Source organism: Ascaphus truei, chromosome 1 (assembly GCF_040206685.1).
Source record: "Ascaphus truei isolate aAscTru1 chromosome 1, aAscTru1.hap1, whole genome shotgun sequence".
Lineage (NCBI taxonomy): Eukaryota > Metazoa > Chordata > Amphibia > Anura > Ascaphidae > Ascaphus > Ascaphus truei.
Window position 1 is genome coordinate 280,731,470 of NC_134483.1, and position 72,089 is coordinate 280,803,558.

Consider the following 72,089-nt stretch of genomic DNA (forward strand, 5'->3'; position numbering starts at 1 on the left):
TCTCCAACCAGCCATAATGTTGTGAGAGTGAAATTATGTCTAAGTCCAGCTTTGGTACATTAGAAGCAACTCTGAAACTTAACCTAAGCGTTTTTCGAAGCTACTTTTTGGCTAACTTCTTATAGGAAGGTCTAGCAGCTCTGAAAATGAACGTGCACGTCTTTCACTCTTCCCGAGGGACTTAGAAGAATTTTGTGATATTTTTTATTAAAATGGCGTTTAAGGGTATATATATAAATATATTTTATGCACTGTATATGAGCTGGCGATTTCTAAGTCTGTGGTTCCGAGAGGGGGTAACCATGCTCACTAATAAAGGTCAAGCCACTTGGCTGCCAGAATGCCCTGATTCAGCACAGACCAGAAAGGCATTGTGATAAGCGTATCCCCGGTATAGTCAGGGGTTAATGGGAGTCGTCCCCGTCCCCCCAGTACACGCCCAGAACCATGGACCCGGTACTTGTGGTTCGGGCTGTCTCCAACCAGCCATAATGTTGTGAGAGTGAAATTATGTCTAAGTCCAGCTTTGGTACATTAGATGCAACTCTGAAACTTAACCTAAGCGTTTTTCGAAGCTACTTTTTGGCTAACTTCTTATAGGAAGGTCTAGGAGCTCTGAAAATGAACGTGCGCGTCTTTCACTCTTCCCGAGGGACTTAGAAGAATTTTGTGATATTTTTTATTAAAATGGTGTATAAGGGTATATATATATAAATATATTTTATGCACTGTATATGAGCTGGCGATTTCTAAGTCTGTGGTTCCGAGAGGGGGTAACCAGGCTCACTAATAAAGGTCAAGCCACTTGGCTGCCAGAATACCCTGCTTCAGCACAGACCAGAAAGGCATTGTGATAAGCGTATCCCCGGTATAGTCAGGGGTTAATGGGAGTCGTCCCCGTTCCCCCAGTATACGTCCAGAACCATGGACCCGGTACTTGTGGTTCGGACTCTCTCCAACCAGCCATAATGTTCTGAGAGTGAAATTATGTCTAAGTCCAGCTTTGGTACATTAGATGCAACTCTGAAACTTAACCTAAGCGTTTTTCGAAGCTACTTTTTGGCTAACTTCTTATAAGAAGGTCTAGGAGCTCTCAAAATGAACGTGCGCGTCTTTCACTCTTCCCGAGGGACTTAGAAGAATTTTGTGATATTTTTTATTAAAATGGTGTATAAGGGTATATATATAAATATATTTTATGCACTGTATATGAGCTGGCGATTTCTAAGTCTGTGGTTCCGAGAGGGGGTAACCAGGCTCACTAATAAAGGTCAAGACACTTGGCTGCCAGAATACCCTGCTTCAGCACAGACCAGAAAGGCATTGTGATAAGCGTATCCCCGGTATAGTCAGGGGTTAATGGGAGTCGTCCCCGTTCCCCCAGTATACGTCCAGAACCATGGACCCGGTACTTGTGGTTCGGACTCTCTCCAACCAGCCATAATGTTCTGAGAGTGAAATTATGTCTAAGTCCAGCTTTGGTACATTAGATGCAACTCTGAAACTTAACCTAAGCGTTTTTCGAAGCTACTTTTTGGCTAACTTCTTATAAGAAGGTCTAGGAGCTCTCAAAATGAACGTGCGCGTCTTTCACTCTTCCCGAGGGACTTAGAAGAATTTTGTGATATTTTTTATTAAAATGGTGTATAAGGGTATATATATAAATATATTTTATGCACTGTATATGAGCTGGCGATTTCTAAGTCTGTGGTTCCGAGAGGGGGTAACCAGGCTCACTAATAAAGGTCAAGCCACTTGGCTGCCAGAATGCCCTGCTTCAGCACAGACCAGAAAGGCATTGTGATAAGCGTATCCCCGGTATAGTCAGGGGTTAATGGGAGTCGTCCCCGTCCCCCCAGTATACGGCCAGAACCATGGACCCGGTACTTGTGGTTCGGACTGTCTCCAACCAGCCATAATGTTGTGAGAGTGAAATTATGTCTAAGTCCAGCTTTGGTACATTAGATGCAACTCTGAAACTTAACCTAAGCGTTTTTCGAAGCTACTTTTTGGCTAACTTCTTATAGGAAGGTCTAGGAGCTCTGAAAATGAACGTGCGCGTCTTTCACTCTTCCCGAGGGACTTAGAAGAATTTTGTGATATTTTTTATTAAAATGGTGTATAAGGGTATATATATATATAAATATTTTATGCACTGTATATGAGCTGGCGATTTCTAAGTCTGTGGTTCCGAGAGGGGGTAACCAGGCTCACTAATAAAGGTCAAGCCACTTGGCTGCCAGAATGCCCTGCTTCAGCACAGACCAGAAAGTCATTGTGATAAGCGTATCCCCGGTATAGTCAGGGGTTAATGGGAGTCGTCCCCGTTCCCCCAGTATACGTCCAGAACCATGGACCCGGTACTTGTGGTACGGACTCTCTCCAACCAGCCATAATGTTCTGAGAGTGAAATTATGTCTAAGTCCAGCTTTGGTACATTAGATGCAACTCTGAAACTTAACCTAAGCGTTTTTCGAAGCTACTTTTTGGCTAACTTCTTATAAGAAGGTCTAGGAGCTCTCAAAATGAACGTGCGCGTCTTTCACTCTTCCCGAGGGACTTAGAAGAATTTTGTGATATTTTTTATTAAAATGGTGTATAAGGGTATATATATAAATATATTTTATGCACTGTATATGAGCTGGCGATTTCTAAGTCTGTGGTTCCGAGAGGGGGTAACCAGGCTCACTAATAAAGGTCAAGCCACTTGGCTGCCAGAATGCCCTGCTTCAGCACAGACCAGAAAGGCATTGTGATAAGCGTATCCCCGGTATAGTCAGGGGTTAATGGGAGTCGTCCCCGTCCCCCCAGTATACGGCCAGAACCATGGACCCGGTACTTGTGGTTCGGACTGTCTCCAACCAGCCATAATGTTGTGAGAGTGAAATTATGTCTAAGTCCAGCTTTGGTACATTAGAAGCAACTCTGAAACTTAACCTAAGCGTTTTTCGAAGCTACTTTTTGGCTAACTTCTTATAGGAAGGTCTAGCAGCTCTGAAAATGAACGTGCACGTCTTTCACTCTTCCCGAGGGACTTAGAAGAATTTTGTGATATTTTTTATTAAAATGGCGTTTAAGGGTATATATATAAATATATTTTATGCACTGTATATGAGCTGGCGATTTCTAAGTCTGTGGTTCCGAGAGGGGGTAACCATGCTCACTAATAAAGGTCAAGCCACTTGGCTGCCAGAATGCCCTGATTCAGCACAGACCAGAAAGGCATTGTGATAAGCGTATCCCCGGTATAGTCAGGGGTTAAAGGGAGTCGTCCCCGTCCCCCCAGTACACGCCCAGAACCATGGACCCGGTACTTGTGGTTCGGGCTGTCTCCAACCAGCCATAATGTTGTGAGAGTGAAATTATGTCTAAGTCCAGCTTTGGTACATTAGATGCAACTCTGAAACTTAACCTAAGCGTTTTTCGAAGCTACTTTTTGGCTAACTTCTTATAGGAAGGTCTAGGAGCTCTGAAAATGAACGTGCGCATCTTTCACTCTTCCCGAGGGACTTAGAAGAATTTTGTGATATTTTTTATTAAAATGGTGTATAAGGGTATATATATATAAATATATTTTATGCACTGTATATGAGCTGGCGATTTCTAAGTCTGTGGTTCCGAGAGGGGGTAACCAGGCTCACTAATAAAGGTCAAGCCACTTGGCTGCCAGAATACCCTGCTTCAGCACAGACCAGAAAGGCATTGTGATAAGCGTATCCCCGGTATAGTCAGGGGTTAATGGGAGTCGTCCCCGTTCCCCCAGTATACGTCCAGAACCATGGACCCGGTACTTGTGGTTCGGACTCTCTCCAACCAGCCATAATGTTCTGAGAGTGAAATTATGTCTAAGTCCAGCTTTGGTACATTAGATGCAACTCTGAAACTTAACCTAAGCGTTTTTCGAAGCTACTTTTTGGCTAACTTCTTATAAGAAGGTCTAGGAGCTCTCAAAATGAACGTGCGCGTCTTTCACTCTTCCCGAGGGACTTAGAAGAATTTTGTGATATTTTTTATTAAAATGGTGTATAAGGGTATATATATAAATATATTTTATGCACTGTATATGAGCTGGCGATTTCTAAGTCTGTGGTTCCGAGAGGGGGTAACCAGGCTCACTAATAAAGGTCAAGACACTTGGCTGCCAGAATGCCCTGCTTCAGCACAGACCAGAAAGGCATTGTGATAAGCGTATCCCCGGTATAGTCAGGGGTTAATGGGAGTCGTCCCCGTTCCCCCAGTATACGTCCAGAACCATGGACCCGGTACTTGTGGTTCGGACTCTCTCCAACCAGCCATAATGTTCTGAGAGTGAAATTATGTCTAAGTCCAGCTTTGGTACATTAGAAGCAACTCTGAAACTTAACCTAAGCGTTTTTCGAAGCTACTTTTTGGCTAACTTCTTATAGGAAGGTCTAGGAGCTCTGAAAATGAACGTGCGCGTCTTTCACTCTTCCCGAGGGACTCAGAAGAATTTTGTGATATTTTTTATTAAAATGGCGTATAAGGGTATATATATAAATATATTTTATGCACTGTACAGTATATGAGCTGGCGATTTCTAAATCTGTGGTTCCGAGAGGGGGTAACCAGGCTCACTAATAAAGGTCAAGCCACTTGGCTGCCAGAATGCCCTGCTTCAGCACAGACCAGAAAGGCATTGTGATAAGCGTATCCCCGGTATAGTCAGGGGTTAATGGGAGTCGTCCCCGTCCCCCCAGTATACGGCCAGAACCATGGACCCGGTACTTGTGGTTCGGACTCTCTCCAACCAGCCATAATGTTGTGAGAGTGAAATTATGTCTAAGTCCAGCTTTGGTACATTAGAAGCAACTCTGAAACTTAACCTAAGCGTTTTTCGAAGCTACTTTTTGGCTAACTTCTTATAGGAAGGTCTAGGAGCTCTGAAAATGAACGTGCGCGTCTTTCACTCTTCCCGAGGGACTCAGAAGAATTTTGTGATATTTTTTATTAAAATGGCGTATAAGGGTATATTTTTAAATATATTTTATGCACTGTACAGTATATGAGCTGGCGATTTCTAAATCTGTGGTTCCGAGAGGGGTTAACCAGGCTCACTAATAAAGGTCAAGCCACTTGGCTGCCAGAATGCCCTGCTTCAGCACAGACCAGAAAGGCATTGTGATAAGCGTATCCCCGGTATAGTCAGGGGTTAATGGGAGTCCCCCCCGTCCCCCCAGTATCCGCCCAGAACCATGGACCCGGTACTTGTGGTTCGGACTCTCTCCAACCAGCCATAATGTTCTGAGAGTGAAATTATGTCTAAGTCCAGCTTTGGTACATTAGAAGCAACTCTGAAACTTAACCTAAGCGTTTTTCGAAGCTACTTTTTGGCTAACTTCTTATAGGAAGGTCTAGGAGCTCTGAAAATGAACGTGCGCGTCTTTCACTCTTCCCGAGGGACTTAGAAGAATTTTGTGATATTTTTTTATTAAAATGGTGTATAAGGGTATATATATAAATATATTTTATGCACTGTATATGAGCTGGCGATTTCTAAGTCTGTGGTTCCGAGAGGGGGTAACCAGGCTCATTAATAAAGGTCAAGCCACTTGGCTGCCAGAATGCCCTGATTCAGCACAGACCAGAAAGGCATTGTGATAAGCGTATCCCCGGTAAAGTCAGGGGTTAATGGGAGTCCCCCCCATCCCCCCAGTATCCGCCCAGAACCATGGACCCGGTACTTGTGGTTCGGACTCTCTCCAACCAGCCATAATGTTCTGAGAGTGAAATTATGTCTAAGTCCAGCTTTGGTACATTAGAAGCAACTCTGAAACTTAACCTAAGCGTTTTTCGAAGCTACTTTTTGGCTAACTTCTTATAGGAAGGTCTAGGAGCTCTGAAAATGAACGTGCGCGTCTTTCACTCTTCCCGAGGGACTCAGAAGAATTTTGTGATATTTTTTATTAAAATGGCGTATAAGGGTATATTTTTAAATATATTTTATGCACTGTACAGTATATGAGCTGGCGATTTCTAAATCTGTGGTTCCGAGAGGGGTTAACCAGGCTCACTAATAAAGGTCAAGCCACTTGGCTGCCAGAATGCCCTGCTTCAGCACAGACCAGAAAGGCATTGTGATAAGCGTATCCCCGGTATAGTCAGGGGTTAATGGGAGTCCCCCCCGTCCCCCCAGTATCCGCCCAGAACCATGGACCCGGTACTTGTGGTTCGGACTCTCTCCAACCAGCCATAATGTTCTGAGAGTGAAATTATGTCTAAGTCCAGCTTTGGTACATTAGAAGCAACTCTGAAACTTAACCTAAGCGTTTTTCGAAGCTACTTTTTGGCTAACTTCTTATAGGAAGGTCTAGGAGCTCTGAAAATGAACGTGCGCGTCTTTCACTCTTCCCGAGGGACTTAGAAGAATTTTGTGATATTTTTTTATTAAAATGGTGTATAAGGGTATATATATAAATATATTTTATGCACTGTATATGAGCTGGCGATTTCTAAGTCTGTGGTTCCGAGAGGGGGTAACCAGGCTTATTAATAAAGGTCAAGCCACTTGGCTGCCAGAATGCCCTGATTCAGCACAGACCAGAAAGGCATTGTGATAAGCGTATCCCCGGTAAAGTCAGGGGTTAATGGGAGTCCCCCCCATCCCCCCAGTATCCGCCCAGAACCATGGACCCGGTACTTGTGGTTCGGACTCTCTCCAACCAGCCATAATGTTCTGAGAGTGAAATTATGTCTAAGTCCAGCTTTGGTACATTAGAAGCAACTCTGAAACTTAACCTAAGCGTTTTTCGAAGCTACTTTTTGGCTAACTTCTTATAGGAAGGTCTAGGAGCTCTGAAAATGAACGTGCGCGTCTTTCACTCTTCCCGAGGGACTCAGAAGAATTTTGTGATATTTTTTGTTAAAATGGCGTATAAGGGTATATTTTTAAATATATTTTATGCACTGTACAGTATATGAGCTGGCGATTTCTAAATCTGTGGTTCCGAGAGGGGTTAACCAGGCTCACTAATAAAGGTCAAGCCACTTGGCTGCCAGAATGCCCTGCTTCAGCACAGACCAGAAAGGCATTGTGATAAGCGTATCCCCGGTATAGTCAGGGGTTAATGGGAGTCCCCCCCGTCCCCCCAGTATCCGCCCAGAACCATGGACCCGGTACTTGTGGTTCGGACTCTCTCCAACCAGCCATAATGTTCTGAGAGTGAAATTATGTCTAAGTCCAGCTTTGGTACATTAGAAGCAACTCTGAAACTTAACCTAAGCGTTTTTCGAAGCTACTTTTTGGCTAACTTCTTATAGGAAGGTCTAGGAGCTCTGAAAATGAACGTGCGCGTCTTTCACTCTTCCCGAGGGACTTAGAAGAATTTTGTGATATTTTTTTATTATAATGGTGTATAAGGGTATATATATAAATATATTTTATGCACTGTATATGAGCTGGCGATTTCTAAGTCTGTGGTTCCGAGAGGGGGTAACCAGGCTCATTAATAAAGGTCAAGCCACTTGGCTGCCAGAATGCCCTGATTCAGCACAGACCAGAAAGGCATTGTGATAAGCGTATCCCCGGTAAAGTCAGGGGTTAATGGGAGTCCCCCCCATCCCCCCAGTATCCGCCCAGAACCATGGACCCGGTACTTGTGGTTCGGACTCTCTCCAACCAGCCATAATGTTCTGAGAGTGAAATTATGTCTAAGTCCAGCTTTGGTACATTAGAAGCAACTCTGAAACTTAACCTAAGCGTTTTTCGAAGCTACTTTTTGGCTAACTTCTTATAGGAAGGTCTAGCAGCTCTGAAAATGAACGTGCGCGTCTTTCACTCTTCCCGAGGGACTTAGAAGAATTTTGTGATATTTTTTATTAAAATGGTGTATAAGGGTATATATATAAATATATTTTATGCACTGTATATGAGCTGGCGATTTCTAAGTCTGTGGTTCCGAGAGGGGGTAACCAGGCTCACTAATAAAGGTCAAGCCACTTGGCTGCCAGAATACCCTGCTTCAGCACAGACCAGAAAGGCATTGTGATAAGCGTATCCCCGGTATAGTCAGGGGTTAATGGGAGTCGTCCCCGTCCCCCCAGTATACGGCCAGAACCATGGACCCGGTACTTGTGGTTCGGACTGTCTCCAACCAGCCATAATGTTGTGAGAGTGAAATTATGTCTAAGTCCAGCTTTGGTACATTAGATGCAACTCTGAAACTTAACCTAAGCGTTTTTCGAAGCTACTTTTTGGCTAACTTCTTATAGGAAGGTCTAGGAGCTCTGAAAATGAACGTGCGCGTCTTTCACTCTTCCCGAGGGACTCAGAAGAATTTTGTGATATTTTTTATTAAAATGGCGTATAAGGGTATATATATAAATATATTTTATGCACTGTACAGTATATGAGCTGGCGATTTCTAAATCTGTGGTTCCGAGAGGGGGTAACCAGGCTCACTAATAAAGGTCAAGCCACTTGGCTGCCAGAATGCCCTGCTTCAGCACAGACCAGAAAGGCATTGTGATAAGCGTATCCCCGGTATAGTCAGGGGTTAATGGGAGTCCCCCCCCGTCCCCCCAGTATCCGCCCAGAACCATGGACCCGGTACTTGTGGTTCGGACTCTCTCCAACCAGCCATAATGTTCTGAGAGTGAAATTATGTCTAAGTCCAGCTTTGGTACATTAGAAGCAACTCTGAAACTTAACCTAAGCGTTTTTCGAAGCTACTTTTTGGCTAACTTCTTATAGGAAGGTCTAGGAGCTCTGAAAATGAACGTGCGCGTCTTTCACTCTTCCCGAGGGACTTAGAAGAATTTTGTGATATTTTTTATTAAAATGGTGTATAAGGGTATATATATAAATATATTTTATGCACTGTATATGAGCTGGCGATTTCTAAGTCTGTGGTTCCGAGAGGGGGTAACCAGGCTCACTAATAAAGGTCAAGCCACTTGGCTGCCAGAATGCCCTGCTTCAGCACAGACCAGAAAGGCATTGTGATAAGCGTATCCCCGGTATAGTCAGGGGTTAATGGGAGTCGTCCCCGTCCCCCCAGTATACGGCCAGAACCATGGACCCGGTACTTGTGGTTCGGACTGTCTCCAACCAGCCATAATGTTGTGAGAGTGAAATTATGTCTAAGTCCAGCTTTGGTACATTAGATGCAACTCTGAAACTTAACCTAAGCGTTTTTCGAAGCTACTTTTTGGCTAACTTCTTATAGGAAGGTCTAGGAGCTCTGAAAATGAACGTGCGCGTCTTTCACTCTTCCCGAGGGACTTAGAAGAATTTTGTGATATTTTTTATTAAAATGGTGTATAAGGGTATATATATATAAATATATTTTATGCACTGTATATGAGCTGGCGATTTCTAAGTCTGTGGTTCCGAGAGGGGGTAACCAGGCTCACTAATAAAGGTCAAGACACTTGGCTGCCAGAATGCCCTGCTTCAGCACAGACCAGAAAGGCATTGTGATAAGCGTATCCCCGGTATAGTCAGGGGTTAATGGGAGTCGTCCCCGTTCCCCCAGTATACGTCCAGAACCATGGACCCGGTACTTGTGGTTCGGACTCTCTCCAACCAGCCATAATGTTCTGAGAGTGAAATTATGTCTAAGTCCAGCTTTGGTACATTAGAAGCAACTCTGAAACTTAACCTAAGCGTTTTTCGAAGCTACTTTTTGGCTAACTTCTTATAGGAAGGTCTAGGAGCTCTGAAAATGAACGTGCGCGTCTTTCACTCTTCCCGAGGGACTTAGAAGAATTTTGTGATATTTTTTTATTAAAATGGTTTATAAGGGTATATATATAAATATATTTTATGCACTGTATATGAGCTGGCGATTTCTAAGTCTGTGGTTCCGAGAGGGGGTAACCAGGCTCACTAATAAAGGTCAAGCCACTTGGCTGCCAGAATGCCCTGATTCAGCACAGACCAGAAAGGCATTGTGATAAGCGTATCCCCGGTAAAGTCAGGGGTTAATGGGAGTCCCCCCCATCCCCCCAGTATCCGCCCAGAACCATGGACCCGGTACTTGTGGTTCGGACTCTCTCCAACCAGCCATAATGTTCTGAGAGTGAAATTATGTCTAAGTCCAGCTTTGGTACATTAGAAGCAACTCTGAAACTTAACCTAAGCGTTTTTCGAAGCTACTTTTTGGCTAACTTCTTATAGGAAGGTCTAGGAGCTCTGAAAATGAACGTGCGCGTCTTTCTCTCTTCCCGAGGGACTTAGAAGAATTTTGTGATATTTTTTATTAAAATGGTGTATAAGGGTATATATATAAATATATTTTATGCACTGTATATGAGCTGGCGATTTCTAAGTCTGTGGTTCCGAGAGGGGGTAACCAGGCTCACTAATAAAGGTCAAGCCACTTGGCTGCCAGAATACCCTGCTTCAGCACAGACCAGAAAGGCATTGTGATAAGCGTATCCCCGGTATAGTCAGGGGTTAATGGGAGTCGTCCCCGTCCCCCCAGTATACGGCCAGAACCATGGACCCGGTACTTGTGGTTCGGACTGTCTCCAACCAGCCATAATGTTGTGAGAGTGAAATTATGTCTAAGTCCAGCTTTTTTACATTAGATGCAACTCTGAAACTTAACCTAAGCGTTTTTCGAAGCTACTTTTTGGCTAACTTCTTATAGGAAGGTCTAGGAGCTCTGAAAATGAACGTGCGCGTCTTTCACTCTTCCCGAGGGACTCAGAAGAATTTTGTGATATTTTTTATTAAAATGGCGTATAAGGGTATATATATAAATATATTTTATGCACTGTACAGTATATGAGCTGGCGATTTCTAAATCTGTGGTTCCGAGAGGGGGTAACCAGGCTCACTAATAAAGGTCAAGCCACTTGGCTGCCAGAATGCCCTGCTTCAGCACAGACCAGAAAGGCATTGTGATAAGCGTATCCCCGGTATAGTCAGGGGTTAATGGGAGTCCCCCCCGTCCCCCCAGTATCCGCCCAGAACCATGGACCCGGTACTTGTGGTTCGGACTCTCTCCAACCAGCCATAATGTTCTGAGAGTGAAATTATGTCTAAGTCCAGCTTTGGTACATTAGAAGCAACTCTGAAACTTAACCTAAACGTTTTTCGAAGCTACTTTTTGGCTAACTTCTTATAGGAAGGTCTAGGAGCTCTGAAAATGAACGTGCGCGTCTTTCACTCTTCCCGAGGGACTTTGAAGAATTTTGTGATATTTTTTATTAAAATGGTGTATAAGGGTATATATATAAATATATTTTATGCACTGTATATGAGCTGGCGATTTCTAAGTCTGTGGTTCCGAGAGGGGGTAACCAGGCTCACTAATAAAGGTCAAGCCACTTGGCTGCCAGAATGCCCTGCTTCAGCACAGACCAGAAAGGCATTGTGATAAGCGTATCCCCGGTATAGTCAGGGGTTAATGGGAGTCGTCCCCGTCCCCCCAGTATACGGCCAGAACCATGGACCCGGTACTTGTGGTTCGGACTGTCTCCAACCAGCCATAATGTTGTGAGAGTGAAATTATGTCTAAGTCCAGCTTTGGTACATTAGAAGCAACTCTGAAACTTAACCTAAGCGTTTTTCGAAGCTACTTTTTGGCTAACTTCTTATAAGAAGGTCTAGGAGCTCTCAAAATGAACGTGCGCGTCTTTCACTGTTCCCGAGGGACTTAGAAGAATGTTGTGATATTTTTTATTAAAATGGTGTATAAGGGTATATATATAAATATATTTTATGCACTGTATATGAGCTGGCGATTTCTAAGTCTGTGGTTCCGAGAGGGGGTAACCAGGATCACTAATAAAGGTCAAGCCACTTGGCTGCCAGAATGCCCTGATTCAGCACAGACCAGAAAGGCATTGTGATAAGCGTATCCCCGGTATAGTCAGGGGTTAATGGGAGTCGTCCCCGTCCCCCCAGTATACGCCCAGAACCATGGACCCGGTACTTGTGGTTCGGACTGTCTCCAACCAGCCATAAAGTTGTGAGAGTGAAATTATGTCTAAGTCCAGCTTTGGTACATTAGAAGCAACTCTGAAACTTAACCTAAGCGTTTTTCGAAGCTACTTTTTGGCTAACTTCTTATAGGAAGGTCTAGGAGCTCTGAAAATGAACGTGCGCGTCTTTCACTCTTCCCGAGGGACTTAGAAGAATTTTGTGATATTTTTTATTAAAATGGTGTATAAGGGTATATATAAAAATATATTTTATGCACTGTATATGAGCTGGCGATTTCTAAGTCTGTGGTTCCGAGAGGGGGTAACCAGGCTCACTAATAAAGGTCAAGCCACTTGGCTGCCAGAATGCCCTGCTTCAGCACAGACCAGAAAGGCATTGTGATAAGCGTATCCCCGGTATAGTCAGGGGTTAATGGGAGTCATCCCCGTCCCCCCAGTATACGGCCAGAACCATGGACCCGATACTTGTGGTTCGGACTGTCTCCAACCAGCCATAATGTTGTGAGAGTGAAATTATGTCTAAGTCCAGCTTTGGTACATTAGAAGCAACTCTGAAACTTAACCTAAGCGTTTTTCGAAGCTACTTTTTGGCTAACTTCTAGGAGCTCTGAAAATGAACGTGCGCGTCTTTCACTCTTCCCGAGGGACTTAGAAGAATTTTGTGATATTTTTTATTAAAATGGTGTATAAGGGTATATATATATAAATATATTTTATGCACTGTATATGAGCTGGCGATTTCTAAGTCTGTGGTTCGGAGAGGGGGTAACCAGGCTCACTAATAAAGGTCAAGCCACTTGGCTGCCAGAATGCCCTGCTTCAGCACAGACCAGAAAGGCATTGTGATAAGCGTATCCCCGGTATAGTCAGGGGTTAATGGGAGTCGTCCCCGTCCCCCCAGTATACGGCCAGAACCATGGACCCGGTACTTGTGGTTCGGACTGTCTCCAACCAGCCATAATGTTGTGAGAGTGAAATTATGTCTAAGTCCAGCTTTGGTACATTAGATGCAACTCTGAAACTTAACCTAAGCGTTTTTCGAAGCTACTTTTTGGCTAACTTCTTATAGGAAGGTCTAGGAGCTCTGAAAATGAACGTGCGCGTTTTTCACTCTTCCCGAGGGACTTAGAAGAATTTTGTGATATTTTTTATTAAAATGGTGTATAAGGGTATATATATAAATATATTTTATGCACTGTATATGAGCTGGCGATTTCTAAGTCTGTGGTTCCGAGAGGGGGTAACCAGGCTCACTAATAAAGGTCAAGCCACTTGGCTGCCAGAATTCCCTGCTTCAGCACAGACCAGAAAGGCATTGTGATAAGCGTATCCCCGGTATAGTCAGGGGTTAATGGGAGTCGTCCCCGTCCCCCCAGTATACGGCCAGAACCATGGACCCGGTACTTGTGGTTCGGACTGTCTCCAACCAGCCATAATGTTGTGAGAGTGAAATTATGTCTAAGTCCAGCTTTGGTACATTAGATGCAACTCTGAAACTTAACCTAAGCGTTTTTCGAAGCTACTTTTTGGCTAACTTCTTATAGGAAGGTCTTGGAGCTCTGAAAATGAACGTGCGCGTCTTTCACTCTTCCCGAGGGACTTAGAAGAATTTTGTGATATTTTTTTATTAAAATGGTGTATAAGGGTATATATATATAAATATATTTTATGCACTGTATATGAGCTGGCGATTTCTAAGTCTGTGGTTCCGAGAGGGGGTAACCAGGCTCACTAATAAAGGTCAAGCCACTTGGCTGCCAGAATGCCCTGCTTCAGCACAGACCAGAAAGGCATTGTGATAAGCGTATCCCCGGTATAGTCAGGGGTTAATGGGAGTCGTCCCCGTCCCCCCAGTATACGGCCAGAACCATGGACCCGGTACTTGTGGTTCGGACTCTCTCCAACCAGCCATAATGTACTGAGAGTGAAATTATGTCTAAGTCCAGCTTTGGTACATTAGAAGCAACTCTGAAACTTAACCTAAGCGTTTTTCGAAGCTACTTTTTGGCTAACTTCTTATAGGAAGGTCTAGGAGCTCTGAAAATGAACGTGCGCGTCTTTCACTCTTCCCGAGGGACTTAGAAGAATTTTGAGATATTTTTTATTAAAATGGTGTATAAGGGTATATATATAAATATATTTTATGCACTGTATATGAGCTGGCGATTTCTAAGTCTGTGGTTCCGAGAGGGGGTAACCAGGCTCACTAATAAAGGTCAAGCCACTTGGCTGCCAGAATGCCCTGCTTCAGCACAGACCAGAAAGGCATTGTGATAAGCGTATCCCCGGTATAGTCAGGGGTTAATGGGAGTCGTCCCCGTTCCCCCAGTATACGTCCAGAACCATGGACCCGGTACTTGTGGTTCGGACTCTCTCCAACCAGCCATAATGTTCTGAGAGTGAAATTATGTCTAAGTCCAGCTTTGGTACATTAGAAGCAACTCTGAAACTTAACCTAAGCGTTTTTCGAAGCTACTTTTTGGCTAACTTCTTATAGGAAGGTCTAGGAGCTCTGAAAATGAACGTGCGCGTCTTTCACTCTTCCCGAGGGACTTAGAAGAATTTTGTGATATTTTTTTATTAAAATGGTGTATAAGGGTATATATATAAATATATTTTATGCACTGTATATGAGCTGGCGATTTCTAAGTCTGTGGTTCCGAGAGGGGGTAACCAGGCTCACTAATAAAGGTCAAGCCACTTGGCTGCCAGAATGCCCTGATTCAGCACAGACCAGAAAGGCATTGTGATAAGCGTATCCCCGGTAAAGTCAGGGGTTAATGGGAGTCCCCCCCATCCCCCCAGTATCCGCCCAGAACCATGGACCCGGTACTTGTGGTTCGGACTCTCTCCAACCAGCCATAATGTTCTGAGAGTGAAATTATGTCTAAGTCCAGCTTTGGTACATTAGAAGCAACTCTGAAACTTAACCTAAGCGTTTTTCGAAGCTACTTTTTGGCTAACTTCTTATAGGAAGGTCTAGGAGCTCTGAAAATGAACGTGCGCGTCTTTCACTCTTCCCGAGGGACTTAGAAGAATTTTGTGATATTTTTTATTAAAATGGCGTATAAGGGTATATATAAATATATTTTATGCACTGTACAGTATATGAGCTGGCGATTTCTAAATCTGTGGTTCCGAGAGGGGGTAACCAGGCTCACTAATAAAGGTCAAGCCACTTGGCTGCCAGAATGCCCTGCTTCAGCACAGACCAGAAAGGCATTGTGATAAGCGTATCCCCGGTATAGTCAGGGGTTAATGGGAGTCCCCCCCGTCCCCCCAGTATCCGCCCAGAACCATGGACCCGGTACTTGTGGTTCGGACTGTCTCCAACCAGCCATAATGTTGTGAGAGTGAAATTATGTCTAAGTCCAGCTTTGGTACATTAGATGCAACTCTGAAACTTAACCTAAGCGTTTTTCGAAGCTACTTTTTGGCTAACTTCTTATAGGAAGTTCTTGGAGCTCTGAAAATGAACGTGCGCGTCTTTCACTCTTCCCGAGGGACTTAGAAGAATTTTGTGATATTTTTTTATTAAAATGGTGTATAAGGGTATATATATATAAATATATTTTATGCACTGTATATGAGCTGGCGATTTCTAAGTCTGTGGTTCCGAGAGGGGGTAACCAGGCTCACTAATAAAGGTCAAGCCACTTGGCTGCCAGAATGCCCTGCTTCAGCACAGACCAGAATGGCATTGTGATAAGCGTATCCCCGGTATAGTCAGGGGTTAATGGGAGTCGTCCCCGTCCCCCCAGTATACGGCCAGAACCATGGACCCGGTACTTGTGGTTCGGACTCTCTCCAACCAGCCATAATGTACTGAGAGTGAAATTATGTCTAAGTCCAGCTTTGGTACATTAGAAGCAACTCTGAAACTTAACCTAAGCGTTTTTCGAAGCTACTTTTTGGCTAACTTCTTATAGGAAGGTCTAGGAGCTCTGAAAATGAACGTGCGCGTCTTTCACTCTTCCCGAGGGACTTAGAAGAATTTTGAGATATTTTTTATTAAAATGGTGTATAAGGGTATATATATAAATATATTTTATGCACTGTATATGAGCTGGCGATTTCTAAGTCTGTGGTTCCGAGAGGGGGTAACCAGGCTCACTAATAAAGGTCAAGCCACTTGGCTGCCAGAATGCCCTGCTTCAGCACAGACCAGAAAGGCATTGTGATAAGCGTATCCCCGGTATAGTCAGGGGTTAATGGGAGTCGTCCCCGTTCCCCCAGTATACGTCCAGAACCATGGACCCGGTACTTGTGGTTCGGACTCTCTCCAACCAGCCATAATGTTCTGAGAGTGAAATTATGTCTAAGTCCAGCTTTGGTACATTAGAAGCAACTCTGAAACTTAACCTAAGCGTTTTTCGAAGCTACTTTTTGGCTAACTTCTTATAGGAAGGTCTAGGAGCTCTGAAAATGAACGTGCGCGTCTTTCACTCTTCCCGAGGGACTTAGAAGAATTTTGTGATATTTTTTTATTAAAATGGTGTATAAGGGTATATATATAAATATATTTTATGCACTGTATATGAGCTGGCGATTTCTAAGTCTGTGGTTCCGAGAGGGGGTAACCAGGCTCACTAATAAAGGTCAAGCCACTTGGCTGCCAGAATGCCCTGATTCAGCACAGACCAGAAAGGCATTGTGATAAGCGTATCCCCGGTAAAGTCAGGGGTTAATGGGAGTCCCCCCCATCCCCCCAGTATCCGCCCAGAACCATGGACCCGGTACTTGTGGTTCGGACTCTCTCCAACCAGCCATAATGTTCTGAGAGTGAAATTATGTCTAAGTCCAGCTTTGGTACATTAGAAGCAACTCTGAAACTTAACCTAAGCGTTTTTCGAAGATACTTTTTGGCTAACTTCTTATAGGAAGGTCTAGGAGCTCTGAAAATGAACGTGCGCGTCTTTCACTCTTCCCGAGGGACTTAGAAGAATTTTGTGATATTTTTTATTAAAATGGCGTATAAGGGTATATATAAATATATTTTATGCACTGTACAGTATATGAGCTGGCGATTTCTAAATCTGTGGTTCCGAGAGGGGGTAACCAGGCTCACTAATAAAGGTCAAGCCACTTGGCTGCCAGAATGCCCTGCTTCAGCACAGACCAGAAAGGCATTGTGATAAGCGTATCCCCGGTATAGTCAGGGGTTAATGGGAGTCCCCCCCGTCCCCCCAGTATCCGCCCAGAACCATGGACCCGGTACTTGTGGTTCGGACTCTCTCCAACCAGCCATAATGTTCTGAGAGTGAAATTATGTCTAAGTCCAGCTTTGGTACATTAGATGCAACTCTGAAACTTAACCTAAGCGTTTTTCGAAGCTACTTTTTGGCTAACTTCTTATAAGAAGGTCTAGGAGCTCTGAAAATGAACGTGCGCGTCTTTCACTCTTCCCGAGGGACTTAGAAGAATTTTGTGATATTTTTTATTAAAATGGCGTATAAGGGTATATATAAATATATTTTATGCACTGTACAGTATATGAGCTGGCGATTTCTAAATCTGTGGTTCCGAGAGGGGGTAACCAGGCTCACTAATAAAGGTCAAGCCACTTGGCTGCCAGAATGCCCTGCTTCAGCACAGACCAGAAAGGCATTGTGATAAGCGTATCCCCGGTATAGTCAGGGGTTAATGGGAGTCCCCCCCGTCCCCCCAGTATCCGCCCAGAACCATGGACCCGGTACTTGTGGTTCGGACTCTCTCCAACCAGCCATAATGTTCTGAGAGTGAAATTATGTCTAAGTCCAGCTTTGGTACATTAGATGCAACTCTGAAACTTAACCTAAGCGTTTTTCGAAGCTACTTTTTGGCTAACTTCTTATAAGAAGGTCTAGGAGCTCTCAAAATGAACGTGCGCGTCTTTCACTCTTCCCGAGGGACTTAGAAGAATGTTGTGATATTTTTTATTAAAATGGTGTATAAGGGTATATATATAAATATATTTTATGCACTGTATATGAGCTGGCGATTTCTAAGTCTGTGGTTCCGAGAGGGGGTAACCAGGATCACTAATAAAGGTCAAGCCACTTGGCTGCCAGAATGCCCTGCTTCAGCACAGACCAGAAAGGCATTGTGATAAGCGTATCCCCGGTATAGTCAGGGGTTAATGGGAGTCCCCCCCGTCCCCCCAGTATCCGCCCAGAACCATGGACCCGGTACTTGTGGTTCGGACTCTCTCCAACCAGCCATAATGTTCTGAGAGTGAAATTATGTCTAAGTCCAGCTTTGGTACATTAGATGCAACTCTGAAACTTAACCTAAGCGTTTTTCGAAGCTACTTTTTGGCTAACTTCTTATAAGAAGGTCTAGGAGCTCTCAAAATGAACGTGCGCGTCTTTCACTCTTCCCGAGGGACTTAGAAGAATGTTGTGATATTTTTTATTAAAATGGTGTATAAGGGTATATATATAAATATATTTTATGCACTGTATATGAGCTGGCGATTTCTAAGTCTGTGGTTCCGAGAGGGGGTAACCAGGATCACTAATAAAGGTCAAGCCACTTGGCTGCCAGAATGCCCTGATTCAGCACAGACCAGAAAGGCATTGTGATAAGCGTATCCCCGGTATAGTCAGGGGTTAATGGGAGTCGTCCCCGTCCCCCCAGTATACGCCCAGAACCATGGACCCGGTACTTGTGGTTCGGACTGTCTCCAACCAGCCATAAAGTTGTGAGAGTGAAATTATGTCTAAGTCCAGCTTTGGTACATTAGAAGCAACTCTGAAACTTAACCTAAGCGTTTTTCGAAGCTACTTTTTGGCTAACTTCTAGGAGCTCTGAAAATGAACGTGCGCGTCTTTCACTCTTCCCGAGGGACTTAGAAGAATTTTGTGATATTTTTTATTAAAATGGTGTATAAGGGTATATATATATATATATTTTATGCACTGTATATGAGCTGGCGATTTCTAAGTCTGTGGTTCCGAGAGGGGGTAACCAGGCTCACTAATAAAGGTCAAGCCACTTGGCTGCCAGAATGCCCTGCTTCAGCACAGACCAGAAAGGCATTGTGATAAGCGTATCCCCGGTATAGTCAGGGGTTAATGGGAGTCGTCCCCGTCCCCCCAGTATACGCCCAGAACCATAGACCCGGTACTTGTGGTTCGGACTGTCTCCAACCAGCCATAATGTTGTGAGAGTGAAATTATGTCTAAGTCCAGCTTTGGTACATTAGAAGCAACTCTGAAATTTAACCTAAGCGTTTTTCGAAGCTACTTTTTGGCTAACTTCTTATAGGAAGGTCTAGCAGCTCTGAAAATGAACGTGCACGTCTTTCACTCTTCCCGAGGGACTTAGAAGAATTTTGTGATATTTTTTATTAAAATGGCGTATAAGGGTATATATATAAATATATTTTATGCACTGTATATGAGCTGGCGATTTCTAAGTCTGTGGTTCCGAGAGGGGGTAACCAGGCTCACTAATAAAGGTCAAGCCACTTGGCTGCCAGAATGCCCTGATTCAGCACAGACCAGAAAGGCATTGTGATAAGCGTATCCCCGGTATAGTCAGGGGTTAATGGGAGTCCCCCCCGTCCCCCCAGTATCCGCCCAGAACCATGGACCCGGTACTTGTGGTTCGGACTCTCTCCAACCAGCCATAATGTTCTGAGAGTGAAATTATGTCTAAGTCCAGCTTTGGTACATTAGATGCAACTCTGAAACTTAACCTAAGCGTTTTTCGAAGCTACTTTTTGGCTAACTTCTTATAAGAAGGTCTAGGAGCTCTCAAAATGAACGTGCGCGTCTTTCACTCTTCCCGAGGGACTTAGAAGAATGTTGTGATATTTTTTATTAAAATGGTGTATAAGGGTATATATATAAATATATTTTATGCACTGTATATGAGCTGGCGATTTCTAAGTCTGTGGTTCCGAGAGGGGGTAACCAGGATCACTAATAAAGGTCAAGCCACTTGGCTGCCAGAATGCCCTGATTCAGCACAGACCAGAAAGGCATTGTGATAAGCGTATCCCCGGTATAGTCAGGGGTTAATGGGAGTCGTCCCCGTCCCCCCAGTATACGCCCAGAACCATGGACCCGGTACTTGTGGTTCGGACTGTCTCCAACCAGCCATAAAGTTGTGAGAGTGAAATTATGTCTAAGTCCAGCTTTGGTACATTAGAAGCAACTCTGAAACTTAACCTAAGCGTTTTTCGAAGCTACTTTTTGGCTAACTTCTTATAGGAAGGTCTAGGAGCTCTGAAAATGAACGTGCGCGTCTTTCACTCTTCCCGAGGGACTTAGAAGAATTTTGTGATATTTTTTATTAAAATGGTGTATAAGGGTATATATATAAATATATTTTATGCACTGTATATGAGCTGGCGATTTCTAAGTCTGTGGTTCCGAGAGGGGGTAACCAGGCTCACTAATAAAGGTCAAGCCACTTGGCTGCCAGAATGCCCTGCTTCAGCACAGACCAGAAAGGCATTGTGATAAGCGTATCCCCGGTATAGTCAGGGGTTAATGGGAGTCATCCCCGTCCCCCCAGTATACGGCCAGAACCATGGACCCGATACTTGTGGTTCGGACTGTCTCCAACCAGCCATAATGTTGTGAGAGTGAAATTATGTCTAAGTCCAGCTTTGGTACATTAGATGCAACTCTGAAACTTAACCTAAGCGTTTTTCGAAGCTACTTTTTGGCTAACTTCTAGGAGCTCTGAAAATGAACGTGCGCGTCTTTCACTCTTCCCGAGGGACTTAGAAGAATTTTGTGATATTTTTTATTAAAATGGTGTATAAGGGTATATATATATAAATATATTTTATGCACTGTATATGAGCTGGCGATTTCTAAGTCTGTGGTTCCGAGAGGGGGTAACCAGGCTCACTAATAAAGGTCAAGCCACTTGGCTGCCAGAATGCCCTGCTTCAGCACAGACCAGAAAGGCATTGTGATAAGCGTATCCCCGGTATAGTCAGGGGTTAGTGGGAGTCGTCCCCGTCCCCCCAGTATACGGCCAGAACCATGGACCCGGTACTTGTGGTTCGGACTGTCTCCAACCAGCCATAATGTTGTGAGAGTGAAATTATGTCTAAGTCCAGCTTTGGTACATTAGATGCAACTCTGAAACTTAACCTAAGCGTTTTTCGAAGCTACTTTTTGGCTAACTTCTTATAGGAAGGTCTAGGAGCTCTGAAAATGAACGTGCGCGTTTTTCACTCTTCCCGAGGGACTTAGAAGAATTTTGTGATATTTTTTATTAAAATGGTGTATAAGGGTATATATATAAATATATTTTATGCACTGTATATGAGCTGGCGATTTCTAAGTCTGTGGTTCCGAGAGGGGGTAACCAGGCTCACTAATAAAGGTCAAGCCACTTGGCTGCCAGAATGCCCTGCTTCAGCACAGACCAGAAAGGCATTGTGATAAGCGTATCCCCGGTATAGTCAGGGGTTAATGGGAGTCGTCCCCGTCCCCCCAGTATACGCCCAGAACCATGGACCCGGTACTTGTGGTTCGGACTGTCTCCAACCAGCCATAATGTTGTGAGAGTGAAATTATGTCTAAGTCCAGCTTTGGTACATTAGAAGCAACTCTGAAATTTAACCTAAGCGTTTTTCGAAGCTACTTTTTGGCTAACTTCTTATAGGAAGGTCTAGCAGCTCTGAAAATGAACGTGCACGTCTTTCACTCTTCCCGAGGGACTTAGAAGAATTTTGTGATATTTTTTATTAAAATGGCGTATAAGGGTATATATATAAATATATTTTATGCACTGTATATGAGCTGGCGATTTCTAAGTCTGTGGTTCCGAGAGGGGGTAACCAGGCTCACTAATAAAGGTCAAGCCACTTGGCTGCCAGAATGCCCTGCTTCAGCACAGACCAGAAAGGCATTGTGATAAGCGTATCCCCGGTATAGTCAGGGGTTAATGGGAGTCGTCCCCGTCCCCCCAGTATACGCCCAGAACCATGGACCCGGTACTTGTGGATCGGACTGTCTCCAACCAGCCATAAAGTTGTGAGAATGAAATTATGTCTAAGTCCAGCTTTGGTACATTAGAAGCAACTCTGAAACTTAACCTAAGCGTTTTTCGAAGCTACTTTTTGGCTAACTTCTTATAGGAAGGTCTAGGAGCTCTGAAAATGAACGTGCGCGTCTTTCACTCTTCCCGAGGGACTCAGAAGAATTTTGTGATATTTTTTATTAAAATGGCGTATAAGGGTATATATATAAATATATTTTATGCACTGTACAGTATATGAGCTGGCGATTTCTAAATCTGTGGTTCCGAGAGGGGGTAACCAGGCTCACTAATAAAGGTCAAGCCACTTGGCTGCCAGAATGCCCTGCTTCAGCACAGACCAGAAAGGCATTGTGATAAGCGTATCCCCGGTATAGTCAGGGGTTAATGGGAGTCCCCCCCGTCCCCCCAGTATCCGCCCAGAACCATGGACCCGGTACTTGTGGTTCGGACTCTCTCCAACCAGCCATAATGTTCTGAGAGTGAAATTATGTCTAAGTCCAGCTTTGGTACATTAGATGCAACTCTGAAACTTAACCTAAGCGTTTTTCGAAGCTACTTTTTGGCTAACTTCTTATAAGAAGGTCTAGGAGCTCTCAAAATGAACGTGCGCGTCTTTCACTCTTCCCGAGGGACTTAGAAGAATGTTGTGATATTTTTTATTAAAATGGTGTATAAGGGTATATATATAAATATATTTTATGCACTGTATATGAGCTGGCGATTTCTAAGTCTGTGGTTCCGAGAGGGGGTAACCAGGATCACTAATAAAGGTCAAGCCACTTGGCTGCCAGAATGCCCTGATTCAGCACAGACCAGAAAGGCATTGTGATAAGCGTATCCCCGGTATAGTCAGGGGTTAATGGGAGTCGTCCCCGTCCCCCCAGTATACGCCCAGAACCATGGACCCGGTACTTGTGGTTCGGACTGTCTCCAACCAGCCATAAAGTTGTGAGTGAAATTATGTCTAAGTCCAGCTTTGGTACATTAGAAGCAACTCTGAAACTTAACCTAAGCGTTTTTCGAAGCTACTTTTTGGCTAACTTCTTATAGGAAGGTCTAGGAGCTCTGAAAATGAACGTGCGCGTCTTTCACTCTTCCCGAGGGACTTAGAAGAATTTTGTGATATTTTTTATTAAAATGGTGTATAAGGGTATATATATAAATATATTTTATGCACTGTATATGAGCTGGCGATTTCTAAGTCTGTGGTTCCGAGAGGGGGTAACCAGGCTCACTAATAAAGGTCAAGCCACTTGGCTGCCAGAATGCCCTGCTTCAGCACAGACCAGAAAGGCATTGTGATAAGCGTATCCCCGGTATAGTCAGGGGTTAGTGGGAGTCGTCCCCGTCCCCCCAGTATACGGCCAGAACCATGGACCCGGTACTTGTGGTTCGGACTGTCTCCAACCAGCCATAATGTTGTGAGAGTGAAATTATGTCTAAGTCCAGCTTTGGTACATTAGATGCAACTCTGAAACTTAACCTAAGCGTTTTTCGAAGCTACTTTTTGGCTAACTTCTTATAGGAAGGTCTAGGAGCTCTGAAAATGAACGTGCGCGTTTTTCACTCTTCCCGAGGGACTTAGAAGAATTTTGTGATATTTTTTATTAAAATGGTGTATAAGGGTATATATATAAATATATTTTATGCACTGTATATGAGCTGGCGATTTCTAAGTCTGTGGTTCCGAGAGGGGGTAACCAGGCTCACTAATAAAGGTCAAGCCACTTGGCTGCCAGAATGCCCTGCTTCAGCACAGACCAGAAAGGCATTGTGATAAGCGTATCCCCGGTATAGTCAGGGGTTAATGGGAGTCGTCCCCGTCCCCCCAGTATACGCCCAGAACCATGGACCCGGTACTTGTGGTTCGGACTGTCTCCAACCAGCCATAATGTTGTGAGAGTGAAATTATGTCTAAGTCCAGCTTTGGTACATTAGAAGCAACTCTGAAATTTAACCTAAGCGTTTTTCGAAGCTACTTTTTGGCTAACTTCTTATAGGAAGGTCTAGCAGCTCTGAAAATGAACGTGCACGTCTTTCACTCTTCCCGAGGGACTTAGAAGAATTTTGTGATATTTTTTATTAAAATGGCGTATAAGGGTATATATATAAATATATTTTATGCACTGTATATGAGCTGGCGATTTCTAAGTCTGTGGTTCCGAGAGGGGGTAACCAGGCTCACTAATAAAGGTCAAGCCACTTGGCTGCCAGAATGCCCTGATTCAGCACAGACCAGAAAGGCATTGTGATAAGCGTATCCCCGGTATAGTCAGGGGTTAATGGGAGTCGTCCCCGTCCCCCCAGTATACGCCCAGAACCATGGACCCGGTACTTGTGGATCGGACTGTCTCCAACCAGCCATAAAGTTGTGAGAATGAAATTATGTCTAAGTCCAGCTTTGGTACATTAGAAGCAACTCTGAAATTTAACCTAAGCGTTTTTCGAAGCTACTTTTTGGCTAACTTCTTATAGGAAGGTCTAGCAGCTCTGAAAATGAACGTGCACGTCTTTCACTCTTCCCGAGGGACTTAGAAGAATTTTGTGATATTTTTTATTAAAATGGCGTATAAGGGTATATATATAAATATATTTTATGCACTGTATATGAGCTGGCGATTTCTAAGTCTGTGGTTCCGAGAGGGGGTAACCAGGCTCACTAATAAAGGTCAAGCCACTTGGCTGCCAGAATGCCCTGATTCAGCACAGACCAGAAAGGCATTGTGATAAGCGTATCCCCGGTATAGTCAGGGGTTAATGGGAGTCGTCCCCGTCCCCCCAGTATACGCCCAGAACCATGGACCCGGTACTTGTGGATCGGACTGTCTCCAACCAGCCATAAAGTTGTGAGAATGAAATTATGTCTAAGTCCAGCTTTGGTACATTAGAAGCAACTCTGAAACTTAACCTAAGCGTTTTTCGAAGCTACTTTTTGGCTAACTTCTTATAGGAAGGTCTAGGAGCTCTGAAAATGAACGTGCGCGTCTTTCACTCTTCCCGAGGGACTTAGAAGAATTTTGTGATATTTTTTATTAAAATGGTGTATAAGGGTATATATATAAATATATTTTATGCACTGTATATGAGCTGGCGATTTCTAAGTCTGTGGTTCCGAGAGGGGGTAACCAGGCTCACTAATAAAGGTCAAGCCACTTGGCTGTCAGAATGCCCTGCTTCAGCACAGACCAGAAAGGCATTGTGATAAGCGTATCCCCGGTATAGTCAGGGGTTAATGGGAGTCGTCCCCGTCCCCCCAGTATACGCCCAGAACCATGGACCCGGTACTTGTGGTTCGGACTGTCTCCAACCAGCCATAATGTTGTGAGAGTGAAATTATGTCTAAGTCCAGCTTTGGTACATTAGAAGCAACTCTGAAATTTAACCTAAGCGTTTTTCGAAGCTACTTTTTGGCTAACTTCTTATAGGAAGGTCTAGCAGCTCTGAAAATGAACGTGCACGTCTTTCACTCTTCCCGAGGGACTTAGAAGAATTTTGTGATATTTTTTATTAAAATGGCGTATAAGGGTATATATATAAATATATTTTATGCACTGTATATGAGCTGGCGATTTCTAAGTCTGTGGTTCCGAGAGGGGGTAACCAGGCTCACTAATAAAGGTCAAGCCACTTGGCTGCCAGAATGCCCTGATTCAGCACAGACCAGAAAGGCATTGTGATAAGCGTATCCCCGGTATAGTCAGGGGTTAATGGGAGTCGTCCCCGTCCCCCCAGTATACGCCCAGAACCATGGACCCGGTACTTGTGGATCGGACTGTCTCCAACCAGCCATAAAGTTGTGAGAATGAAATTATGTCTAAGTCCAGCTTTGGTACATTAGAAGCAACTCTGAAACTTAACCTAAGCGTTTTTCGAAGCTACTTTTTGGCTAACTTCTTATAGGAAGGTCTAGGAGCTCTGAAAATGAACGTGCGCGTCTTTCACTCTTCCCGAGGGACTTAGAAGAATTTTGTGATATTTTTTATTAAAATGGTGTATAAGGGTATATATATAAATATATTTTATGCACTGTATATGAGCTGGCGATTTCTAAGTCTGTGGTTCCGAGAGGGGGTAACCAGGCTCACTAATAAAGGTCAAGCCACTTGGCTGTCAGAATGCCCTGCTTCAGCACAGACCAGAAAGGCATTGTGATAAGCATATCCCCGGTATAGTCAGGGGTTAATGGGAGTCGTCCCCGTTCCCCCAGTATACGTCCAGAACCATGGACCCGGTACTTGTGGTTCGGACTCTCTCCAACCAGCCATAATGTTCTGAGAGTGAAATTATGTCTAAGTTCTGCTTTGGTACATTAGATGCAACTCTGAAACTTAACCTAAGCGTTTTTCGAAGCTACTTTTTGGCTAACTTCTTATAAGAAGGTCTACTGTAGGAGCTCTCAAAATGAACGTGCGCGTCTTTCACTCTTCCCGAGGGACTTAGAAGAATTTTGTGATATTTTTTATTAAAATGGTGTATAAGGGTATATATATAAATATATTTTATGCACTGTATATGAGCTGGCGATTTCTAAGTCTGTGGTTCCGAGAGGGGGTAACCAGGCTCACTAATAAAGGTCAAGCCACTTGGCTGCCAGAATACCCTGCTTCAGCACAGACCAGAAAGGCATTGTGATAAGCGTATCCCCGGTATAGTCAGGGGTTAATGGGAGTCATCCCCGTCCCCCCAGTATACGGCCAGAACCATGGACCCGGTACTTGTGGTTCGGACTGTCTCCAACCAGCCATAATGTTGTGAGAGTGAAATTATGTCTAAGTCCAGCTTTGGTACATTAGATGCAACTCTGAAACTTAACCTAAGCGTTTTTCGAAGCTACTTTTTGGCTAACTTCTTATAGGAAGGTCTAGGAGCTCTGAAAATGAACGTGCGCGTCTTTCACTCTTCCCGAGGGACTCAGAAGAATTTTGTGATATTTTTTATTAAAATGGCGTATAAGGGTATATATATAAATATATTTTATGCACTGTACAGTATATGAGCTGGCGATTTCTAAATCTGTGGTTCCGAGAGGGGGTAACCAGGCTCACTAATAAAGGTCAAGCCACTTGGCTGCCAGAATGCCCTGCTTCAGCACAGACCAGAAAGGCATTGTGATAAGCGTATCCCCGGTATAGTCAGGGGTTAATGGGAGTCCCCCCCGTCCCCCCAGTATCCGCCCAGAACCATGGACCCGGTACTTGTGGTTCGGACTCTCTCCAACTAGCCATAATGTTCTGAGAGTGAAATTATGTCTAAGTCCAGCTTTGGTACATTAGAAGCAACTCTGAAACTTAACCTAAGCGTTTTTCGAAGCTACTTTTTGGCTAACTTCTTATAGGAAGGTCTAGGAGCTCTGAAAATGAACGTGCGCGTCTTTCACTCTTCCCGAGGGACTTAGAAGAATTTTGTGATATTTTTTATTAAAATGGCGTATAAGGGTATATATATAAATATATTTTATGCACTGTATATGAGCTGGCGATTTCTAAGTCTGTGGTTCCGAGAGGGGGTAACCAGGCTCACTAATAAAGGTCAAGCCACTTGGCTGCCAGAATGCCCTGCTTCAGCACAGACCAGAAAGGCATTGTGATAAGCGTATCCCCGGTATAGTCAGGGGTTAATGGGAGTCGTCCCCGTCCCCCCAGTATACGCCCAGAACCATGGACCCGGTACTTGTGGTTCGGACTGTCTCCAACCAGCCATAATGTTGTGAGAGTGAAATTATGTCTAAGTCCAGCTTTGGTACATTAGAAGCAACTCTGAAATTTAACCTAAGCGTTTTTCGAAGCTACTTTTTGGCTAACTTCTTATAGGAAGGTCTAGCAGCTCTGAAAATGAACGTGCACGTCTTTCACTCTTCCCGAGGGACTTAGAAGAATTTTGTGATATTTTTTATTAAAATGGCGTATAAGGGTATATATATAAATATATTTTATGCACTGTATATGAGCTGGCGATTTCTAAGTCTGTGGTTCCGAGAGGGGGTAACCAGGCTCACTAATAAAGGTCAAGCCACTTGGCTGCCAGAATGCCCTGATTCAGCACAGACCAGAAAGGCATTGTGATAAGCGTATCCCCGGTATAGTCAGGGGTTAATGGGAGTCCCCCCCGTCCCCCCAGTATCCGCCCAGAACCATGGACCCGGTACTTGTGGTTCGGACTCTCTCCAACCAGCCATAATGTTCTGAGAGTGAAATTATGTCTAAGTCCAGCTTTGGTACATTAGATGCAACTCTGAAACTTAACCTAAGCGTTTTTCGAAGCTACTTTTTGGCTAACTTCTTATAAGAAGATCTAGGAGCTCTCAAAATGAACGTGCGCGTCTTTCACTCTTCCCGAGGGACTTAGAAGAATGTTGTGATATTTTTTATTAAAATGGTGTATAAGGGTATATATATAAATATATTTTATGCACTGTATATGAGCTGGCGATTTCTAAGTCTGTGGTTCCGAGAGGGGGTAACCAGGATCACTAATAAAGGTCAAGCCACTTGGCTGCCAGAATGCCCTGATTCAGCACAGACCAGAAAGGCATTGTGATAAGCGTATCCCCGGTATAGTCAGGGGTTAATGGGAGTCGTCCCCGTCCCCCCAGTATACGCCCAGAACCATGGACCCGGTACTTGTGGTTCGGACTGTCTCCAACCAGCCATAAAGTTGTGAGAGTGAAATTATGTCTAAGTCCAGCTTTGGTACATTAGAAGCAACTCTGAAACTTAACCTAAGCGTTTTTCGAAGCTACTTTTTGGCTAACTTCTTATAGGAAGGTCTAGGAGCTCTGAAAATGAACGTGCGCGTCTTTCACTCTTCCCGAGGGACTTAGAAGAATTTTGTGATATTTTTTATTAAAATGGTGTATAAGGGTATATATATAAATATATTTTATGCACTGTATATGAGCTGGCGATTTCTAAGTCTGTGGTTCCGAGAGGGGGTAACCAGGCTCACTAATAAAGGTCAAGCCACTTGGCTGCCAGAATGCCCTGCTTCAGCACAGACCAGAAAGGCATTGTGATAAGCGTATCCCCGGTATAGTCAGGGGTTAATGGGAGTCGTCCCCGTCCCCCCAGTATACGCCCAGAACCATGGACCCGGTACTTGTGGTTCGGACTGTCTCCAACCAGCCATAATGTTGTGAGAGTGAAATTATGTCTAAGTCCAGCTTTGGTACATTAGAAGCAACTCTGAAATTTAACCTAAGCGTTTTTCGAAGCTACTTTTTGGCTAACTTCTTATAGGAAGGTCTAGCAGCTCTGAAAATGAACGTGCACGTCTTTCACTCTTCCCGAGGGACTTAGAAGAATTTTGTGATATTTTTTATTAAAATGGCGTATAAGGGTATATATATAAATATATTTTATGCACTGTATATGAGCTGGCGATTTCTAAGTCTGTGGTTCCGAGAGGGGGTAACCAGGCTCACTAATAAAGGTCAAGCCACTTGGCTGCCAGAATGCCCTGATTCAGCACAGACCAGAAAGGCATTGTGATAAGCGTATCCCCGGTATAGTCAGGGGTTAATGGGAGTCCCCCCCGTCCCCCCAGTATCCGCCCAGAACCATGGACCCGGTACTTGTGGTTCGGACTCTCTCCAACCAGCCATAATGTTCTGAGAGTGAAATTATGTCTAAGTCCAGCTTTGGTACATTAGATGCAACTCTGAAACTTAACCTAAGCGTTTTTCGAAGCTACTTTTTGGCTAACTTCTTATAAGAAGGTCTAGGAGCTCTCAAAATGAACGTGCGCGTCTTTCACTCTTCCCGAGGGACTTAGAAGAATGTTGTGATATTTTTTATTAAAATGGTGTATAAGGGTATATATATAAATATATTTTATGCACTGTATATGAGCTGGCGATTTCTAAGTCTGTGGTTCCGAGAGGGGGTAACCAGGATCACTAATAAAGGTCAAGCCACTTGGCTGCCAGAATGCCCTGATTCAGCACAGACCAGAAAGGCATTGTGATAAGCGTATCCCCGGTATAGTCAGGGGTTAATGGGAGTCGTCCCCGTCCCCCCAGTATACGCCCAGAACCATGGACCCGGTACTTGTGGTTCGGACTGTCTCCAACCAGCCATAAAGTTGTGAGAGTGAAATTATGTCTAAGTCCAGCTTTGGTACATTAGAAGCAACTCTGAAACTTAACCTAAGCGTTTTTCGAAGCTACTTTTTGGCTAACTTCTTATAGGAAGGTCTAGGAGCTCTGAAAATGAACGTGCGCGTCTTTCACTCTTCCCGAGGGACTTAGAAGAATTTTGTGATATTTTTTATTAAAATGGTGTATAAGGGTATATATATAAATATATTTTATGCACTGTATATGAGCTGGCGATTTCTAAGTCTGTGGTTCCGAGAGGGGGTAACCAGGCTCACTAATAAAGGTCAAGCCACTTGGCTGCCAGAATGCCCTGCTTCAGCACAGACCAGAAAGGCATTGTGATAAGCGTATCCCCGGTATAGTCAGGGGTTAATGGGAGTCATCCCCGTCCCCCCAGTATACGGCCAGAACCATGGACCCGATACTTGTGGTTCGGACTGTCTCCAACCAGCCATAATGTTGTGAGAGTGAAATTATGTCTAAGTCCAGCTTTGGTACATTAGAAGCAACTCTGAAACTTAACCTAAGCGTTTTTCGAAGCTACTTTTTGGCTAACTTCTAGGAGCTCTGAAAATGAACGTGCGCGTCTTTCACTCTTCCCGAGGGACTTAGAAGAATGTTGTGATATTTTTTATTAAAATGGTGTATAAGGGTATATATATATAAATATATTTTATGCACTGTATATGAGCTGGCGATTTCTAAGTCTGTGGTTCCGAGAGGGGGTAACCAGGCTCACTAATAAAGGTCAAGCCACTTGGCTGCCAGAATGCCCTGCTTCAGCACAGACCAGAAAGGCATTGTGATAAGCGTATCCCCGGTATAGTCAGGGGTTAGTGGGAGTCGTCCCCGTCCCCCCAGTATACGGCCAGAACCATGGACCCGGTACTTGTGGTTCGGACTGTCTCCAACCAGCCATAATGTTGTGAGAGTGAAATTATGTCTAAGTCCAGCTTTGGTACATTAGATGCAACTCTGAAACTTAACCTAAGCGTTTTTCGAAGCTACTTTTTGGCTAACTTCTTATAGGAAGGTCTAGGAGCTCTGAAAATGAACGTGCGCGTTTTTCACTCTTCCCGAGGGACTTAGAAGAATTTTGTGATATTTTTTATTAAAATGGTGTATAAGGGTATATATATAAATATATTTTATGCACTGTATATGAGCTGGCGATTTCTAAGTCTGTGGTTCCGAGAGGGGGTAACCAGGCTCACTAATAAAGGTCAAGCCACTTGGCTGCCAGAATGCCCTGCTTCAGCACAGACCAGAAAGGCATTGTGATAAGCGTATCCCCGGTATAGTCAGGGGTTAATGGGAGTCGTCCCCGTCCCCCCAGTATACGCCCAGAACCATGGACCCGGTACTTGTGGATCGGACTGTCTCCAACCAGCCATAAAGTTGTGAGAATGAAATTATGTCTAAGTCCAGCTTTGGTACATTAGAAGCAACTCTGAAACTTAACCTAAGCGTTTTTCGAAGCTACTTTTTGGCTAACTTCTTATAGGAAGGTCTAGGAGCTCTAAAAATGAACGTGCGCGTCTTTCACTCTTCCCGAGGGACTCAGAAGAATTTTGTGATATTTTTTATTAAAATGGCGTATAAGGGTATATATATAAATATATTTTATGCACTGTACAGTATATGAGCTGGCGATTTCTAAATCTGTGGTTCCGAGAGGGGGTAACCAGGCTCACTAATAAAGGTCAAGCCACTTGGCTGCCAGAATGCCCTGCTTCAGCACAGACCAGAAAGGCATTGTGATAAGCGTATCCCCGGTATAGTCAGGGGTTAATGGGAGTCCCCCCCGTCCCCCCAGTATCCGCCCAGAACCATGGACCCGGTACTTGTGGTTCGGACTCTCTCCAACCAGCCATAATGTTCTGAGAGTGAAATTATGTCTAAGTCCAGCTTTGGTACATTAGATGCAACTCTGAAACTTAACCTAAGCGTTTTTCGAAGCTACTTTTTGGCTAACTTCTTATAAGAAGGTCTAGGAGCTCTCAAAATGAACGTGCGCGTCTTTCACTCTTCCCGAGGGACTTAGAAGAATGTTGTGATATTTTTTATTAAAATGGTGTATAAGGGTATATATATAAATATATTTTATGCACTGTATATGAGCTGGCGATTTCTAAGTCTGTGGTTCCGAGAGGGGGTAACCAGGATCACTAATAAAGGTCAAGCCACTTGGCTGCCAGAATGCCCTGATTCAGCACAGACCAGAAAGGCATTGTGATAAGCGTATCCCCGGTATAGTCAGGGGTTAATGGGAGTCGTCCCCGTCCCCCCAGTATACGCCCAGAACCATGGACCCGGTACTTGTGGTTCGGACTGTCTCCAACCAGCCATAAAGTTGTGAGTGAAATTATGTCTAAGTCCAGCTTTGGTACATTAGAAGCAACTCTGAAACTTAACCTAAGCGTTTTTCGAAGCTACTTTTTGGCTAACTTCTTATAGGAAGGTCTAGGAGCTCTGAAAATGAACGTGCGCGTCTTTCACTCTTCCCGAGGGACTTAGAAGAATTTTGTGATATTTTTTATTAAAATGGTGTATAAGGGTATATATATAAATATATTTTATGCACTGTATATGAGCTGGCGATTTCTAAGTCTGTGGTTCCGAGAGGGGGTAACCAGGCTCACTAATAAAGGTCAAGCCACTTGGCTGCCAGAATGCCCTGCTTCAGCACAGACCAGAAAGGCATTGTGATAAGCGTATCCCCGGTATAGTCAGGGGTTAATGGGAGTCATCCCCGTCCCCCCAGTATACGGCCAGAACCATGGACCCGATACTTGTGGTTCGGACTGTCTCCAACCAGCCATAATGTTGTGAGAGTGAAATTATGTCTAAGTCCAGCTTTGGTACATTAGAAGCAACTCTGAAACTTAACCTAAGCGTTTTTCGAAGCTACTTTTTGGCTAACTTCTAGGAGCTCTGAAAATGAACGTGCGCGTCTTTCACTCTTCCCGAGGGACTTAGAAGAATTTTGTGATATTTTTTATTAAAATGGTGTATAAGGGTATATATATATAAATATATTTTATGCACTGTATATGAGCTGGCGATTTCTAAGTCTGTGGTTCCGAGAGGGGGTAACCAGGCTCACTAATAAAGGTCAAGCCACTTGGCTGCCAGAATGCCCTGCTTCAGCACAGACCAGAAAGGCATTGTGATAAGCGTATCCCCGGTATAGTCAGGGGTTAGTGGGAGTCGTCCCCGTCCCCCCAGTATACGGCCAGAACCATGGACCCGGTACTTGTGGTTCGGACTGTCTCCAACCAGCCATAATGTTGTGAGAGTGAAATTATGTCTAAGTCCAGCTTTGGTACATTAGATGCAACTCTGAAACTTAACCTAAGCGTTTTTCGAAGCTACTTTTTGGCTAACTTCTTATAGGAAGGTCTAGGAGCTCTGAAAATGAACGTGCGCGTTTTTCACTCTTCCCGAGGGACTTAGAAGAATTTTGTGATATTTTTTATTAAAATGGTGTATAAGGGTATATATATAAATATATTTTATGCACTGTATATGAGCTGGCGATTTCTAAGTCTGTGGTTCCGAGAGGGGGTAACCAGGCTCACTAATAAAGGTCAAGCCACTTGGCTGCCAGAATGCCCTGCTTCAGCACAGACCAGAAAGGCATTGTGATAAGCGTATCCCCGGTATAGTCAGGGGTTAATGGGAGTCGTCCCCGTCCCCCCAGTATACGCCCAGAACCATGGACCCGGTACTTGTGGTTCGGACTGTCTCCAACCAGCCATAATGTTGTGAAAGTGAAATTATGTCTAAGTCCAGCTTTGGTACATTAGAAGCAACTCTGAAATTTAACCTAAGCGTTTTTCGAAGCTACTTTTTGGCTAACTTCTTATAGGAAGGTCTAGCAGCTCTGAAAATGAACGTGCACGTCTTTCACTCTTCCCGAGGGACTTAGAAGAATTTTGTGATATTTTTTATTAAAATGGCGTATAAGGGTATATATATAAATATATTTTATGCACTGTATATGAGCTGGCGATTTCTAAGTCTGTGGTTCCGAGAGGGGGTAACCAGGCTCACTAATAAAGGTCAAGCCACTTGGCTGCCAGAATGCCCTGATTCAGCACAGACCAGAAAGGCATTGTGATAAGCGTATCCCCGGTATAGTCAGGGGTTAATGGGAGTCGTCCCCGTCCCCCCAGTATACGCCCAGAACCATGGACCCGGTACTTGTGGATCGGACTGTCTCCAACCAGCCATAAAGTTGTGAGAATGAAATTATGTCTAAGTCCAGCTTTGGTACATTAGAAGCAACTCTGAAATTTAACCTAAGCGTTTTTCGAAGCTACTTTTTGGCTAACTTCTTATAGGAAGGTCTAGCAGCTCTGAAAATGAACGTGCACGTCTTTCACTCTTCCCGAGGGACTTAGAAGAATTTTGTGATATTTTTTATTAAAATGGCGTATAAGGGTATATATATAAATATATTTTATGCACTGTATATGAGCTGGCGATTTCTAAGTCTGTGGTTCCGAGAGGGGGTAACCAGGCTCACTAATAAAGGTCAAGCCACTTGGCTGCCAGAATGCCCTGATTCAGCACAGACCAGAAAGGCATTGTGATAAGCGTATCCCCGGTATAGTCAGGGGTTAATGGGAGTCGTCCCCATCCCCCCAGTATACGCCCAGAACCATGGACCCGGTACTTGTGGATCGGACTGTCTCCAACCAGCCATAAAGTTGTGAGAATGAAATTATGTCTAAGTCCAGCTTTGGTACATTAGAAGCAACTCTGAAACTTAACCTAAGCGTTTTTCGAAGCTACTTTTTGGCTAACTTCTTATAGGAAGGTCTAGGAGCTCTGAAAATGAACGTGCGCGTCTTTCACTCTTCCCGAGGGACTTAGAAGAATTTTGTGATATTTTTTATTAAAATGGTGTATAAGGGTATATATATAAATATATTTTATGCACTGTATATGAGCTGGCGATTTCTAAGTCTGTGGTTCCGAGAGGGGGTAACCAGGCTCACTAATAAAGGTCAAGCCACTTGGCTGTCAGAATGCCCTGCTTCAGCACAGACCAGAAAGGCATTGTGATAAGCGTATCCCCGGTATAGTCAGGGGTTAATGGGAGTCGTCCCCGTCCCCCCAGTATACGCCCAGAACCATGGACCCGGTACTTGTGGTTCGGACTGTCTCCAACCAGCCATAATGTTGTGAGAGTGAAATTATGTCTAAGTCCAGCTTTGGTACATTAGAAGCAACTCTGAAACTTAACCTAAGCGTTTTTCGAAGCTACTTTTTGGCTAACTTCTTATAGGAAGGTCTAGGAGCTCTGAAAATGAACGTGCGCGTCTTTCACTCTTCCCGAGGGACTTAGAAGAATTTTGTGATATTTTTTATTAAAATGGTGTATAAGGGTATATATATAAATATATTTTATGCACTGTATATGAGCTGGCGATTTCTAAGTCTGTGGTTCCGAGAGGGGGTAACCAGGCTCACTAATAAAGGTCAAGCCACTTGGCTGTCAGAATGCCCTGCTTCAGCACAGACCAGAAAGGCATTGTGATAAGCATATCCCCGGTATAGTCAGGGGTTAATGGGAGTCGTCCCCGTTCCCCCAGTATACGTCCAGAACCATGGACCCGGTACTTGTGGTTCGGACTCTCTCCAACCAGCCATAATGTTCTGAGAGTGAAATTATGTCTAAGTTCTGCTTTGGTACATTAGATGCAACTCTGAAACTTAACCTAAGCGTTTTTCGAAGCTACTTTTTGGCTAACTTCTTATAAGAAGGTCTACTGTAGGAGCTCTCAAAATGAACGTGCGCGTCTTTCACTCTTCCCGAGGGACTTAGAAGAATTTTGTGATATTTTTTATTAAAATGGTGTATAAGGGTATATATATAAATATATTTTATGCACTGTATATGAGCTGGCGATTTCTAAGTCTGTGGTTCCGAGAGGGGGTAACCAGGCTCACTAATAAAGGTCAAGCCACTTGGCTGCCAGAATACCCTGCTTCAGCACAGACCAGAAAGGCATTGTGATAAGCGTATCCCCGGTATAGTCAGGGGTTAATGGGAGTCATCCCCGTCCCCCCAGTATACGGCCAGAACCATGGACCCGGTACTTGTGGTTCGGACTGTCTCCAACCAGCCATAATGTTGTGAGAGTGAAATTATGTCTAAGTCCAGCTTTGGTACATTAGATGCAACTCTGAAACTTAACCTAAGCGTTTTTCGAAGCTACTTTTTGGCTAACTTCTTATAGGAAGGTCTAGGAGCTCTGAAAATGAACGTGCGCGTCTTTCACTCTTCCCGAGGGACTCAGAAGAATTTTGTGATATTTTTTATTAAAATGGCGTATAAGGGTATATATATAAATATATTTTATGCACTGTACAGTATATGAGCTGGCGATTTCTAAATCTGTGGTTCCGAGAGGGGGTAACCAGGCTCACTAATAAAGGTCAAGCCACTTGGCTGCCAGAATGCCCTGCTTCAGCACAGACCAGAAAGGCATTGTGATAAGCGTATCCCCGGTATAGTCAGGGGTTAATGGGAGTCCCCCCCGTCCCCCCAGTATCCGCCCAGAACCATGGACCCGGTACTTGTGGTTCGGACTCTCTCCAACTAGCCATAATGTTCTGAGAGTGAAATTATGTCTAAGTCCAGCTTTGGTACATTAGAAGCAACTCTGAAACTTAACCTAAGCGTTTTTCGAAGCTACTTTTTGGCTAACTTCTTATAGGAAGGTCTAGGAGCTCTGAAAATGAACGTGCGCGTCTTTCACTCTTCCCGAGGGACTTAGAAGAATTTTGTGATATTTTTTATTAAAATGGTGTATAAGGGTATATATATAAATATATTTTATGCACTGTATATGAGCTGGCGATTTCTAAGTCTGTGGTTCCGAGAGGGGGTAACCAGGCTCACTAATAAAGGTCAAGCCACTTGGCTGCCAGAATGCCCTGCTTCAGCACAGACCAGAAAGGCATTGTGATAAGCGTATCCCCGGTATAGTCAGGGGTTAATGGGAGTCGTTCCCGTCCCCCCAGTATACGCCCAGAACCATGGACCCGGTACTTGTGGTTCGGACTGTCTCCAACCAGCCATAATGTTGTGAGAGTGAAATTATGTCTAAGTCCAGCTTTGGTACATTAGATGCAACTCTGAAACTTAACCTAAGCGTTTTTCGAAGCTACTTTTTGGCTAACTTCTTATAAGAAGGTCTAGGAGCTCTCAAAATGAACGTGCGCGTCTTTCACTCTTCCCGAGGGACTTACTGTAGAAGAATTTTGTGATATTTTTTATTAAAATGGTGTATAAGGGTATATATAAATATATATATATATATATATATATATATATATATATATATATATATATATATATATATATATATATATAAATATATATATATATATATATATTTTATGCACTGTATATGAGCTGGCGATTTCTAAGTCTGTGGTTCCGAGAGGGGGTAACCAGGCTTACTAATAAAGGTCAAGCAACTTGGCTGCCAGAATGCCCTGCTTCAGCACAGACCAGAAAGGCATTGTGATAAGCGTATCCCCGGTATAGTCAGGGGTTAATGGGAGTCGTCCCCGTCCCCCCAGTATACGCCCAGAACCATGGACCCGGTACTTGTGGTTCGGACTGTCTCCAACCAGCCATAAAGTTGTGAGAGTGAAATTATGTCTAAGTCCAGCTTTGGTACATTAGAAGCAACTCTGAAACTTAACCTAAGCGTTTTTCGAAGCTACTTTTTGTCTAACTTCTTATAGGAAGGTCTAGGAGCTCTGAAAATGAACGTGCGCGTCTTTCACTCTTCCCGAGGGACTTAGAAGAATTTTGTGATATTTTTTATTAAAATGGTGTATAAGGGTATATATATAAATATATTTTATGCACTGTATATGAGCTGGCGATTTCTAAGTCTGTGGTTCCGAGAGGGGGTAACCAGGCTCACTAATAAAGGTCAAGCCACTTGGCTGCCAGAATGCCCTGCTTCAGCACAGACCAGAAAGGCATTGTGATAAGCGTATCCCCGGTATAGTCAGGGGTTAATGGGAGTCATCCCCGTCCCCCCAGTATACGGCCAGAACCATGGACCCGATACTTGTGGTTCGGACTGTCTCCAACCAGCCATAATGTTGTGAGAGTGAAATTATGTCTAAGTCCAGCTTTGGTACATTAGAAGCAACTCTGAAACTTAACCTATGCGTTTTTCGAAGCTACTTTTTGGCTAACTTCTAATAGGAAGGTCTAGGAGCTCTGAAAATGAACGTGCGCGTTTTTCACTCTTCCCGAGGGACTTAGAAGAATTTTGTGATATTTTTTATTAAAATGGTGTATAAGGGTATATATATAAATATATTTTATGCACTGTACTGTATATGAGCTGGCGATTTCTAAGTCTGTGGTTCCGAGAGGGGGTAACCAGGCTCACTAATAAAGGTCAAGCCACTTGGCTGCCAGAATGCCCTGCTTCAGCACAGACCAGAAAGGCATTGTGATAAGCATATCCCCGGTATAGTCAGGGGTTAATGGGAGTCATCCCCGTCCCCCCAGTATACGGCCAGAACCATGGACCCGATACTTGTGGTTCGGACTGTCTCCAACCAGCCATAATGTTGTGAGAGTGAAATTATGTCTAAGTCCAGCTTTGGTACATTAGAAGCAACTCTGAAACTTAACCTAAGCGTTTTTCGAAGCTACTTTTTGGCTAACTTCTTATAGGAAGGTCTAGCAGCTCTGAAAATGAACGTGCACGTCTTTCACTCTTCCCGAGGGACTTAGAAGAATTTTGTGATATTTTTTATTAAAATGGCGTATAAGGGTATATATATAAATATATTTTATGCACTGTATATGAGCTGGCGATTTCTAAGTCTGTGGTTCCGAGAGGGGGTAACCAGGCTCACTAATAAAGGTCAAGCCACTTGGCTGCCAGAATGCCCTGATTCAGCACAGACCAGAAAGGCATTGTAATAAGCGTATCCCCGGTATAGTCAGGGGTTAATGGGAGTCGTCCCCGTCCCCCCAGTATACGCCCAGAACCATGGACCCGGTACTTGTGGATCGGACTGTCTCCAACCAGCCATAAAGTTGTGAGAATGAAATTATGTCTAAGTCCAGCTTTGGTACATTAGAAGCAACTCTGAAACTTAACCTAAGCGTTTTTCGAAGCTACTTTTTTGCTAACTTCTTATAGGAAGGTCTAGGAGCTCTAAAAATGAACGTGCGCGTCTTTCACTCTTCCCGAGGGACTTAGAAGAATTTGTGATATTTTTTATTAAAATGGTGTATAAGGGTATATATATAAATATATTTAATGCACAGTTTATGAGCTGGCGATTTCTAAGTCTGTGGTTCCGAGAGGGGGTAACCAGGCTCACTAATAAAGGTCAAGCCACTTGGCTGCCAGAATGCCCTGCTTCAGCACAGACCAGAAAGGCATTTTTATAAGCGTATCCCCGGTATAGTCAGGGGTTAATGGGAGTCGTCCCCGTCCCCCCAGTATACGCCCAGAACCATGGACCCGGTACTTGTGGTTCGGACTGTCTCCAACCAGCCATAATGTTGTGAGAGTGAAATTATGTCTAAGTCCAGCTTTGGTACATTAGAAGCAACTCTGAAACTTAACCTGAGGGTTTTTCGAAGCTACTTTTTGGCTAACTTCTTATAGGAAGGTCTAGGAGCTCTGAAAATGAACGTGCGCGTCTTTCACTCTTCCCGAGGGACTTAGAAGAATTTTGTGATATTTTTTATTAAAATGGTGTATAAGGGTATATATATAAATATATTTTATGCACTGTATATGAGCTGGCGATTTCTAAGTCTGTGGTTCCGAAAGTGGGTAACCAGGCTCACTAATAAAGGTCAAGCCACTTGGCTGCCAGAATGCCCTGCTTCAGCACAGACCAGAAAGGCATTGTGATAAGCATATCCCCGGTATAGTCAGGGGTTAATGGGAGTCATCCCCGTCCCCCCAGTATACGGCCAGAACCATGGACCCGATACTTGTGGTTCGGACTGTCTCCAACCAGCCATAATGTTGTGAGAGTGAAATTATGTCTAAGTCCAGCTTTGGTACATTAGAAGCAACTCTGAAACTTAACCTAAGCGTTTTTCGAAGCTACTTTTTGGCTAACTTCTAGGAGCTCTGAAAATGAACGTGCGCGTCTTTCACTCTTCCCGAGGGACTTAGAAGAATTTTGTGATATTTTTTTATTAAAATGGTGTATAAGGGTATATATATAAATATATTTTATGCACTGTATATGAGCTGGCGATTTCTAAGTCTGTGGTTCCGAGAGGGGGTAACCAGGCTCACTAATAAAGGTCAAGCCACTTGGCTGCCAGAATGCCCTGCTTCAGCACAGACCAGAAAGGCATTGTGATAAGCGTATCCCCGGTATAGTCAGGGGTTAATGGGAGTCGTCCCCGTCCCCCCAGTATACGCCCAGAACCATGGACCCGGTACTTGTGGTTCGGACTGTCTCCAACCAGCCATAATGTTGTGAGAGTGAAATTATGTCTAAGTCCAGCTTTGGTACATTAGAAGCAACTCTGAAACTTAACCTAAGCGTTTTTCGAAGCTACTTTTTGGCTAACTTCTTATAGGAAGGTCTAGCAGCTCTGAAAATGAACGTGCACGTCTTTCACTCTTCCCGAGGGACTTAGAAGAATTTTGTGATATTTTTTATTAAAATGGCGTATAAGGGTATATATATAAATATATTTTATGCACTGTATATGAGCTGGCGATTTCTAAGTCTGTGGTTCCGAGAGGGGGTAACCAGGCTCACTAATAAAGGTCAAGCCACTTGGCTGCCAGAATGCCCTGCTTCAGCACAGACCAGAAAGGCATTGTGATAAGCGTATCCCCGGTATAGTCAGGGGTTAATGGGAGTCGTTCCCGTCCCCCCAGTATACGCCCAGAACCATGGACCCGGTACTTGTGGTTCGGACTGTCTCCAACCAGCCATAATGTTGTGAGAGTGAAATTATGTCTAAGTCCAGCTTTGGTACATTAGATGCAACTCTGAAACTTAACCTAAGCGTTTTTCGAAGCTACTTTTTGGCTAACTTCTTATAAGAAGGTCTAGGAGCTCTCAAAATGAACGTGCGCGTCTTTCACTCTTCCCGAGGGACTTACTGTAGAAGAATTTTGTGATATTTTTTATTAAAATGGTGTATAAGGGTATATATAAATATATATATATATATATATATATATATATATATATATATATATATATATATAAATATATATATATATATATATATTTTATGCACTGTATATGAGCTGGCGATTTCTAAGTCTGTGGTTCCGAGAGGGGGTAACCAGGCTTACTAATAAAGGTCAAGCAACTTGGCTGCCAGAATGCCCTGCTTCAGCACAGACCAGAAAGGCATTGTGATAAGCGTATCCCCGGTATAGTCAGGGGTTAATGGGAGTCGTCCCCGTCCCCCCAGTATACGCCCAGAACCATGGACCCGGTACTTGTGGTTCGGACTGTCTCCAACCAGCCATAAAGTTGTGAGAGTGAAATTATGTCTAAGTCCAGCTTTGGTACATTAGAAGCAACTCTGAAACTTAACCTAAGCGTTTTTCGAAGCTACTTTTTGTCTAACTTCTTATAGGAAGGTCTAGGAGCTCTGAAAATGAACGTGCGCGTCTTTCACTCTTCCCGAGGGACTTAGAAGAATTTTGTGATATTTTTTATTAAAATGGTGTATAAGGGTATATATATAAATATATTTTATGCACTGTATATGAGCTGGCGATTTCTAAGTCTGTGGTTCCGAGAGGGGGTAACCAGGCTCACTAATAAAGGTCAAGCCACTTGGCTGCCAGAATGCCCTGCTTCAGCACAGACCAGAAAGGCATTGTGATAAGCATATCCCCGGTATAGTCAGGGGTTAATGGGAGTCATCCCCGTCCCCCCAGTATACGGCCAGAACCATGGACCCGATACTTGTGGTTCGGACTGTCTCCAACCAGCCATAATGTTGTGAGAGTGAAATTATGTCTAAGTCCAGCTTTGGTACATTAGAAGCAACTCTGAAACTTAACCTAAGCGTTTTTCGAAGCTACTTTTTGGCTAACTTCTTATAGGAAGGTCTAGCAGCTCTGAAAATGAACGTGCACGTCTTTCACTCTTCCCGAGGGACTTAGAAGAATTTTGTGATATTTTTTATTAAAATGGCGTATAAGGGTATATATATAAATATATTTTATGCACTGTATATGAGCTGGCGATTTCTAAGTCTGTGGTTCCGAGAGGGGGTAACCAGGCTCACTAATAAAGGTCAAGCCACTTGGCTGCCAGAATGCCCTGATTCAGCACAGACCAGAAAGGCATTGTAATAAGCGTATCCCCGGTATAGTCAGGGGTTAATGGGAGTCGTCCCCGTCCCCCCAGTATACGCCCAGAACCATGGACCCGGTACTTGTGGATCGGACTGTCTCCAACCAGCCATAAAGTTGTGAGAATGAAATTATGTCTAAGTCCAGCTTTGGTACATTAGAAGCAACTCTGAAACTTAACCTAAGCGTTTTTCGAAGCTACTTTTTTGCTAACTTCTTATAGGAAGGTCTAGGAGCTCTAAAAATGAACGTGCGCGTCTTTCACTCTTCCCGAGGGACTTAGAAGAATTTGTGATATTTTTTATTAAAATGGTGTATAAGGGTATATATATAAATATATTTAATGCACAGTTTATGAGCTGGCGATTTCTAAGTCTGTGGTTCCGAGAGGGGGTAACCAGGCTCACTAATAAAGGTCAAGCCACTTGGCTGCCAGAATGCCCTGCTTCAGCACAGACCAGAAAGGCATTTTTATAAGCGTATCCCCGGTATAGTCAGGGGTTAATGGGAGTCGTCCCCGTCCCCCCAGTATACGCCCAGAACCATGGACCCGGTACTTGTGGTTCGGACTGTCTCCAACCAGCCATAATGTTGTGAGAGTGAAATTATGTCTAAGTCCAGCTTTGGTACATTAGAAGCAACTCTGAAACTTAACCTGAGGGTTTTTCGAAGCTACTTTTTGGCTAACTTCTTATAGGAAGGTCTAGGAGCTCTGAAAATGAACGTGCGCGTCTTTCACTCTTCCCGAGGGACTTAGAAGAATTTTGTGATATTTTTTATTAAAATGGTGTATAAGGGTATATATATAAATATATTTTATGCACTGTATATGAGCTGGCGATTTCTAAGTCTGTGGTTCCGAAAGTGGGTAACCAGGCTCACTAATAAAGGTCAAGCCACTTGGCTGCCAGAATGCCCTGCTTCAGCACAGACCAGAAAGGCATTGTGATAAGCATATCCCCGGTATAGTCAGGGGTTAATGGGAGTCATCCCCGTCCCCCCAGTATACGGCCAGAACCATGGACCCGATACTTGTGGTTCGGACTGTCTCCAACCAGCCATAATGTTGTGAGAGTGAAATTATGTCTAAGTCCAGCTTTGGTACATTAGAAGCAACTCTGAAACTTAACCTAAGCGTTTTTCGAAGCTACTTTTTGGCTAACTTCTAGGAGCTCTGAAAATGAACGTGCGCGTCTTTCACTCTTCCCGAGGGACTTAGAAGAATTTTGTGATATTTTTTTATTAAAATGGTGTATAAGGGTATATATATAAATATATTTTATGCACTGTATATGAGCTGGCGATTTCTAAGTCTGTGGTTCCGAGAGGGGGTAACCAGGCTCACTAATAAAGGTCAAGCCACTTGGCTGCCAGAATGCCCTGCTTCAGCACAGACCAGAAAGGCATTGTGATAAGCGTATCCCCGGTATAGTCAGGGGTTAATGGGAGTCGTCCCCGTCCCCCCAGTATACGCCCAGAACCATGGACCCGGTACTTGTGGTTCGGACTGTCTCCAACCAGCCATAATGTTGTGAGAGTGAAATTATGTCTAAGTCCAGCTTTGGTACATTAGAAGCAACTCTGAAACTTAACCTAAGCGTTTTTCGAAGCTACTTTTTGGCTAACTTCTTATAGGAAGGTCTAGCAGCTCTGAAAATGAACGTGCACGTCTTTCACTCTTCCCGAGGGACTTAGAAGAATTTTGTGATATTTTTTATTAAAATGGCGTATAAGGGTATATATATAAATATATTTTATGCACTGTATATGAGCTGGCGATTTCTAAGTCTGTGGTTCCGAGAGGGGGTAACCAGGCTCACTAATAAAGGTCAAGCCACTTGGCTGCCAGAATGCCCTGATTCAGCACAGACCAGAAAGGCATTGTAATAAGCGTATCCCCGGTATAGTCAGGGGTTAATGGGAGTCGTCCCCGTCCCCCCAGTATACGCCCAGAACCATGGACCCGGTACTTGTGGATCGGACTGTCTCCAACCAGCCATAAAGTTGTGAGAATGAAATTATGTCTAAGTCCAGCTTTGGTACATTAGAAGCAACTCTGAAACTTAACCTAAGCGTTTTTCGAAGCTACTTTTTTGCTAACTTCTTATAGGAAGGTCTAGGAGCTCTAAAAATGAACGTGCGCGTCTTTCACTCTTCCCGAGGGACTTAGAAGAATTTGTGATATTTTTTATTAAAATGGTGTATAAGGGTATATATATAAATATATTTAATGCACAGTTTATGAGCTGGCGATTTCTAAGTCTGTGGTTCCGAGAGGGGGTAACCAGGCTCACTAATAAAGGTCAAGCCACTTGGCTGCCAGAATGCCCTGCTTCAGCACAGACCAGAAAGGCATTTTTATAAGCGTATCCCCGGTATAGTCAGGGGTTAATGGGAGTCGTCCCCGTCCCCCCAGTATACGCCCAGAACCATGGACCCGGTACTTGTGGTTCGGACTGTCTCCAACCAGCCATAATGTTGTGAGAGTGAAATTATGTCTAAGTCCAGCTTTGGTACATTAGAAGCAACTCTGAAACTTAACCTAAGCGTTTTTCGAAGCTACTTTTTGGCTAACTTCTTATAGGAAGGTCTAGGAGCTCTGAAAATGAACGTGCGCGTCTTTCACTCTTCCCGATGGACTTAGAAGAATTTTGTGATATTTTTTATTAAAATGGTGTATAAGGGTATATATATAAATATATTTTATGCACTGTATATGAGCTGGCGATTTCTAAGTCTGTGGTTCCGAAAGTGGGTAACCAGGCTCACTAATAAAGGTCAAGCCACTTGGCTGCCAGAATGCCCTGCTTCAGCACAGACCAGAAAGGCATTGTGATAAGCGTATCCCCGGTATAGTCAGGGGTTAATGGGAGTCGTCCCCGTCCCCCCAGTATACGCCCAGAACCATGGACCCGGTACTTGTGGTTCGGACTGTCTCCAACCAGCCATAATGTTGTGAGAGTGAAATTATGTCTAAGTCCAGCTTTGGTACATTAGAAGCAACTCTGAAACTTAACCTAAGCGTTTTTCGAAGCTACTTTTTGGCTAACTTCTTATAGGAAGGTCTAGCAGCTCTGAAAATGAACGTGCACGTCTTTCACTCTTCCCGAGGGACTTAGAAGAATTTTGTGATATTTTTTATTAAAATGGCGTATAAGGGTATATATATAAATATATTTTATGCACTGTATATGAGCTGGCGATTTCTAAGTCTGTGGTTCCGAGAGGGGGTAACCAGGCTCACTAATAAAGGTCAAGCCACTTGGCTGCCAGAATGCCCTGATTCAGCACAGACCAGAAAGGCATTGTAATAAGCGTATCCCCGGTATAGTCAGGGGTTAATGGGAGTCGTCCCCGTCCCCCCAGTATACGCCCAGAACCATGGACCCGGTACTTGTGGATCGGACTGTCTCCAACCAGCCATAAAGTTGTGAGAATGAAATTATGTCTAAGTCCAGCTTTGGTACATTAGAAGCAACTCTGAAACTTAACCTAAGCGTTTTTCGAAGCTACTTTTTTGCTAACTTCTTATAGGAAGGTCTAGGAGCTCTAAAAATGAACGTGCGCGTCTTTCACTCTTCCCGAGGGACTTAGAAGAATTTGTGATATTTTTTATTAAAATGGTGTATAAGGGTATATATATAAATATATTTAATGCACAGTTTATGAGCTGGCGATTTCTAAGTCTGTGGTTCCGAGAGGGGGTAACCAGGCTCACTAATAAAGGTCAAGCCACTTGGCTGCCAGAATGCCCTGCTTCAGCACAGACCAGAAAGGCATTTTTATAAGCGTATCCCCGGTATAGTCAGGGGTTAATGGGAGTCGTCCCCGTCCCCCCAGTATACGCCCAGAACCATGGACCCGGTACTTGTGGTTCGGACTGTCTCCAACCAGCCATAATGTTGTGAGAGTGAAATTATGTCTAAGTCCAGCTTTGGTACATTAGAAGCAACTCTGAAACTTAACCTAAGCGTTTTTCGAAGCTACTTTTTGGCTAACTTCTTATAGGAAGGTCTAGGAGCTCTGAAAATGAACGTGCGCGTCTTTCACTCTTCCCGATGGACTTAGAAGAATTTTGTGATATTTTTTATTAAAATGGTGTATAAGGGTATATATATAAATATATTTTATGCACTGTATATGAGCTGGCGATTTCTAAGTCTGTGGTTCCGAAAGTGGGTAACCAGGCTCACTAATAAAGGTCAAGCCACTTGGCTGCCAGAATGCCCTGCTTCAGCACAGACCAGAAAGGCATTGTGATAAGCGTATCCCCGGTATAGTCAGGGGTTAATGGGAGTCGTCCCCGTCCCCCCAGTATACGCCCAGAACCATGGACCCGGTACTTGTGGTTCGGACTGTCTCCAACCAGCCATAATGTTGTGAGAGTGAAATTATGTCTAAGTCCAGCTTTGGTACATTAGAAGCAACTCTGAAACTTAACCTAAGCGTTTTTCGAAGCTACTTTTTTGCTAACTTCTTATACTGTAGGAAGGTCTAGGAGCTCTAAAAATGAACGTGCGCGTCTTTCACTCTTCCCGAGGGACTTAGAAGAATTTGTGATATTTTTTATTAAAATGGTGTATAAGGGTATATATATAAATATATTTAATGCACAGTTTATGAGCTGGCGATTTCTAAGTCTGTGGTTCCGAGAGGGGGTAACCAGGCTCACTAATAAAGGTCAAGCCACTTGGCTGCCAGAATGCCCTGCTTCAGCACAGACCAGAAAGGCATTTTTATAAGCGTATCCCCGGTATAGTCAGGGGTTAATGGGAGTCGTCCCCGTCCCCCCAGTATACGCCCAGAACCATGGACCCGGTACTTGTGGTTCGGACTGTCTCCAACCAGCCATAATGTTGTGAGAGTGAAATTATGTCTAAGTCCAGCTTTGGTACATTAGAAGCAACTCTGAAACTTAACCTAAGCGTTTTTCGAAGCTACTTTTTGGCTAACTTCTTATAGGAAGGTCTAGGAGCTCTGAAAATGAACGTGCGCGTCTTTCACTCTTCCCGAGGGACTTAGAAGAATTTTGTGATAATTTTTATTAAAATGGTGTATAAGGGTAAATATATAAATATATTTTATGCACTGTATATGAGCTGGCGATTTCTAAGTCTGTGGTTCCGAAAGGGGGTAACCAGGCTCACTAATAAAGGTCAAGCCACTTGGCTGCCAGAATGCCCTGCTTCAGCACAGACAAGAAAGGCATTGTGATAAGCGTATCCCCGGTATAGTCAGGGGTTAATGGGAGTCGTCCCCGTCCCCCCAGTATACGCCCAGAACCATGGACCCGGTACTTGTGGTTCGGACTGTCTCCAACCAGCCATAATGTTGTGAGAGTGAAATTATGTCTAAGTCCAGCTTTGGTACATTAGAAGCAACTCTGAAACTTAACCTAAGCGTTTTTCGAAGCTACTTTTTTGCTAACTTCTTATAGGAAGGTCTAGGAGCTCTGAAAATGAACGTGCGCGTCTTTCACTCTTCCCGAGGGACTTAGAAGAATTTTGTGATATTTTTTTATTAAAATGGTGTATAAGGGTATATATATAAATATATTTTATGCACAGTTTATGAACTGGCGATTTCTAAGTCTGTGGTTCCGAGAGGGGGTAACCAAGCTCACTAATAAAGGTCAAGCCACTTGGCTGCCAGAATGCCCTGCTTCAGCACAGACCAGAAAGGCATTGTGATAAGCGTATCCCCGGTATAGTCAGGGGTTAATGGGAGTCGTCCCCGTCCCCCCAGTATACGCCCAGAACCATGGACCCGGTACTTGTGGTTCGGACTGTCTCCAACCAGCCATAATGTTGTGAGAGTGAAATTATGTCTAAGTCCAGCTTTGGTACATTAGAAGCAACTCTGAAACTTAACCTAAGCGTTTTTCGAAGCTACTTTTTGGCTAACTTCTTATAGGAAGGTCTAGGAGCTCTGAAAATGAACGTGCGCGTCTTTCACTCTTCCCGAGGGACTTAGAAGAATTTTGTGATATTTTTTATTAAAATGGTGTATAAGGGTATATATATAAATATATTTTATGCACTGTATATGAGCTGGCGATTTCTAAGTCTGTGGTTCCGAAAGTGGGTAACCAGGCTCACTAATAAAGGTCAAGCCACTTGGCTGCCAGAATGCCCTGCTTCAGCACAGACCAGAAAGGCATTGTGATAAGCGTATCCCCGGTATAGTCAGGGGTTAATGGGAGTCGTCCCCGTCCCCCCAGTATACGCCCAGAACCATGGACCCGGTACTTGTGGTTCGGACTGTCTCCAACCAGCCATAATGTTGTGAGAGTGAAATTATGTCTAAGTCCAGCTTTGGTACATTAGAAGCAACTCTGAAACTTAACCTAAGCGTTTTTCGAAGCTACTTTTTTGCTAACTTCTTATAGGAAGGTCTAGGAGCTCTAAAAATGAACGTGCGCGTCTTTCACTCTTCCCGAGGGACTTAGAAGAATTTGTGATATTTTTTATTAAAATGGTGTATAAGGGTATATATATAAATATATTTAATGCACAGTTTATGAGCTGGCGATTTCTAAGTCTGTGGTTCCGAGAGGGGGTAACCAGGCTCACTAATAAAGGTCAAGCCACTTGGCTGCCAGAATGCCCTGCTTCAGCACAGACCAGAAAGGCATTGTGATAAGCGTATCCCCGGTATAGTCAGGGGTTAATGGGAGTCGTCCCCGTCCCCCCAGTATACGCCCAGAACCATGGACCCGGTACTTGTGGTTCGGACTGTCTCCAACCAGCCATAATGTTGTGAGAGTGAAATTATGTCTAAGTCCAGCTTTGGTACATTAGAAGCAACTCTGAAACTTAACCTAAGCGTTTTTCGAAGCTACTTTTTTGCTAACTTCTTATAGGAAGGTGTAGGAGATCTGAAAATGAACGTGCGCGTCTTTCACTCTTCCCGAGGGACTTAGAAGAATTTTGTGATATTTTTTTATTAAAATGGTGTATAAGGGTATATATATAAATATATTTTATGCACAGTTTATGAGCTGGCGATTTCTAAGTCTGTGGTTCCGAGAGGGGGTAACCAGGCTCACTAATAAAGGCCAAGCCACTTGGCTGCCAGAATGCCCTGCTTCAGCACAGACCAGAAAGGCATTTTTATAAGCGTATCCCCGGTATAGTCAGGGGTTAATGGGAGTCGTCCCCGTCCCCCCAGTATACGCCCAGAACCATGGACCCGGTACTTGTGGTTCGGACTGTCTCCAACCAGCCATAAAGTTGTGAGAGTGAAATTATGTCTAAGTCCAGCTTTGGTACATTAGAAGCAACTCTGAAACTTAACCTAAGCGTTTTTCGAAGCTACTTTTTGGCTAACTTCTTATAGGAAGGTCTAGGAGCTCTGAAAATGAACGTGCGCGTCTTTCACTCTTCCCGAGGGACTTAGAAGAATTTTGTGATATTTTTTATTAAAATGGTGTATAAGGGTATATATATAAATATATTTTATGCACTGTATATGAGCTGGCGATTTCTAAGTCTGTGGTTCCGAGAGGGGGTAACCAGGCTCACTAATAAAGGTCAAGCCACTTGGCTGCCAGAATGCCCTGCTTCAGCACAGACCAGAAAGGCATTGTGATAAGCGTATCCCCGGTATAGTCAGGGGTTAATGGGAGTCGTCCCCGTCCCCCCAGTATACGGCCAGAACCATGGACCCGATACTTGTGGTTCGGACTGTCTCCAACCAGCCATAATGTTGTGAGAGTGAAATTATGTCTAAGTCCAGCTTTGGTACATTAGAAGCAACTCTGAAACTTAACCTATGCGTTTTTCGAAGCTACTTTTTGGCTAACTTCTAATAGGAAGGTCTAGGAGCTCTGAAAATGAACGTGCGCGTTTTTCACTCTTCCCGAGGGACTTAGAAGAATTTTGTGATATTTTTTATTAAAATGGTGTATAAGGGTATATATATAAATATATTTTATGCACTGTATATGAGCTGGCGATTTCTAAGTCTGTGGTTCCGAGAGGGGGTAACCAGGCTCACTAATAAAGGTCAAGCCACTTGGCTGCCAGAATGCCCTGCTTCAGCACAGACCAGAAAGGCATTGTGATAAGCATATCCCCGGTATAGTCAGGGGTTAATGGGAGTCATCCCCGTCCCCCCAGTATACGGCCAGAACCATGGACCCGATACTTGTGGTTCGGACTGTCTCCAACCAGCCATAATGTTGTGAGAGTGAAATTATGTCTAAGTCCAGCTTTGGTACATTAGAAGCAACTCTGAAACTTAACCTAAGCGTTTTTCGAAGCTACTTTTTGGCTAACTTCTAGGAGCTCTGAAAATGAACGTGCGCGTCTTTCACTCTTCCCGAGGGACTTAGAAGAATTTTGTGATATTTTTTTATTAAAATGGTGTATAAGGGTATATATATAAATATATTTTATGCACTGTATATGAGCTGGCGATTTCTAAGTCTGTGGTTCCGAGAGGGGGTAACCAGGCTCACTAATAAAGGTCAAGCCACTTGGCTGCCAGAATGCCCTGCTTCAGCACAGACCAGAAAGGCATTGTGATAAGCGTATCCCCGGTATAGTCAGGGGTTAATGGGAGTCGTCCCCGTCCCCCCAGTATACGCCCAGAACCATGGACCCGGTACTTGTGGTTCGGACTGTCTCCAACCAGCCATAATGTTGTGAGAGTGAAATTATGTCTAAGTCCAGCTTTGGTACATTAGAAGCAACTCTGAAACTTAACCTAAGCGTTTTTCGAAGCTACTTTTTGGCTAACTTCTTATAGGAAGGTCTAGCAGCTCTGAAAATGAACGTGCACGTCTTTCACTCTTCCCGAGGGACTTAGAAGAATTTTGTGATATTTTTTATTAAAATGGCGTATAAGGGTATATATATAAATATATTTTATGCACTGTATATGAGCTGGCGATTTCTAAGTCTGTGGTTCCGAGAGGGGGTAACCAGGCTCACTAATAAAGGTCAAGCCACTTGGCTGCCAGAATGCCCTGATTCAGCACAGACCAGAAAGGCATTGTAATAAGCGTATCCCCGGTATAGTCAGGGGTTAATGGGAGTCGTCCCCGTCCCCCCAGTATACGCCCAGAACCATGGACCCGGTACTTGTGGATCGGACTGTCTCCAACCAGCCATAAAGTTGTGAGAATGAAATTATGTCTAAGTCCAGCTTTGGTACATTAGAAGCAACTCTGAAACTTAACCTAAGCGTTTTTCGAAGCTACTTTTTTTGCTAACTTCTTATAGGAAGGTCTAGGAGCTCTAAAAATGAACGTGCGCGTCTTTCACTCTTCCCGAGGGACTTAGAAGAATTTGTGATATTTTTTATTAAAATGGTGTATAAGGGTATATATATAAATATATTTAATGCACAGTTTATGAGCTGGCGATTTCTAAGTCTGTGGTTCCGAGAGGGGGTAACCAGGCTCACTAATAAAGGTCAAGCCACTTGGCTGCCAGAATGCCCTGCTTCAGCACAGACCAGAAAGGCATTTTTATAAGCGTATCCCCGGTATAGTCAGGGGTTAATGGGAGTCGTCCCCGTCCCCCCAGTATACGGCCAGAACCATGGACCCGGTACTTGTGGTTCGGACTGTCTCCAACCATCCATAATGTTGTGAGAGTGAAATTATGTCTAAGTCCAGCTTTGGTACATTAGAAGCAACTCTGAAACTTAACCTAAGCGTTTTTCGAAGCTACTTTTTGGCTAACTTCTTATAGGAAGGTCTAGGAGCTCTGAAAATGAACGTGCGCGTCTTTCACTCTTCCCGAGGGACTTAGAAGAATTTTGTGATATTTTTTATTAAAATGGTGTATAAGGGTATATATATAAATATATTTTATGCACTGTATATGAGCTGGCGATTTCTAAGTCTGTGGTTCCGAAAGTGGGTAACCAGGCTCACTAATAAAGGTCAAGCCACTTGGCTGCCAGAATGCCCTGCTTCAGCACAGACCAGAAAGGCATTGTGATAAGCGTATCCCCGGTATAGTCAGGGGTTAATGGGAGTCGTCCCCGTCCCCCCAGTATACGCCCAGAACCATGGACCCGGTACTTGTGGTTCGGACTGTCTCCAACCAGCCATAATGTTGTGAGAGTGAAATTATGTCTAAGTCCAGCTTTGGTACATTAGAAGCAACTCTGAAACTTAACCTAAGCGTTTTTCGAAGCTACTTTTTTGCTAACTTCTTATAGGAAGGTCTAGGAGCTCTAAAAATGAACGTGCGCGTCTTTCACTCTTCCCGAGGGACTTAGAAGAATTTGTGATATTTTTTATTAAAATGGTGTATAAGGGTATATATATAAATATATTTAATGCACAGTTTATGAGCTGGCGATTTCTAAGTCTGTGGTTCCGAGAGGGGGTAACCAGGCTCACTAATAAAGGTCAAGCCACTTGGCTGCCAGAATGCCCTGCTTCAGCACAGACCAGAAAGGCATTTTTATAAGCGTATCCCCGGTATAGTCAGGGGTTAATGGGAGTCGTCCCCGTCCCCCCAGTATACGCCCAGAACCATGGACCCGGTACTTGTGGTTCGGACTGTCTCCAACCAGCCATAATGTTGTGAGAGTGAAATTATGTCTAAGTCCAGCTTTGGTACATTAGAAGCAACTCTGAAACTTAACCTAAGCGTTTTTCGAAGCTACTTTTTGGCTAACTTCTTATAGGAAGGTCTAGAAGCTCTGAAAATGAACGTGCGCGTCTTTCACTCTTCCCGAGGGACTTAGAAGAATTTTGTGATATTTTTTTATTAAAATGGTGTATAAGGGTATATATATAAATATATTTTATGCACAGTTTATGAGCTGGCGATTTCTAAGTCTGTGGTTCCGAGAGGGGGTAACCAGGCTCACTAATAAAGGCCAAGCCACTTGGCTGCCAGAATGCCCTGCTTCAGCACAGACCAGAAAGGCATTTTTATAAGCGTATCCCCGGTATAGTCAGGGGTTAATGGGAGTCGTCCCCGTCCCCCCAGTATACGCCCAGAACCATGGACCCGGTACTTGTGGTTCGGACTGTCTCCAACCAGCCATAATGTTGTGAGAGTGAAATTATGTCTAAGTCCAGCTTTGGTACATTAGAAGCAACTCTGAAACTTAACCTAAGCGTTTTTCGAAGCTACTTTTTGGCTAACTTCTTATAGGAAGGTCTAGGTGCTCTGAAAATGAACGTGCGCGTCTTTCACTCTTCCCGAGGGACTTAGAAGAATTTTGTGATATTTTTTATTAAAATGGTGTATAAGGGTATATATATAAATATATTTTATGCACTGTATATGAGCTGGCGATTTCTAAGTCTGTGGTTCCGAGAGGGGGTAACCAGGCTCACTAATAAAGGTCAAGCCACTTGGCTGCCAGAATGCCCTGCTTCAGCACAGACCAGAAAGGCATTGTGATAAGCGTATCCCCGGTATAGTCAGGGGTTAATGGAGTCGTCCCCGTCCCCCCAGTATACGCCCAGAACCATGGACCCGGTACTTGTGGTTCGGACTGTCTCCAACCAGCCATAATGTTGTGAGAGTGAAATTATGTCTAAGTCCAGCTTTGGTACATTAGAAGCAACTCTGAAACTTAACCTAAGCGTTTTTCGAAGCTACTTTTTGGCTAACTTCTTATAGGAAGGTCTAGGAGCTCTAAAAATGAACGTGCGCGTCTTTCACTCTTCCCGAGGGACTTAGAAGAATTTTGTGATATTTTTTTATTAAAATGGTGTATAAGGGTATATATATAAATATATTTTATGCACAGTTTATGAGCTGGCGATTTCTAAGTCTGTGGTTCCGAGAGGGGGTAACCAGGCTCACTAATAAAGGCCAAGCCACTTGGCTGCCAGAATGCCCTGCTTCAGCACAGACCAGAAAGGCATTTTTATAAGCGTATCCCCGGTATAGTCAGGGGTTAATGGGAGTCGTCCCCGTCCCCCCAGTATACGCCCAGAACCATGGACCCGGTACTTGTGGTTCGGACTGTCTCCAACCAGCCATAATGTTGTGAGAGTGAAATTATGTCTAAGTCCAGCTTTGGTACATTAGAAGCAACTCTGAAACTTAACCTAAGCGTTTTTCGAAGCTACTTTTTGGCTAACTTCTTATAGGAAGGTCTAGGTGCTCTGAAAATGAACGTGCGCGTCTTTCACTCTTCCCGAGGGACTTAGAAGAATTTTGTGATATTTTTTATTAAAATGGTGTATAAGGGTATATATATAAATATATTTTATGCACTGTATATGAGCTGGCGATTTCTAAGTCTGTGGTTCCGAGAGGGGGTAACCAGGCTCACTAATAAAGGTCAAGCCACTTGGCTGCCAGAATGCCCTGCTTCAGCATAGACCAGAAAGGCATTGTGATAAGCGTATCCCCGGTATAGTCAGGGGTTAATGGAGTCGTCCCCGTCCCCCCAGTATACGCCCAGAACCATGGACCCGGTACTTGTGGTTCGGACTGTCTCCAACCAGCCATAATGTTGTGAGAGTGAAATTATGTCTAAGTCCAGCTTTGGTACATTAGAAGCAACTCTGAAACTTAACCTAAGCGTTTTTCGAAGCTACTTTTTGGCTAACTTCTTATAGGAAGGTCTAGGAGCTCTAAAAATGAACGTGCGCGTCTTTCACTCTTCCCGAGGGACTTAGAAGAATTTGTGATATTTTTTATTAAAATGGTGTATAAGGGTATATATATATAAATATATTTAATGCACAGTTTATGAGCTGGCGATTTCTAAGTCTGTGGTTCCGAGAGGGGGTAACCAGGCTCACTAATAAAGGTCAAGACACTTGGCTGCCAGAATGCCCTGCTTCAGCACAGACCAGAAAGGCATTGTGATAGGCGTATCCCCGGTATAGTCAGGGGTTAATGGAGTCGTCCCCGTCCCCCCAGTATACGCCCAGAACCATGGACCCGGTACTTGTGGTTCGGACTGTCTCCAACCAGCCATAATGTTGTGAGAGTGAAATTATGTCTAAGTCCAGCTTTGGTACATTAGAAGCAACTCTGAAACTTAACCTAAGCGTTTTTCGAAGCTACTTTTTGGCTAACTTCTTATAGGAAGGTCTAGGAGCTCTGAAAATGAACGTGCGCGTCTTTCACTCTTCCCGAGGGACTTAGAAGAATTTTGTGATATTTTTTATTAAAATGGTGTATAAGGGTATATATATAAATATATTTTATGCACTGTATATGAGCTGGCGATTTCTAAGTCTGTGGTTCCGAGAGGGGTTAACCAGGCTCACTAATAAAGGTCAAGCCACTTGGCTGCCAGAATGCCCTGCTTCAGCACAGACCAGAAAGGCATTGTGATAAGCGTATCCCCGGTATAGTCAGGGGTTAATGGGAGTCATCCCCGTCCCCCCAGTAAATAGCCCAGAACCATGGACCCGGTACTTGTGGTTCGGACTGTCTCCAACCAGCCATAATGTTGTGAGAGTGAAATTATGTCTAAGTCCAGCTTTGGTACATTAGAAGCAACTCTGAAACTTAACCTAAGCGTTTTTCGAAGCTACTTTTTTGCTAACTTCTTATAGGAAGGTCTAGGAGCTCTAAAAATGAACGTGCGCGTCTTTCACTCTTCCCGAGGGACTTAGAAGAATTTGTGATATTTTTTATTAAAATGGTGTATAAGGGTATATATATAAATATATTTAATGCACAGTTTATGAGCTGGCGATTTCTAAGTCTGTGGTTCCGAGAGGGGGTAACCAGGCTCACTAATAAAGGTCAAGCCACTTGGCTGCCAGAATGCCCTGCTTCAGCACAGACCAGAAAGGCATTGTGATAAGCGTATCCCCGGTATAGTCAGGGGTTAATGGGAGTCGTCCCCGTCCCCCCAGTATACGCCCAGAACCATGGACCCGGTACTTGTGGTTCGGACTGTCTCCATCCAGCCATAATGTTGTGAGTGAAATTATGTCTAAGTCCAGCTTTGGTACATTAGAAGCAACTCTGAAACTTAACCTAAGCGTTTTTCGAAGCTACTTTTTTGCTAACTTCTTATAGGAAGGTCTAGGAGCTCTAAAAATGAACGTGCGCGTCTTTCACTCTTCCCGAGGGACTTAGAAGAATTTTGTGATATTTTTTATTAAAATGGTGTATAAGGGTATATATATAAATATATTTTATGCACTGTATATGAGCTGGCGATTTCTAAGTCTGTGGTTCCGAAAGGGGGTAACCAGGCTCACTAATAAAGGTCAAGCCACTTGGCTGCCAGAATGCCCTGCTTCAGCACAGACCAGAAAGGCATTGTGATAAGCGTATCCCCGGTATAGTCAGGGGTTAATGGGAGTCGTCCCCGTCCCCCCAGTATACGCCCAGAACCATGGACCCGGTACTTGTGGTTCGGACTGTCTCCAACCAGCCATAATGTTGTGAGAGTGAAATTATGTCTAAGTCCAGCTTTGGTACATTAGAAGCAACTCTGAAACTTAACCTAAGCGTTTTTCGAAGCTACTTTTTGGCTAACTTCTTATAGGAAGGTCTAGGAGCTCTGAAAATGAACGTGCGCGTCTTTCACTCTTCCCGAGGGACTTAGAAGAATTTTGTGATATTTTTTATTAAAATGGTGTATAAGGGTATACTGTATATATAAATATATTTTATGCACTGTATATGAGCTGGCGATTTCTAAGTCTGTGGTTCCGAGAGGGGGTAACCAGGCTCACTAATAAAGGTCAAGCCACTTGGCTGCCAGAATGCCCTGCTTCAGCACAGACCAGAAAGGCATTGTGATAAGCGTATCCCCGGTATAGTCAGGAGTTAATGGGAGTCGTCACCGTCCCCCCCAGTATACGCCCAGAACCATGGACCCGGTACTTGTGGATCGGACTGTCTCCAACCAGCCATAATTTTGTGAGAGTGAAATTATGTCTAAGTCCAGCTTTGGTACATTAGAAGCAACTCTGAAACTTAACCTAAGCGTTTTTCGAAGCTACTTTTTTGCTAACTTCTTATAGGAAGGTCTAGGAGCTCTAAAAATGAACGTGCACGTCTTTCACTCTTCCCGAGGGACTTAGAAGAATTTGTGATATTTTTTATTAAAATGGTGTATAAGGGTATATATATAAATATATTTTATGCACTGTATATGAGCTGGCGATTTCTAAGTCTGTGGTTCCGAGAGGGGGTAACCAGGCTCACTAATAAAGGTCAAGCCACTTGGCTGTCAGAATGCCCTGCTTCAGCACAGACCAGAAAGGCATTGTGATAAGCATATCCCCGGTATAGTCAGGGGTTAATGGGAGTCGTCCCCGTTCCCCCAGTATACGTCCAGAACCATGGACCCGGTACTTGTGGTTCGGACTCTCTCCAACCAGCCATAATGTTCTGAGAGTGAAATTATGTCTAAGTTCTGCTTTGGTACATTAGATGCAACTCTGAAACTTAACCTAAGCGTTTTTCGAAGCTACTTTTTGGCTAACTTCTTATAAGAAGGTCTACTGTAGGAGCTCTCAAAATGAACGTGCGCGTCTTTCACTCTTCCCGAGGGACTTAGAAGAATTTTGTGATATTTTTTATTAAAATGGTGTATAAGGGTATATATATAAATATATTTTATGCACTGTATATGAGCTGGCGATTTCTAAGTCTGTGGTTCCGAGAGGGGGTAACCAGGCTCACTAATAAAGGTCAAGCCACTTGGCTGCCAGAATACCCTGCTTCAGCACAGACCAGAAAGGCATTGTGATAAGCGTATCCCCGGTATAGTCAGGGGTTAATGGGAGTCATCCCCGTCCCCCCAGTATACGGCCAGAACCATGGACCCGGTACTTGTGGTTCGGACTGTCTCCAACCAGCCATAATGTTGTGAGAGTGAAATTATGTCTAAGTCCAGCTTTGGTACATTAGATGCAACTCTGAAACTTAACCTAAGCGTTTTTCGAAGCTACTTTTTGGCTAACTTCTTATAGGAAGGTCTAGGAGCTCTGAAAATGAACGTGCGCGTCTTTCACTCTTCCCGAGGGACTCAGAAGAATTTTGTGATATTTTTTATTAAAATGGCGTATAAGGGTATATATATAAATATATTTTATGCACTGTACAGTATATGAGCTGGCGATTTCTAAATCTGTGGTTCCGAGAGGGGGTAACCAGGCTCACTAATAAAGGTCAAGCCACTTGGCTGCCAGAATGCCCTGCTTCAGCACAGACCAGAAAGGCATTGTGATAAGCGTATCCCCGGTATAGTCAGGGGTTAATGGGAGTCCCCCCCGTCCCCCCAGTATCCGCCCAGAACCATGGACCCGGTACTTGTGGTTCGGACTCTCTCCAACTAGCCATAATGTTCTGAGAGTGAAATTATGTCTAAGTCCAGCTTTGGTACATTAGAAGCAACTCTGAAACTTAACCTAAGCGTTTTTCGAAGCTACTTTTTGGCTAACTTCTTATAGGAAGGTCTAGGAGCTCTGAAAATGAACGTGCGCGTCTTTCACTCTTCCCGAGGGACTTAGAAGAATTTTGTGATATTTTTTATTAAAATGGTGTATAAGGGTATATATATAAATATATTTTATGCACTGTATATGAGCTGGCGATTTCTAAGTCTGTGGTTCCGAGAGGGGGTAACCAGGCTCACTAATAAAGGTCAAGCCACTTGGCTGCCAGAATGCCCTGCTTCAGCACAGACCAGAAAGGCATTGTGATAAGCGTATCCCCGGTATAGTCAGGGGTTAATGGGAGTCGTTCCCGTCCCCCCAGTATACGCCCAGAACCATGGACCCGGTACTTGTGGTTCGGACTGTCTCCAACCAGCCATAATGTTGTGAGAGTGAAATTATGTCTAAGTCCAGCTTTGGTACATTAGATGCAACTCTGAAACTTAACCTAAGCGTTTTTCGAAGCTACTTTTTGGCTAACTTCTTATAAGAAGGTCTAGGAGCTCTCAAAATGAACGTGCGCGTCTTTCACTCTTCCCGAGGGACTTACTGTAGAATAATTTTGTGATATTTTTTTATTAAAATGGTGTATAAGGGTATATATAAATATATATATATATATATATATATATATATATATATATATATATATAAATATATATATATATATATATATTTTATGCACTGTATATGAGCTGGCGATTTCTAAGTCTGTGGTTCCGAGAGGGGGTAACCAGGCTTACTAATAAAGGTCAAGCAACTTGGCTGCCAGAATGCCCTGCTTCAGCACAGACCAGAAAGGCATTGTGATAAGCGAATCCCCGGTATAGTCAGGGGTTAATGGGAGTCGTCCCCGTCCCCCCAGTATACGCCCAGAACCATGGACCCGGTACTTGTGGTTCGGACTGTCTCCAACCAGCCATAAAGTTGTGAGAGTGAAATTATGTCTAAGTCCAGCTTTGGTACATTAGAAGCAACTCTGAAACTTAACCTAAGCGTTTTTCGAAGCTACTTTTTGGCTAACTTCTTATAGGAAGGTCTAGGAGCTCTGAAAATGAACGTGCGCGTCTTTCACTCTTCCCGAGGGACTTAGAAGAATTTTGTGATATTTTTTATTAAAATGGTGTATAAGGGTATATATATAAATATATTTTATGCACTGTATATGAGCTGGCGATTTCTAAGTCTGTGGTTCCGAGAGGGGGTAACCAGGCTCACTAATAAAGGTCAAGCCACTTGGCTGCCAGAATGCCCTGCTTCAGCACAGACCAGAAAGGCATTGTGATAAGCGTATCCCCGGTATAGTCAGGGGTTAATGGGAGTCATCCCCGTCCCCCCAGTATACGGCCAGAACCATGGACCCGATACTTGTGGTTCGGACTGTCTCCAACCAGCCATAATGTTGTGAGAGTGAAATTATGTCTAAGTCCAGCTTTGGTACATTAGAAGCAACTCTGAAACTTAACCTATGCGTTTTTCGAAGCTACTTTTTGGCTAACTTCTAATAGGAAGGTCTAGGAGCTCTGAAAATGAACGTGCGCGTTTTTCACTCTTCCCGAGGGACTTAGAAGAATTTTGTGATATTTTTTATTAAAATGGTGTATAAGGGTATATATATAAATATATTTTATGCACTGTATATGAGCTGGCGATTTCTAAGTCTGTGGTTTCGAGAGGGGGTAACCAGGCTCACTAATAAAGGTCAAGCCACTTGGCTGCCAGAATGCCCTGCTTCAGCACAGACCAGAAAGGCATTGTGATAAGCATATCCCCGGTATAGTCAGGGGTTAATGGGAGTCATCCCCGTCCCCCCAGTATACGGCCAGAACCATGGACCCGATACTTGTGGTTCGGACTGTCTCCAACCAGCCATAATGTTGTGAGAGTGAAATTATGTCTAAGTCCAGCTTTGGTACATTAGAAGCAACTCTGAAACTTAACCTAAGCGTTTTTCGAAGCTACTTTTTGGCTAACTTCTTATAGGAAGGTCTAGCAGCTCTGAAAATGAACGTGCACGTCTTTCACTCTTCCCGAGGGACTTAGAAGAATTTTGTGATATTTTTTATTAAAATGGCGTATAAGGGTATATATATAAATATATTTTATGCACTGTATATGAGCTGGCGATTTCTAAGTCTGTGGTTCCGAGAGGGGGTAACCAGGCTCACTAATAAAGGTCAAGCCACTTGGCTGCCAGAATGCCCTGATTCAGCACAGACCAGAAAGGCATTGTAATAAGCGTATCCCCGGTATAGTCAGGGGTTAATGGGAGTCGTCCCCGTCCCCCCAGTATACGCCCAGAACCATGGACCCGGTACTTGTGGATCGGACTGTCTCCAACCAGCCATAAAGTTGTGAGAATGAAATTATGTCTAAGTCCAGCTTTGGTACATTAGAAGCAACTCTGAAACTTAACCTAAGCGTTTTTCGAAGCTACTTTTTTGCTAACTTCTTATAGGAAGGTCTAGGAGCTCTAAAAATGAACGTGCGCGTCTTTCACTCTTCCCGAGGGACTTAGAAGAATTTGTGATATTTTTTATTAAAATGGTGTATAAGGGTATATATATAAATATATTTAATGCACAGTTTATGAGCTGGCGATTTCTAAGTCTGTGGTTCCGAGAGGGGGTAACCAGGCTCACTAATAAAGGTCAAGCCACTTGGCTGCCAGAATGCCCTGCTTCAGCACAGACCAGAAAGGCATTTTTATAAGCGTATCCCCGGTATAGTCAGGGGTTAATGGGAGTCGTCCCCGTCCCCCCAGTATACGCCCAGAACCATGGACCCGGTACTTGTGGTTCGGACTGTCTCCAACCAGCCATAATGTTGTGAGAGTGAAATTATGTCTAAGTCCAGCTTTGGTACATTAGAAGCAACTCTGAAACTTAACCTGAGGGTTTTTCGAAGCTACTTTTTGGCTAACTTCTTATAGGAAGGTCTAGGAGCTCTGAAAATGAACGTGCGCGTCTTTCACTCTTCCCGAGGGACTTAGAAGAATTTTGTGATATTTTTTATTAAAATGGTGTATAAGGGTACTGTATATATATAAATATATTTTATGCACTGTATATGAGCTGGCGATTTCTAAGTCTGTGGTTCCGAAAGTGGGTAACCAGGCTCACTAATAAAGGTCAAGCCACTTGGCTGCCAGAATGCCCTGCTTCAGCACAGACCAGAAAGGCATTGTGATAAGCATATCCCCGGTATAGTCAGGGGTTAATGGGAGTCATCCCCGTCCCCCCAGTATACGGCCAGAACCATGGACCCGATACTTGTGGTTCGGACTGTCTCCAACCAGCCATAATGTTGTGAGAGTGAAATTATGTCTAAGTCCAGCTTTGGTACATTAGAAGCAACTCTGAAACTTAACCTAAGCGTTTTTCGAAGCTACTTTTTGGCTAACTTCTAGGAGCTCTGAAAATGAACGTGCGCGTCTTTCACTCTTCCCGAGGGACTTAGAAGAATTTTGTGATATTTTTTTATTAAAATGGTGTATAAGGGTATATATATATAAATATATTTTATGCACTGTATATGAGCTGGCGATTTCTAAGTCTGTGGTTCCGAGAGGGGGTAACCAGGCTCACTAATAAAGGTCAAGCCACTTGGCTGCCAGAATGCCCTGCTTCAGCACAGACCAGAAAGGCATTGTGATAAGCGTATCCCCGGTATAGTCAGGGGTTAATGGGAGTCGTCCCCGTCCCCCCAGTATACGCCCAGAACCATGGACCCGGTACTTGTGGATCGGACTGTCTCCAACCAGCCATAAAGTTGTGAGAATGAAATTATGTCTAAGTCCAGCTTTGGTACATTAGAAGCAACTCTGAAACTTAACCTAAGCGTTTTTCGAAGCTACTTTTTTGCTAACTTCTTATAGGAAGGTCTAGGAGCTCTAAAAATGAACGTGCGCGTCTTTCACTCTTCCCGAGGGACTTAGAAGAATTTGTGATATTTTTTATTAAAATGGTGTATAAGGGTATATATATAAATATATTTAATGCACAGTTTATGAGCTGGCGATTTCTAAGTCTGTGGTTCCGAGAGGGGGTAACCAGGCTCACTAATAAAGGTCAAGCCACTTGGCTGCCAGAATGCCCTGCTTCAGCACAGACCAGAAAGGCATTTTTATAAGCGTATCCCCGGTATAGTCAGGGGTTAATGGGAGTCGTCCCCGTCCCCCCAGTATACGCCCAGAACTATGGACCCGGTACTTGTGGTTCGGACTGTCTCCAACCAGCCATAATGTTGTGAGAGTGAAATTATGTCTAAGTCCAGCTTTGGTACATTAGAAGCAACTCTGAAACTTAACCTAAGCGTTTTTCGAAGCTACTTTTTGGCTAACTTCTTATAGGAAGGTCTAGGAGCTCTGAAAATGAACGTGCGCGTCTTTCACTCTTCCCGAGGGACTTAGAAGAATTTTGTGATAATTTTTATTAAAATGGTGTATAAGGGTAAATATATAAATATATTTTATGCACTGTATATGAGCTGGCGATTTCTAAGTCTGTGGTTCCGAAAGGGGGTAACCAGGCTCACTAATAAAGGTCAAGCCACTTGGCTGCCAGAATGCCCTGCTTCAGCACAGACAAGAAAGGCATTGTGATAAGCGTATCCCCGGTATAGTCAGGGGTTAATGGGAGTCGTCCCCGTCCCCCCAGTATACGCCCAGAACCATGGACCCGGTACTTGTGGTTCGGACTGTCTCCAACCAGCCATAATGTTGTGAGAGTGAAATTATGTCTAAGTCCAGCTTTGGTACATTAGAAGCAACTCTGAAACTTAACCTAAGCGTTTTTCGAAGCTACTTTTTTGCTAACTTCTTATAGGAAGGTCTAGGAGCTCTGAAAATGAACGTGCGCGTCTTTCACTCTTCCCGAGGGACTTAGAAGAATTTTGTGATATTTTTTTATTAAAATGGTGTATAAGGGTATATATATAAATATATTTTATGCACAGTTTATGAACTGGCGATTTCTAAGTCTGTGGTTCCGAGAGGGGGTAACCAAGCTCACTAATAAAGGTCAAGCCACTTGGCTGCCAGAATGCCCTGCTTCAGCACAGACCAGAAAGGCATTGTGATAAGCGTATCCCCGGTATAGTCAGGGGTTAATGGGAGTCGTCCCCGTCCCCCCAGTATACGCCCAGAACCATGGACCCGGTACTTGTGGTTCGGACTGTCTCCAACCAGCCATAATGTTGTGAGAGTGAAATTATGTCTAAGTCCAGCTTTGGTACATTAGAAGCAACTCTGAAACTTAACCTAAGCGTTTTTCGAAGCTACTTTTTTGCTAACTTCTTATAGGAAGGTCTAGGAGCTCTAAAAATGAACGTGCGCGTCTTTCACTCTTCCCGAGGGACTTAGAAGAATTTGTGATATTTTTTATTAAAATGGTGTATAAGGGTATATATATAAATATATTTAATGCACAGTTTATGAGCTGGCGATTTCTAAGTCTGTGGTTCCGAGAGGGGGTAACCAGGCTCACTAATAAAGGTCAAGCCACTTGGCTGCCAGAATGCCCTGCTTCAGCACAGACCAGAAAGGCATTTTTATAAGCGTATCCCCGGTATAGTCAGGGGTTAATGGGAGTCGTCCCCGTCCCCCCAGTATACGCCCAGAACTATGGACCCGGTACTTGTGGTTCGGACTGTCTCCAACCAGCCATAATGTTGTGAGAGTGAAATTATGTCTAAGTCCAGCTTTGGTACATTAGAAGCAACTCTGAAACTTAACCTAAGCGTTTTTCGAAGCTACTTTTTGGCTAACTTCTTATAGGAAGGTCTAGGAGCTCTGAAAATGAACGTGCGCGTCTTTCACTCTTCCCGAGGGACTTAGAAGAATTTTGTGATAATTTTTATTAAAATGGTGTATAAGGGTAAATATATAAATATATTTTATGCACTGTATATGAGCTGGCGATTTCTAAGTCTGTGGTTCCGAAAGGGGGTAACCAGGCTCACTAATAAAGGTCAAGCCACTTGGCTGCCAGAATGCCCTGCTTCAGCACAGACAAGAAAGGCATTGTGATAAGCGTATCCCCGGTATAGTCAGGGGTTAATGGGAGTCGTCCCCGTCCCCCCAGTATACGCCCAGAACCATGGACCCGGTACTTGTGGTTCGGACTGTCTCCAACCAGCCATAATGTTGTGAGAGTGAAATTATGTCTAAGTCCAGCTTTGGTACATTAGAAGCAACTCTGAAACTTAACCTAAGCGTTTTTCGAAGCTACTTTTTTGCTAACTTCTTATAGGAAGGTCTAGGAGCTCTGAAAATGAACGTGCGCGTCTTTCACTCTTCCCGAGGGACTTAGAAGAATTTTGTGATATTTTTTTATTAAAATGGTGTATAAGGGTATATATATAAATATATTTTATGCACAGTTTATGAACTGGCGATTTCTAAGTCTGTGGTTCCGAGAGGGGGTAACCAAGCTCACTAATAAAGGTCAAGCCACTTGGCTGCCAGAATGCCCTGCTTCAGCACAGACCAGAAAGGCATTGTGATAAGCGTATCCCCGGTATAGTCAGGGGTTAATGGGAGTCGTCCCCGTCCCCCCAGTATACGCCCAGAACCATGGACCCGGTACTTGTGGTTCGGACTGTCTCCAACCAGCCATAATGTTGTGAGAGTGAAATTATGTCTAAGTCCAGCTTTGGTACATTAGAAGCAACTCTGAAACTTAACCTAAGCGTTTTTCGAAGCTACTTTTTTGCTAACTTCTTATAGGAAGGTGTAGGAGATCTGAAAATGAACGTGCGCGTCTTTCACTCTTCCCGAGGGACTTAGAAGAATTTTGTGATATTTTTTATTAAAATGGTGTATAAGGGTATATATATAAATATATTTTATGCACTGTATATGAGCTGGCGATTTCTAAGTCTGTGGTTCCGAGAGGGGGTAACCAGGCTCACTAATAAAGGTCAAGCCACTTGGCTGCCAGAATGCCCTGATCAGCACAGACCAGAAAGGCATTGTGATAAGCGTATCCCCGGTATAGTCAGGGGTTAATGGGAGTCGTCCCCGTCCCCCCAGTATACGGCCAGAACCATGGACCCGATACTTGTGGTTCGGACTGTCTCCAACCAGCCATAATGTTGTGAGAGTGAAATTATGTCTAAGTCCAGCTTTGGTACATTAGAAGCAACTCTGAAACTTAACCTATGCGTTTTTCGAAGCTACTTTTTGGCTAACTTCTAATAGGAAGGTCTAGGAGCTCTGAAAATGAACGTGCGCGTTTTTCACTCTTCCCGAGGGACTTAGAAGAATTTTGTGATATTTTTTATTAAAATGGTGTATAAGGGTATATATATAAATATATTTTATGCACTGTATATGAGCTGGCGATTTCTAAGTCTGTGGTTCCGAGAGGGGGTAACCAGGCTCACTAATAAAGGTCAAGCCACTTGGCTGCCAGAATGCCCTGCTTCAGCACAGACCAGAAAGGCATTGTGATAAGCATATCCCCGGTATAGTCAGGGGTTAATGGGAGTCATCCCCGTCCCCCCAGTATACGGCCAGAACCATGGACCCGATACTTGTGGTTCGGACTGTCTCCAACCAGCCATAATGTTGTGAGAGTGAAATTATGTCTAAGTCCAGCTTTGGTACATTAGAAGCAACTCTGAAACTTAACCTAAGCGTTTTTCGAAGCTACTTTTTGGCTAACTTCTTATAGGAAGGTCTAGCAGCTCTGAAAATGAACGTGCACGTCTTTCACTCTTCCCGAGGGACTTAGAAGAATTTTGTGATATTTTTTATTAAAATGGCGTATAAGGGTATATATATAAATATATTTTATGCACTGTATATGAGCTGGCGATTTCTAAGTCTGTGGTTCCGAGAGGGGGTAACCAGGCTCACTAATAAAGGTCAAGCCACTTGGCTGCCAGAATGCCCTGATTCAGCACAGACCAGAAAGGCATTGTAATAAGCGTATCCCCGGTATAGTCAGGGGTTAATGGGAGTCGTCCCCGTCCCCCCAGTATACGCCCAGAACCATGGACCCGGTACTTGTGGTTCGGACTGTCTCCAACCAGCCATAATGTTGTGAGAGTGAAATTATGTCTAAGTCCAGCTTTGGTACATTAGAAGCAACTCTGAAACTTAACCTAAGCGTTTTTCGAAGCTACTTTTTTGCTAACTTCTTATAGGAAGGTCTAGGAGCTCTGAAAATGAACGTGCGCGTCTTTCACTCTTCCCGAGGGACTTAGAAGAATTTTGTGATATTTTTTTATTAAAATGGTGTATAAGGGTATATATATAAATATATTTTATGCACAGTTTATGAACTGGCGATTTCTAAGTCTGTGGTTCCGAGAGGGGGTAACCAAGCTCACTAATAAAGGTCAAGCCACTTGGCTGCCAGAATGCCCTGCTTCAGCACAGACCAGAAAGGCATTGTGATAAGCGTATCCCCGGTATAGTCAGGGGTTAATGGGAGTCGTCCCCGTCCCCCCAGTATACGCCCAGAACCATGGACCCGGTACTTGTGGTTCGGACTGTCTCCAACCAGCCATAATGTTGTGAGAGTGAAATTATGTCTAAGTCCAGCTTTGGTACATTAGAAGCAACTCTGAAACTTAACCTAAGCGTTTTTCGAAGCTACTTTTTTGCTAACTTCTTATAGGAAGGTGTAGGAGATCTGAAAATGAACGTGCGCGTCTTTCACTCTTCCCGAGGGACTTAGAAGAATTTTGTGATATTTTTTTATTAAAATGGTGTATAAGGGTATATATATAAATATATTTTATGCACAGTTTATGAGCTGGCGATTTCTAAGTCTGTGGTTCCGAGAGGGGGTAACCAGGCTCACTAATAAAGGCCAAGCCACTTGGCTGCCAGAATGCCCTGCTTCAGCACAGACCAGAAAGGCATTTTTATAAGCGTATCCCCGGTATAGTCAGGGGTTAATGGGAGTCGTCCCCGTCCCCCCAGTATACGGCCAGAACCATGGACCCGATACTTGTGGTTCGGACTGTCTCCAACCAGCCATAATGTTGTGAGAGTGAAATTATGTCTAAGTCCAGCTTTGGTACATTAGAAGCAACTCTGAAACTTAACCTATGCGTTTTTCGAAGCTACTTTTTGGCTAACTTCTAATAGGAAGGTCTAGGAGCTCTGAAAATGAACGTGCGCGTTTTTCACTCTTCCCGAGGGACTTAGAAGAATTTTGTGATATTTTTTATTAAAATGGTGTATAAGGGTATATATATAAATATATTTTATGCACTGTATATGAGCTGGCGATTTCTAAGTCTGTGGTTCCGAGAGGGGGTAACCAGGCTCACTAATAAAGGTCAAGCCACTTGGCTGCCAGAATGCCCTGCTTCAGCACAGACCAGAAAGGCATTGTGATAAGCATATCCCCGGTATAGTCAGGGGTTAATGGGAGTCATCCCCGTCCCCCCAGTATACGGCCAGAACCATGGACCCGATACTTGTGGTTCGGACTGTCTCCAACCAGCCATAATGTTGTGAGAGTGAAATTATGTCTAAGTCCAGCTTTGGTACATTAGAAGCAACTCTGAAACTTAACCTAAGCGTTTTTCGAAGCTACTTTTTGGCTAACTTCTTATAGGAAGGTCTAGCAGCTCTGAAAATGAACGTGCACGTCTTTCACTCTTCCCGAGGGACTTAGAAGAATTTTGTGATATTTTTTATTAAAATGGCGTATAAGGGTATATATATAAATATATTTTATGCACTGTATATGAGCTGGCGATTTCTAAGTCTGTGGTTCCGAGAGGGGGTAACCAGGCTCACTAATAAAGGTCAAGCCACTTGGCTGCCAGAATGCCCTGATTCAGCACAGACCAGAAAGGCATTGTAATAAGCGTATCCCCGGTATAGTCAGGGGTTAATGGGAGTCGTCCCCGTCCCCCCAGTATACGCCCAGAACCATGGACCCGGTACTTGTGGATCGGACTGTCTCCAACCAGCCATAAAGTTGTGAGAATGAAATTATGTCTAAGTCCAGCTTTGGTACATTAGAAGCAACTCTGAAACTTAACCTAAGCGTTTTTCGAAGCTACTTTTTTGCTAACTTCTTATAGGAAGGTGTAGGAGCTCTAAAAATGAACGTGCGCGTCTTTCACTCTTCCCGAGGGACTTAGAAGAATTTGTGATATTTTTTATTAAAATGGTGTATAAGGGTATATATATAAATATATTTAATGCACAGTTTATGAGCTGGCGATTTCTAAGTCTGTGGTTCCGAGAGGGGGTAACCAGGCTCACTAATAAAGGTCAAGCCACTTGGCTGCCAGAATGCCCTGCTTCAGCACAGACCAGAAAGGCATTTTTATAAGCGTATCCCCGGTATAGTCAGGGGTTAATGGGAGTCGTCCCCGTCCCCCCAGTATACGCCCAGAACCATGGACCCGGTACTTGTGGTTCGGACTGTCTCCAACCAGCCATAATGTTGTGAGAGTGAAATTATGTCTAAGTCCAGCTTTGGTACATTAGAAGCAACTCTGAAACTTAACCTGAGGGTTTTTCGAAGCTACTTTTTGGCTAACTTCTTATAGGAAGGTCTAGGAGCTCTGAAAATGAACGTGCGCGTCTTTCACTCTTCCCGAGGGACTTAGAAGAATTTTGTGATATTTTTTATTAAAATGGTGTATAAGGGTACTGTATATATATAAATATATTTTATGCACTGTATATGAGCTGGCGATTTCTAAGTCTGTGGTTCCGAAAGTGGGTAACCAGGCTCACTAATAAAGGTCAAGCCACTTGGCTGCCAGAATGCCCTGCTTCAGCACAGACCAGAAAGGCATTGTGATAAGCATATCCCCGGTATAGTCAGGGGTTAATGGGAGTCATCCCCGTCCCCCCAGTATACGGCCAGAACCATGGACCCGATACTTGTGGTTCGGACTGTCTCCAACCAGCCATAATGTTGTGAGAGTGAAATTATGTCTAATTCCAGCTTTGGTACATTAGAAGCAACTCTGAAACTTAACCTAAGCGTTTTTCGAAGCTACTTTTTGGCTAACTTCTAGGAGCTCTGAAAATGAACGTGCGCGTCTTTCACTCTTCCCGAGGGACTTAGAAGAATTTTGTGATATTTTTTTATTAAAATGGTGTATAAGGGTATATATATATAAATATATTTTATGCACTGTATATGAGCTGGCGATTTCTAAGTCTGTGGTTCCGAGAGGGGGTAACCAGGCTCACTAATAAAGGTCAAGCCACTTGGCTGCCAGAATGCCCTGCTTCAGCACAGACCAGAAAGGCATTGTGATAAGCGTATCCCCGGTATAGTCAGGGGTTAATGGGAGTCGTCCCCGTCCCCCCAGTATACGCCCAGAACCATGGACCCGGTACTTGTGGATCGGACTGTCTCCAACCAGCCATAAAGTTGTGAGAATGAAATTATGTCTAAGTCCAGCTTTGGTACATTAGAAGCAACTCTGAAACTTAACCTAAGCGTTTTTCGAAGCTACTTTTTGGCTAACTTCTTATAGGAAGGTCTAGCAGCTCTGAAAATGAACGTGCACGTCTTTCACTCTTCCCGAGGGACTTAGAAGAATTTTGTGATATTTTTTATTAAAATGGCGTATAAGGGTATATATATAAATATATTTTATGCACTGTATATGAGCTGGCGATTTCTAAGTCTGTGGTTCCGAGAGGGGGTAACCAGGCTCACTAATAAAGGTCAAGCCACTTGGCTGCCAGAATGCCCTGATTCAGCACAGACCAGAAAGGCATTGTAATAAGCGTATCCCCGGTATAGTCAGGGGTTAATGGGAGTCGTCCCCGTCCCCCCAGTATACGCCCAGAACCATGGACCCGGTACTTGTGGATCGGACTGTCTCCAACCAGCCATAAAGTTGTGAGAATGAAATTATGTCTAAGTCCAGCTTTGGTACATTAGAAGCAACTCTGAAACTTAACCTAAGCGTTTTTCGAAGCTACTTTTTTGCTAACTTCTTATAGGAAGGTCTAGGAGCTCTAAAAATGAACGTGCGCGTCTTTCACTCTTCCCGAGGGACTTAGAAGAATTTGTGATATTTTTTATTAAAATGGTGTATAAGGGTATATATATAAATATATTTAATGCACAGTTTATGAGCTGGCGATTTCTAAGTCTGTGGTTCCGAGAGGGGGTAACCAGGCTCACTAATAAAGGTCAAGCCACTTGGCTGCCAGAATGCCCTGCTTCAGCACAGACCAGAAAGGCATTTTTATAAGCGTATCCCCGGTATAGTCAGGGGTTAATGGGAGTCGTCCCCGTCCCCCCAGTATACGCCCAGAACCATGGACCCGGTACTTGTGGTTCGGACTGTCTCCAACCAGCCATAATGTTGTGAGAGTGAAATTATGTCTAAGTCCAGCTTTGGTACATTAGAAGCAACTCTGAAACTTAACCTAAGCGTTTTTCGAAGCTACTTTTTGGCTAACTTCTTATAGGAAGGTCTAGGAGCTCTGAAAATGAACGTGCGCGTCTTTCACTCTTCCCGAGGGACTTAGAAGAATTTTGTGATATTTTTTATTAAAATGGTGTATAAGGGTATATATATAAATATATTTTATGCACTGTATATGAGCTGGCGATTTCTAAGTCTGTGGTTCCGAAAGTGGGTAACCAGGCTCACTAATAAAGGTCAAGCCACTTGGCTGCCAGAATGCCCTGCTTCAGCACAGACCAGAAAGGCATTGTGATAAGCGTATCCCCGGTATAGTCAGGGGTTAATGGGAGTCGTCCCCGTCCCCCCAGTATACGCCCAGAACCATGGACCCGGTACTTGTGGTTCGGACTGTCTCCAACCAGCCATAATGTTGTGAGAGTGAAATTATGTCTAAGTCCAGCTTTGGTACATTAGAAGCAACTCTGAAACTTAACCTAAGCGTTTTTCGAAGCTACTTTTTTGCTAACTTCTTATAGGAAGGTCTAGGAGCTCTAAAAATGAACGTGCGCGTCTTTCACTCTTCCCGAGGGACTTAGAAGAATTTGTGATATTTTTTATTAAAATGGTGTATAAGGGTATATATATAAATATATTTAATGCACAGTTTATGAGCTGGCGATTTCTAAGTCTGTGGTTCCGAGAGGGGGTAACCAGGCTCACTAATAAAGGTCAAGCCACTTGGCTGCCAGAATGCCCTGCTTCAGCACAGACCAGAAAGGCATTTTTATAAGCGTATCCCCGGTATAGTCAGGGGTTAATGGGAGTCGTCCCCGTCCCCCCAGTATACGCCCAGAACTATGGACCCGGTACTTGTGGTTCGGACTGTCTCCAACCAGCCATAATGTTGTGAGAGTGAAATTATGTCTAAGTCCAGCTTTGGTACATTAGAAGCAACTCTGAAACTTAACCTAAGCGTTTTTCGAAGCTACTTTTTGGCTAACTTCTTATAGGAAGGTCTAGG